At 39.7% G+C, this 72089-nt stretch overlaps 6 protein-coding genes across 12 annotated transcripts in view; 4 read left to right on the top strand and 2 right to left on the bottom strand.

The window, feature by feature from the left end:
* The window catches only part of LOC136678104 (pituitary adenylate cyclase-activating polypeptide type I receptor-like), a 33889-nt gene extending 30316 nt beyond the window's left edge, over window positions 1–3573 (bottom strand). For all 6 annotated transcript variants that reach the window (XM_066655947.1, XM_066655949.1, XM_066655948.1 and 3 more), the window contains exon 1: window positions 3482–3573. The gene's annotated coding sequence lies outside the window, so the exon portion shown is untranslated. The remainder of the gene's footprint in view (window positions 1–3481) is intronic.
* A 24802-nt stretch (window positions 3574–28375) lies between these two features.
* Window positions 28376–48500, bottom strand: LOC136679370 (FYVE and coiled-coil domain-containing protein 1-like). Its single transcript, XM_066657865.1, has 18 exons — window positions 48377–48500; window positions 46382–46494; window positions 45210–45316; window positions 44822–44947; window positions 42693–42799; window positions 40779–40922; window positions 39330–39417; window positions 36592–38841; window positions 36217–36309; window positions 34925–35043; window positions 34655–34822; window positions 34254–34397; window positions 33904–34115; window positions 33183–33324; window positions 32877–32984; window positions 31895–32105; window positions 31551–31660; window positions 28376–31353 (listed from the first exon to the last, which is right to left on the bottom strand). Exons 2-18 carry the CDS (start codon window positions 46437–46439, stop codon window positions 31278–31280), a joined length of 4263 nt encoding a protein of 1420 aa, XP_066513962.1. The 5' UTR covers window positions 46440–46494; window positions 48377–48500; the 3' UTR covers window positions 28376–31277.
* Window positions 48501–54323: 5823 nt separating this feature from the next.
* LOC136679390 (chemokine XC receptor 1-like) lies at window positions 54324–57634 on the top strand. The gene is made up of 2 exons (XM_066657891.1): window positions 54324–54440; window positions 56093–57634. The coding sequence occupies exons 1-2, from the start codon at window positions 54343–54345 to the stop codon at window positions 57129–57131; spliced, it is 1137 nt and encodes a 378-aa protein (XP_066513988.1). The 5' UTR covers window positions 54324–54342; the 3' UTR covers window positions 57132–57634.
* Window positions 57635–57973: 339 nt separating this feature from the next.
* On the top strand, window positions 57974–62207 carry LOC136679607 (chemokine XC receptor 1-like). 2 transcript variants are annotated; one of them, XM_066658236.1, is made up of 2 exons: window positions 57974–58026; window positions 60966–62207. In XM_066658236.1, exon 2 carries the CDS (start codon window positions 60973–60975, stop codon window positions 61933–61935), a length of 963 nt encoding a protein of 320 aa, XP_066514333.1. In that variant the 5' UTR covers window positions 57974–58026; window positions 60966–60972; the 3' UTR covers window positions 61936–62207. The 2 variants fall into 2 exon arrangements, with proteins under 2 accessions (XP_066514333.1, XP_066514334.1); XM_066658237.1 differs by lacking the exon at window positions 57974–58026 and adding an exon at window positions 60154–60186.
* A 662-nt stretch (window positions 62208–62869) lies between these two features.
* Window positions 62870–64537, top strand: LOC136679249 (chemokine XC receptor 1-like). The gene is made up of 2 exons (XM_066657674.1): window positions 62870–63970; window positions 64401–64537. The coding sequence occupies exon 1, from the start codon at window positions 62878–62880 to the stop codon at window positions 63934–63936; it is 1059 nt and encodes a 352-aa protein (XP_066513771.1). The 5' UTR covers window positions 62870–62877; the 3' UTR covers window positions 63937–63970; window positions 64401–64537.
* LOC136678531 (chemokine XC receptor 1-like) lies at window positions 64425–65483 on the top strand. Its single transcript, XM_066656579.1, has one exon. The coding sequence runs from the start codon at window positions 64425–64427 to the stop codon at window positions 65481–65483; it is 1059 nt and encodes a 352-aa protein (XP_066512676.1).
* Window positions 65484–72089: the final 6606 nt, after the last annotated feature.

The raw sequence follows: 72089 nt of genomic DNA, 5'->3' as shown, positions 1-72089 counted from the left end.
ACATTTTTATTTCTAAAAGGTGATTTTGTTGAACTATTAAAATGCTTCAGTAACATGTCCTGTTACATACGACTCATTCTGATCCCATTTGAAGGGATTTATCACTATGTCTGTTACCTCTGGGATTTTAGCTCAAACATAATGACAGAATATGGCAAGAAATGTGGGCAAAATGGGGTTCCATGTTGTTTCTTTGGTCTGTTTTATTGTTCTCATAATTTGAGCTGAGTCTGGGCTCTTGTGGTTTAGCGAGACTTGATTTATTAAAACAACGACCTAGGGACAGCATTTTCCCCTCAATTACTGATCATAAGTGCCCTCCACTGCTAAAACAATTAATCTAACTCAAACGGAAAGTAACAAATGTTATGTTTTTCTTCATATTTAATCAAGTTTAAGCACGTATTATCAGTAGTAACTGAGAAAAGCTTGGTGTTCCTAGGTCATGGGTTTAGTACATTAAACCATGTTATATTAGACTCTCCTGTTTTCCCCTCCCCATCCTACCTTAAACTGCACTGACTGCATTTTATTTATTTATTTATTTATTGAGGAATTATTAAGGCACCTTAAAACAATTTTATGAATATAAATATTGGGGTTAAGTAAACATCTCTTGCAATCTCTCTCATTCCCAATGCTCACAGTGCTGGCCTTTCTCTGAGGTAATAAATGAAGTAAAGAGTCTGCTGCAGTCCAATCAGAACCAGACAAGGTTTGACCAAACACAGTATGGCCACCGAACTCATTTTCATTACATCAAATATGCTAAACCTCAGTTTATTTACCTTTCCACTGACATGTATTAGATAAAGTGCAAGTGGAAGCATACCATAACTGAACTGTTTATTTATTTATTTATCTATTTATTTTACACAGACACTAATACTGTAAAAAGGTCAATAAACTCTGGATATATGACTTTAATTTAACAATTTACAGCATCAAATTCAGTTAAACAGGGATATGTTCATTATATTTAAACAGTATGTTGATTCATTTTCATTTAAACACTGAGAATATCACTCAGAGAAAAACAATGTGTTGATCATGAGCACAGTATTATGTAAAGGATAAATGATCAAATCCGATTGCTCTCTTCTGTGCAAACCAGCATCCTTATGTTTGGATAGTGTAGGAAACTGTGTAACCTCTTCTTGGAAACTAGCAAGGTCAGTGACCATCTGAAGTTCCTTGTTCTTCTTGTTATTCACATCTGTTTTTGCTGATTCTTGGCGGCATTCACCACAGCCAATTCATCTTCTCCAACATTTAGCGAAACATAAACAGACACGCTAATGTCAAAACATGCTACAATTTCCGTGGCATGTTTCACCAGCTCGAATATTTAGCGAGCATTTCACAACTCTTTGCAAATATCCATGAGAATCAGGCTGTGACAAATGCCTCCGAAAATGTACATATTTGTTCCAAGCACATGTTTGGAATCATGGTTTTCAGTAACGTTAAACTAAACTAGCTCCAGATACTTGTAAATGAGTCCAATGCCGTTGTATTTCCAGTCCAAATGGCTTGGTATATATAGTGACAACTATCCCCTCAGATAAACAGCACTTAAATCTTGTCTCTTTAAGAGAGAGGAGCAACACAAGCTCTAATGTGCTTCAGATTAAAGAGAATCAACTAGTGTTCCTTAAACAGTTCGATAGTGTAAATGCATTTAGTAACAGGTGTTTGTAATAGCCATGTTTAAAACACTTAATTCTATTACCTTCTGTAAGAGCTTCATCCTGATCAGGGTCGCAGTGGCTTAGGAGCCTGCTCAGAATGTAATTTCACACACTCACCCAGTAACACAAACACTCACGCCTGTGGACAATTTCACACGCTCACTCAAACAAAAGAGCAGAACATAAGCCTAATGTCTGCATGATTAATGCTGAGCATCGGCTAGGGGTACATAAAGCTTCCAAACATTGGGTTGTTGAGCAGCGGAATTGTGGGAATGATTGATGGAGCGAGTGTGGCTTTGGTGTTTCCGAGCTAGAATAATCATCCACTGTCTGTCCCTGAACTCATTCAAGTTTGTGTCGAATACCTTCATATCCTTACAGCAGTGTTCCAGCATCAGGTGGAAACCAAGGAAGAGCAGAAGCACTGACTGCAGCAAAGCAGGACCAGCTGACCCTTAAATACCCTGGATTTCAGGAGAAATGTTGGATGAGGTGCCTACTGTAGCTTTAAATGTATGCAATTGTGATTAGCAGTTTTTGAAATGCTGCAAATTCTTACAAAATAGAGGACATTTCCACAGAGATAAAGATTCCTATCTCTGAATTTAGTTGCTGTAGCATGAGGCTGCTGTGGTGACTCACTGTTGCATCAATGTACCATCGCAACGTCTAATCGGGGAACACGGTCCAGCCACTGATGATGATTATGACGAAGATGGTCTTATTGATTAAATCCGATAATGAATTTCGCTCCTTTTCTATTCATGTATCCTCTGATTAGTTTGGTTCTGGTCAGCTGAAAGCTCAAAGGGATCCTTAACCCTGGACTGAAGAAAGAAGCCTATTCCAGCATGATCCTGCAAACCCTCGGTTCAGATTCAGTATTATTGTCTGTGGCAAATTCACACAACAACTCTGACTCTTTTCCCTGAAGAACAGCATACGATTTTGATCAATGGCACTTTCTCAGCCCTGGCTTATGCTGCCATATTGCGTTCAATCAGCTATAATCCCGTCTGCTGCGTGAGGCGCGGAGCTGTAGGCAGAGGACACACAGAGCTACACCATGTGTAGGATGTGAAAAAATACAAACAACAACAACAACAAAATCCATTCAGCACATGTCAGTAGGATGCATTACAATTACACTTCAATGCAAAACGACATGTAGTAAACATATAGAGGCTCAGGGCCTTTGCCATTGAGACATATAGAGATGCATTTATATATTATAGGCATTTATAGAGTGAAGGCAAATATAGCAAGTCTGCATCTATAAGAGATTATATGCTTGTATAGTAAATGAATACTTATAAGGCATATATAGGTATATGTAGACATGTACGCACATGAGCCTATAAACTGAGCACATATATAATCCATGTATAGAGAGAGAGAGAGAGAGAGAGACTTGTATTCAGTGCCTGCACATACATCATATACATGCAGCATGTGCCCACTGCAGCTCCACTACTGTAAACGCATATGATGCACAGTGATACCCTGTCAATACACAGCTCGCGCTCCAGCAGACGGACTCAATCCCAACAGACGAGTCTCGCGCTTATCAATTATTAAAAGCAGCCATTATTAACCCTTAATGAACCATCCTGCCCAACCTCAGAGGGCTCTTCTTCTTCCTATCCTTTGCGAATGCAGATGCACACACTGCAGTCGTCCTTATGGTCACTGACATGCCGAGCGCGTACATCACTCACATGCCGGTACGCGCAAAAACAAAGCTTTAAAAGGGGATACAGATAAAGGGGACAAATCCGTGCACTCACCATTGTCCGAGTTTCGCGCGCTGCTGTAATCCGCGATGTAGGTCCGCGTTTTCTCCGGGACGCGCACACGGTGTGGAAACGTCTGCAACGCGCAGCGCGCGCAAGAACGTGGGAGGAGGAGGAGGAGAGAGAGAGAGAGAGAGAGAGAGAGAGAGAGAGAGAGAGAGAGTAGGTAAAGCAAGTGTGAGAGATAGAGAGAGTAGGAGCCCCAGAGGAATGAAGAGAATATATACAGAAAATAAATAAATAATAAATAAATAAATATATATTTAACGCGTCTAGTGTTTACACTTTACCTTCCTCCAATCCGCCAATCAGAACACACCGCAGCGAGTGACGCAATTCACTGCTGCCTCAAGTAGAAGTAAAATTTACAAGTAAATTACTTGTCCAAAAGTATGTAGACATCCCCATAATGAGCGACTTAAGCTAATTTAAGGTGCAATAGGTTTGAACCTGCTTAGAATTAAATGGCACCATACGGAGCAGTTGCATATGATTAAAATAATCACACCCCGTGTTAAGTATGGGCTTTGATGTGTTCTCCCCGTGTCTGTGTGGGTTTCCTCCAGATGCTTTGGTGTCCTTCCACAGTCCAAATGCACATGCTAGTAAGTGGATTTGCTGTGTGAAACTGTCCAGACGTGTGAGTGGAGGATGATATTTATATATATATATATAGAAGAGAGACAACAAAAGAGGGGGAGAGAGAATAATGAGAAATAGAATGAGATTTAGCAAGCATGAAAGAAAGAGATGGAGTGACAGAGAAAAAGGGAAGTACTGAAGAGAGGAAAGAATGAGAGATAGAGAGGGAGAAAGAGCTTGGGGCAAGAAATTGAGAGAAAGACTGAGTGAGAGAGAGAGTGTTGGGGGGGGGGGGGAGAAATTGAAAGGAAGAGAGAAAGAGTGTAAATGATCAATCACTGCTGTTCTGTGTACAATACATAATACATAAAACTAATAGCTTTACTACAGCCTCTCGGCCCAGAGGCCATTAAACACAGTGAGAGATGAGCTGCGTCCACAGCTTTTTCCTCTGCTCCAGCTTTCCTCAACACATTGAGAAAGCACAGCCTTTATCCTCTGGAGCTCCAGAGCTGCTGAGCACACAGAGGGGCGGCAAATGCCCAAAAATACCTGGACACACGGAACACTAGCAACAAGCGGAAGGCCTAGGGAGAGAAAGGGCCTGTCACTGTTCCCACACTTATTTACATTTCATTATAACGGCTCCCTATTTCTACAGCTTAGTGCATCAAGACCATGTTCATAATGTGGGACAGGATGGATTGCAATTGAATTCTGGGCCCAAACAAAATCAAATTATAAGACAGTTCCACCTTAAAAAATCAAATTTGGTACCTGTCCACCTTTAAGAGTGTAGAAGTAACTTCCTGGCACGAGTTCACCTTAAATGGTGCAGCAGTAACAATCCAACACCATTCCACTTTAAAGGATGCAGCAGCTGCATTCTGGCACTATTCCACCTTAAACTGTTGCCACAGTTACACTCTGGCTTTTAAGCACCAGAATGTAACTGCTGCATGATTTAAGGGAGGGTATAGGATTGTAATAGCTATAATGTTAATGTTAAAGTATAACAGCTGCTTCAGAGTGGAATGGCACCAGAATGTGACCATATAAATTTACATTTTTTAATATTAAAAAAACCAAAGATCTTAAACTGGTTATTGTTTTTAACAGTGTGCTTCCCTTTTGTTTTGGTGTGTGATTTTTGGTCACAGCAAGTAAAGATGCCAACCCATTGAATAAGAATTTGTTCCTTTACCTGTAGCAGTTACCAAAAAAGAGAATCTGAGAACACTTCCCCATGCTGATGAAAAAAGTCAAAACATCTGTTCATAAACTCATTTGTCCTAGAAGCTAATGGGCAAATGCTGACACAACTACCCCTTGCCTTCTAATTTTGAAGTGCTTTTGTGTATATGTGAATGGACTTCCCCTCTACATCCTGAGAAACCATATTGTGTTTGACTGTTTATATTTAACCAGCTCCCCAATGGGATTTCTATTAGCTAGATAGCAACAGGCCTAACACTGGTGCATATCAATATATTTATGGCTGTTCATGATTAACAATGGACATTTGGGCCATTGAAAATTCTGGAAATGTTTACTGGAATATATTTGATTTGCATGCTGCAATTTTACAGTGTCTACTTCAGTAAAGAATCCTGATTCAGGGCTACATTCTTCCATTTGTAAGAACTGACTGGATATTGGTTAAGCTACATCTCATATTCACATTCACAGTTATCATAAGGTATCATATGAATCTCCTCACAGATTTATACAATTATAAGTCACAATATTGTTTTTTCCACAGTCAATTTCTAATGATGTCAGGGATCCATGAAATTATTAAGGCCTTCAGTCCAGCTCCTGAGGACCTGACCAGTTTGAGAGTTTACTGGGACATATCTACATTCTTAAAAAAAACAATTATGAATAAGTGGGCCGTGTATGTGATGTGCATTTATAAGATGAGGGGGGGGGGGGAAACCCTGAAATCAATAGCTGCTGTTTCCATGGAAGAAAACTATTTCCAGCTATGGGAGCATTCTGCAGCCCCTCAAAGCGCAGGAGAGTGGGCCACTCCTCACTAATAACCAGCGCTGCAGCCCTGTCCATCACCAAGCATAGCGTCCTCAGACTCTATCAAAGAGAACTCACATATCAGAGCACATTAAAGGAGCAGCAGTGCACTCCTTGGAAAAATATATTACAGCCCTCTCATTTCGGACAGAGCCCCACGCTGAATACCTGACGAGCACTGAGCTAATATTTTTATAATGGATTAATTATAATTAAATTTATATGTAACACAGTGCTAACATATGCTATTGTTGGCATGAATGGAAAACAAATAAAAAACATTTAATTAATTCATTCATTCATTGTCTGTAACCGCTTATTCAATTCAGGGTCACGGTGGGTCCGGAGCCTACCCAGAGTCACTGGGTGCAAGGTGGGTACACACCCTGGAGGGGGCGCCAGTCCTTCACAGTGCAAAACCATTTCAGTATATCAATATTATGATATAATGAGATCCTGAGAATTGTATGATGCACAGAGTACATCCTGTACTCAATTATAGCACATGTAAGTTAGTTTAGAGACTAATGATATGTGTGGAAAAATTATGCAAATTTATTACATAGCCTCAGTAGTACTAATTAGTAGTAGCAGCCACAACAACTGTGCTCTCGTATTAAGGACGCAATTTATTACTCACATCACAACACAAGCTATGTTATAAAACCAGCAATATTTTGATTGTTTTATCATTTCACCAATCTTACTTTGCGCCCCCTGCATCTTCTTTTTCTATGGCTCCAACATTCCTTTTCAAATGCTCATGCATCATAGTGCTTCTGTGCCATGTAAGTTCAGCTTTACACACTTTGCAGCCAAACCATATAAAAAAATGGTATGCGACAGGAAAATGCGTTCATACTTTGGAAGAATTTGGTCATATCTTTTTTTTTGCAATAATTCATCCACATTTCTGTAAAATCTGTTTACCCCCAACACCCAGAGTTTGACAGAGAACGAAATACAGATTGAATATCTGTGTTAGTATGGAATAAGCAAAAAATCAATGAATCAATAATGAAACGTGTTGCCAAATATTTTTGATCAATTTTTATTGATTTTGTTCATTGGTTGTTTTACCCTTCACTTCCCAACTAATACTGTCTATATATGGGTGAGTGGCATTTCATTCCTCATAAATAGACTGCCCATTTTATTCCTCATATTTATTGTTTAGTTGTGATTGTGTGTGTCACTCTGTGAAGGACTGGCACCCCCTCCAGGGTGTGTTCTGCCTTGCGCCCAGTGATTCCGGGTAGGCTCCAGACCCACCGTGACCCTGAATATGATAAGCAGTTACTGACAATGAATGACAATTGAGTAGAGCAGTTACAGCTTATATCCAACGTCCCTAAAGATTTGTGCTCCAACATTTATGATTGTAACATACCTTTCTGTCTGAGGCAGAGATTGTTTGATTTAAAGGGACATGGAGAGGTTTGACGTGGTCAGGCAACGATAAATGTCATGAACGACTTCCAAGATACAGGCCCGGTTAAAAAGGGAAAATGATCCTGTGAATTGATATTAAGATTAGATTTTGTAAAAAACAAAAATGCCCCCTCCACAAGCAGGCTTCAAAAACAAAATACAAAAGATATGCAGATTATGACCCCCATTAATATCTGGCTGTTGTTCTGCAGCCCCTCGGTTTTACCCCTTGGCTCCGGAGACGCCCCCATTCGAATGAAAGCTTCAATTAGGGCCTTACTGGCCTCATTGCCATGGAGATGTGAAGGAGTTGTGTAGAGTAAGAGCCAGCAGCCCCACCCACACCAAGAGAGAACCACTGGGGGGGCTTGAAACAGCCCATTAACCCCCACCCTCCATACAGAAGCATCAGCCACGTTCCATCCACCCCCAGATACCAGCCAACGTCAATGCCATAAAAGTCAATATGAGTCAGGCAGCTTCTGCCTCAGAAAACCATTAGAAATGCATTGATGAATTTAACCCTTACACCACCCTTAACAAAAGAATGGTGGCATCAGTCATTGGTCTTAAGGGAAGGCTTAACATCAGGTGTTGGCACATTTCTGTGAGGATCTGATTGCAGCCCTGGGGGTTTGCACAATGTCTGGTAATGATATTGGGTGATTGTGATTCTCTATTGCAGAGGCCACTCCAATCATCCAAAAAGGAGCTGAGGCTTTGTACCCCACTTCTGGAGATTGTCTGTGAGGAATGTGGTGTGTTCTCCATGTGTATGTGTAGGTTTGCAGGTCCAGTGCTGTGATTGGAGGGACTCTGACAAGGGGGTGGGACTATTTTAAAGTTTCTTAAAGAGCACAAAATCAGAATGACTCATTTTTTCTGCCAAGTTTTCTGACTTGGGCAACCCACAAGAAACTGACTGGGTGGTCTTGTTTTGCAGTTTCTGGGTTGGTGGACTCCAGATTGATTCCTAAATAGATTTTTTTTTCATAATATTTTTTTAATTGTCTGTAAACACTTATCCAGTTTAAGGTCAGTGTGCGCCCAGAGCCTACCCAGATTCACTGGGTCCATTCTTTTGAATCGCCAAGCACCCGGAGGAAACCCATGCAGACACAGGGAGAACACACCAACTCCTCAAAAACAGTCACCCGGAGTGGGGCTTGAACCCACAACAGGACCCTGGAGCTGTGTGACACTTTACCAGCAGTACCACCGTGCCACCATTTTTTTTGATAATACATCCCCTGTAATTTGGATAACGAGGGAGAATTCAAGACCCAATCACTGGTGGCTGAAAGTTGAATTAGAAACGGCCAAGTATAAACACACTGTGCCTTGATGGATGATGATGATCCCATCACCATGATCAGATGTTAATGGCAAGTGTAAACAGGGCCTAAATGTGTGAAAGTCAGAAGCAGTGTGTCAGATGGTAGAAAGTGTGAAATCCCGCTCTTCCAGACTGCAGTCCGCACACAAGCCCCATCCTTCCTCCCCGTGATTTGTCACTTTCATTTTGTCCCATTTGTTTTTGTGACGAGCTCATTCCAAAGCTGTCTGGAAGAGAGTGGCTTTATAAAACAGCACTTTCCCTCTTTGATTACAGACTGTCTGAGCGGAGGAGAAGATGAGCGAGGGAGTGACATGTGTCAGTCCTTCATTCCTCCTTCATCCTCCCTCCATCTCTGTGACAGAGAAATGATTATCCTCATTGGTGGCAGCAGGGATCTGATTATAGCTTCATGAATGTGAGTGTTAAAAGTGTGGGAGAGAGAAAGACAGAGAGAGAGAGCGATAGATAGAAGAACTTGTAGATGTTCTGTCTCATCAGTGACTTTCACTAATATCCATAGAGAAACATGGCCCCAAAAGCACGGAATGATGAGACGTAGTTGTACATGACTATGCCAATGCCATGTATCAGCTAGAGGGGTATAAAGCCCTAGCATTTGGGGTGAGGAGAAGCAGAACTGAGTTAATGGCACTCCAGTCTATATCTTTGCAATGGCTTATGGTGGCATTTGTGATACTGAAGTAATCAACCACACACTTAAAGAAAAAAAAAGAGTAAAATCTATGATAAAAAAAAGAGCTCCAGTTGTTGCCAATAATTCACCGTAAAATATACAGTCAATATATATATTACATTACAGTATTATTTTTGACAATCATAAACTTTACATTCAAGAATTGTTTTGTTTACAGTACTTTTCTGTTAAGAAAACAGATATACATCGTAACCCATAATATTTACATAAATATAACAAAAAAAAACATTGTTTTGCCATAAATTTAACATGTAAATTGTATGACAAATGAGAGAATGGAGACTGCAATATGGCCATATTTAGATGTAGTTAGATTAGTGTTTTGGCTGATAAAAGTATTTACGGTATTTCATTGTTACAGAAACTGTTTTCAACATTTACAGTCATTTACTGTCATTTTTACAGTTTTTCATCGTAAAATTTACACATATTTTTTACAGTGCATCTGTACCTGATTTTCTTATGTTTTTATGGTTAAATGCCAATAGATTCTCACAGAATGGTTCCAATATCTTGTGTACAGCCTTCCTAGAAGAGCAGAGGTAGTTGAAGCTAATTGTGACAAGTTCCCTATTAATGTCACAGATTTCAGAAAAAAAAGAATGCTCTGTATTAAATTTGCTATATAGTTATCACAGTGCATGATATGAAAGCATGGTGTCATATGACAAAATGGATAATGAAACCAACTGCCCTCGCCAGCTGCTGAGGGCAAGGCCAGAGGGAGCATTGTTTCATCCAGAGATAATCTAATTTTGTCGATCTCACTGATATAAACGAGAGTAAATAGCCTGCGATTTTAGCACCTTGGGTCATATTGATACACCATCTCTGGGAGTTGTCGAATGCTCAGGGGCTAACAGGTAGCAGGAGGAAAATGGACACCCGCTGAGAGTGCTCTCCAGCTCCTACAGCGACGGAGAGCCGTTTAGAAACAGTTGTCACCGTAACAGTAGCTCAAGAGTACTCTCTGTTTATAAGAGTGCCCAGCTGAGATGATAGAGAGGGAATGCTCTCAACTCCTTCCACACCTTGGATTACAGTTCAGTGCTGATCTTATATCACAGGAGAACAAGATTAATTCCACTTGAAGACACCAAGAAAACCAAGATCTAACAGCTAAAATGTGCTAAAGTTTGCCTTGACCTACAAACCTCATGTAACTAATGACTAAAGCTAATTAGCATACACATTGCTTATATCAGATAAGTTGCTAACCATTCCTTAACACAATTGCTTATGTGGTTACAATTATGTGGTAAATGAAATGCATGTGCAAGTGTTGTGTTCCGATATGTCTACCTTCATTTCCTCCATGTTCTTGTGATTGTTTTAGAGACACTCTGCAATAGTTATAACTGTCTAAAGCTGAAGTAGACTTGTATTTGGGGAGTGAAATGGTGAATATTTTTAGTCATTCATGTTATTATTAGAACTTCTGTTTTCTGGTTCTGAGACTTAAAGGGAACTTACTGCACCCCTTCCACAAATGAACACAGTTCTAAATACCACAAGCCTACAACAACACAGCAGCGTTCGTCATGTGTAAACAATCCTGTTTGGAATGACCAGTTTCAGCAAATTTTCTTTTAAAGGATAATTTTTTTTAAAGCAAAATCCGAATAGCTAACTTTGGCATCCCACAGAAAAACTGACTGGGTGGTTTCACTGTGTGTGGTTTGGTAGGTTCCATATCCCCAAATTAATGTGTACATGCAGGCAAGGCAAGGTAAGTAATATTCTTTGGTGGGAAATGTGATGTTGACGTCATGCATGTATGTGTTCATCTCCTGTGTTTGTGTTCATCTCCTGTGTTTTTCTTCCTCTTGGCTATTTCTGTTTTTGGCTATTTCTGGCTATTTTCCTCAATGTCATCCACCATGCTCTAGATCTAAGGTCACAAAAAGGCGTGAGCATGAGCTGTGATTGTGTGGTAATGATATGGGCAATTTTTAAGGAGCTGTTCTTGATTTTTCTGAATGGAACTTAAATCCTGTTCTGAGGGATTTCAGTAGATTTGCTTCATGCTGGGACAATTTGATTCTATGGACAATGGCTTCTGGTGGAGTCACCTCATTTTGCGATGTAGGGCCTGGTAACGTAAAGCTGATTCCTCTTTTCAAAGCTATCACATTCTTTCAATAAGCTATAGCAAGAAAAAAAATTATGATTTTGTTCTTTAACAAACAAATAAAAACAAAAATTAAATAGTAATAATCCTTAATATCAATCAGAGTTGCGGTCTGCTGGTGCTACTTCACTCATCTTCTAACCATCTTGAAGAGGTTGTCATCAGCACTAGATCAATGGTAGAGTAGAAATGTTTTGGGTGAACTGAGTTAACTGAGGCTTCCAATCTGATCTACTTCTACGAGCCAAAAGCTTCTCAGGGTTTTGGAACCAGATCCTGGTTGGCTTCTGGCCCTCTCTGCTGTGTGGCCTGGCTGAGTTCCTCTCTGTAAGTCATCCCGAGGCTAATGTAGGTCTGCTCCTGGTCCTTTGGGCCTGGGTCAGTGCCAGGTGCTGTGTTTAGTCACATGGAGCGTGCCTCATGCCTTCATGTGTGGGGTAATACATTTTTGGGGCCAAGATACATAAAGGAGAGCGGGAGAGAGTAATTGGTTTGCATTTAGCATTTAGCCCCCTCAGTGAGCTCTTATCACAATAAACAAGACACGGCGCCACATCAAAGCTAGGGCTGCATCGCTCTGAGGAATTCTCCAGTGCTCTGGATTTTGGCAGAGTAGGTTAATGGTTAATTGTGGGCCAATCAGAACGTTGTGTTTACTGATTGGTGGGGGGAATTGAGGCGTACATGCTTCATCAAACGTGTATGTGCGCATGCTGACCTTGGGAGAGGAAGAGGATGCAGTTGAGTTAGATTGTGTGAAAAAGGAGAGGGTCATGGATCAATGCAAGAGAAGCATTATACCCACTAACGGCTTGTTGTATTATGTGTTGTTGAGGGACATATCAAATCAAATCAAATCAAATTTATTTATATAGCGCTTTTCACAACTGATGTTGTCACAAAGCAGCTTCACAGAATTCCAGTAAGACAAAGATTTGACATGAAATGTAAAAACAAATGTAAAACCCTCAAGTGAGCAAGCCAGGGGCGACAGTGGCAAGGAAAAACTCCCCCAGCTGAGGAGGAAACCTTGGGAGGAACCAAGGCTCACAAGGGGTGACCCATCCTCCTCTGGTCAATCTACTGGTGATAATAGTTAGTAGTCCATGAGAACTTCAGTGTAGGGACAGCTTCAAGGCACTTGGTGTTGGCTGGAGCGTGGGCAGCTGGTCTGAAGCGTGGAGGAGGATCTCGACAGTCATCCATCAGTGTCCAGACAGACAGGTGGGCAGTCGTTTACTCGGAAAGATGTAAAGGGATGGAATTAGTTTTGAACTGTTTTGTGTTTGTAAAGCAGAAAATGTGAAAATTTCCAGAGTGTGGCTAATGACTCCGGCAGATCTGACTATGACAGCTTTAACTAAAAGAAGAGAACCAGGAGGACACACAGAAACGGGAGCATCCTGAAACACTGGCATTCCTCCGCTCCACCGTCAACAAACCTGAGTGATCGCGAGAAGCGACGGGACGACAGCACCAGCGTCTCAGTTTACTATAATTCCCTGTGTCCATGGACCCCCCGGATCTGCCGCCTTTATCTATGGGGGAGCATTAGCTACCAAAAGATAAACTAAACAAATGAGTTTTTAGCTTAGATTTGAAGATTGCAACTGTGTCTGAGTCCCGAACATTTTCTGGAAGATCATTCCAGAGTTTGGGGGATTTATAAGCCCATGTAGAGCTTTATATGTTAATAACAGAATTTTCAATGCGGAATTTAACAGGCAGCCAATGAAGTGATGATAGAACTGGGCTGATATGTTCAAATTTTCTAGTTTTAGTGAGGACCCTAGCTGCAGCATTTTGAACTAGTTGAAGTTTTCTTAAATTGCTGCTGGTGCATCCTGACAGTAGTGCGTTACAGTAGTCAAGCCTTGAAGTAATAAAGGCATGTACTAATATTTCTGCGTCCTGCAGGGGTAAGGCGTTTCTAATCTTAGCAATATTGCGAAGATGTAAAAAAGCTGTCCTAGTGATACTACCTATGTGTTGATCAAATGATAAATCCGGGTCGATTTTGACTCCAAGATTTTTTGCTGCTGAACCAGGTTTAACTGGAGAGTCAGCGAGATTTAAGATTAAATCTGATAATTTATTTCTTGCAACTTTTGGACCCAAAAGCAGGACCTGTTTTGTTGCTGTTTAGAAGGAGAAAGTTACGCAACATCCAGCCTTTCACGTCTTTTACACAGTCCTCTATTTTCTTTAATCTGTGTTTGTCATCGGGCTTGGCTGAAATATACAATTGTGTGTCGTCTGCGTAACAGTGAAAGTTAATGTCATGGTTTCTTATAACTGTGCCTAGCGGTAACATGTATAATGTAAATAATAATGGTCCTAAAATAGAGCCTTGTGGAATTCCAAATCTTACTTTAGAATAATTTGAATTTAGATTGTTTACTTTTACGAATTTATAACGTTCTATTAAGTAAGATTTGAACCATAATAGGGCTGTCCCTGTGATTCCAACCATGTTTTCTAACCTTTCTAGGAGAATATTGTGGTCTATTGTATCGAAGGCTGCGCTTAGGTCAAGAAGCACCAACAGGGATATGTGGCCTTGATCATAGGCAAGAAGAAGATCATTTGTTATTTTGACTAGAGCTGTCTTTGTACTATGGTGTGGCCTGAATCCAGATTGGAATGCTGCATTGGTATGGGGCCAGAGCTGATTACGGCATCGGACATTGTCTAGGCCAGTTTAATCACCTCTCTAATATTACCTTTAGTTACCTCAGACTGCCGCAGACGAATTTCATTGGCCCCTACATGAATGACTACCCTCGAATATCTCCTATTAGCTAACAGTCTAAGGTTGCCACTAATATCCGGCGCTCTGGCTCCTGATAAACAGCTAACTGTTACTGCCGGCGCCCCTAAAGGAGTAGCTAATTTCACGTGTCGAACCATAGAGTCTCCTATAACCAGAGCACTCTTAACAGGCTCCTCAGTGGGTGCTTTGCTGAGCGGGGCAAACCTGTTTGACACGCGAATCGGAGGAGCGTGGTGTCCCGGTGGGCTAGCTTTGGCCTCAGCGTAAGCATCAGCCTTAGCTTTCCGGCTATGACGCCGAGACATCACCCATTCACCCCGCTGTGAGGGCTCTAACGCTGGAGTCGAGGGGGTGCTAACTCTTCCTAAGACACCCGGAGTTGCTAGCACTGAATCTCGCTGTTTATCCCTTGACAATAATAAGCTCCAGATGCGCACTTCTAGCTGGTCCACTTTATCAACCAGAGAGCTAACTAGCTGACACATACAGGTTATTACAGTGGGAAAGGGGACGTATGATCAATGTAAGCCCTGCCCTTCAATAGTTACTGTTGCTATGTCTGACAAACTTTCAGCAAAGCAAGAGCAATACATTTAAACATTTTAGCTTTCGTCACACTTGTGTTAACTGGCTAAATAGTCTCAATATGCTGGACAAAGTGACCTTGCCCATGCCCCACAGCAGATTAGGGTTCAAATCCCAGCTCAGGTAGGAATGCAATACTATAATTACAAGAGGCCTTGGGCAGGAGTCCTAATACTACGTAGTAGTCTACTAGTCTTTCTCTGTACCATGAATAAAATGGTCACTCTCTCTGGATAATAAATGACCCACTGCCTTTTGGAATAACTGAAAATCTTTGGGTGGAAGGGGACACATCTGGATAGTGGTGTACATGCCCTGAAGTGTGACATATCACTGGCAGATGTGTACATGTACTTTGAGTGGCGCTCAGTGTCAGGGAGATGTTGTATGATGACAAGGAACGAGTCCCATGGGGCACTCTGCAGGTTCAGTGTACCCACAACAGTCCAAACGGCTGATATAAGGAGACAGCATTAACAACACTACTTCTCACTGCCACATCATCAGAGCTGAACTGACAAATAAGGTTAAAGTAGTTTTGAAGCTTGAAACTTGCACAGTTAAGTGATGGGTAACTGTGTTTAAAGGGAATGTCTATGGTTGTGGGGATATGCATAGTTTAAGGTGGAATGGCTTGTTTAATTGGAAAATAATGACTGTTGCTTGTACGTGGCTGAAGTCTAACTTGTCTGTAAGGTTTTATTCTTTATTTGAATTACCACAGAAACAAATTTGTAACACTAGTTGTTTAATTTTTTAGCACTTTTGGTAATGCAGTTAACCGATTCTCAAATTTGGAGACATTTCCGCCTTAACTGATCCAAAACAGCAAATATAATTCAATATTACCCACCTATGGAGCAGGAATATTGCAATCTTCATTTTCAGAACATTAATTGCTCTTAAGCCAAGGTCACAAGTTATTTACTGTTCACATCACTCAGGGCCAGAGATGGGTGTCCATTTTGATGTTAGCTAACAAAACAGCTAACTCACCAACCAAAAACTGTTCAAAATACACAGCTAAACATATATACAATGTAATCCCCCGTCCAAAATGGTCACAAACCAGGCTGGCACATGTTCATGTACAGTTTTATAACTGGCCTGTATTTTATACAATTTTTTGATTAAACACAGCTACAATTAGCATTTCCTCCATTTTGGATTGACAGTACTGATACACAAAGCCCAAACCCCACACCTCAGTTCACTGTGGCCAAAGCAGCAGTGCTATAGGTTGAGGTTGTAAGTTGTTAATATGACATATTATAGCATATTCATACACACACATCCACCCACAACTGTATTTGTTTCTATAGCTTCTACTGCTGCAAACATGGGCTTTATAGGGAAAGTTTGAGACATGTTTTACACAGATGTTGTATAAAACCCTGAGAATTTTATTTTGGCCAAAAGATAAGACCCTCTGTACATGTACCGCTACCCTGACCAAAACCCCAGTCCCCAGATTTCATCCTTTTGCCCTCAATCTGCTGCTTCCCTCTGGAGGAGAACACATGCTGATCTCATTCTAAAGCCCATGTGAAGCTCCTGTGATATAATGAAGCTAGTCAAAATGCTGCTATATGCTTGAGTAAACTCCGAGCACCTTGTACACAAGAGCTGGAGCAACTGCCATGCCTTTTTCTGGCACTTTTCTGACCGCTGTTTGCCAAAAAGTGCACTCCGCATGTCCTCACAGTCTCAGCCCCCAATCTCTCGCTGTTCCCATTTCCATGGCAACTTTGTCCAAGTCATTACTCCAGCAAACACAGAGCTGAAGCCTTCAGAAATAGCTCATGGCTATGGGTCAGGGCTGGCCAGCCCAGGATCCTTCTATGCTGCCCATTATTTGCTCAGCACCTGCAGGTTGCCATGTCAAACTTTAAGGATGCAGAATTAAAATAAGAGCTGGGAGAAAAGAAAAGAATGAACTGGGAAATATGACTTTAAAAAACATGCTATTTATTGATTGTATTCATGCTATCGTGCCAATATATCATTCATTCATTCATTCATCTTATGTTACTTTTTCATACGGTTTCATACTGTTCATCACAGTAACAGCTTCTACTGTTCTGGAAGTCTGTTCTACCCTGCTGAGGGAATTAAGCCATAAATATCAGGGATGTCAGGTATTCAGTGATTGGTTCTTGACCAAAAAATCCACTCAATCTTATCCCAAATGTATTAGATTGGAGCTCCACTTCTCCACAGCCCAGGGGCTTTATACCTCTCTGGCCAGTGGAACAGGGTGCACCTAAGAGAAGAAATCACTCATAATGTAAGGGATGTCTAAAAACATTTGGACACACAGCATATCTGAAATGCGACCCTGCATCGTTATCTCTACTGGGCTGTTTTTGAGGTGCTAAAGGTATTATGTTGAGTAGGGCAGGAGGAGCCCTCGGTGTGTGTGTGTATGTGTGTGTGTGTGCGCGTGCGCATGAGAGCAGGTTGGAGTGGGAAGGAACTTCACACAAGAGGTGTGTGAAGAGCTTTAGAGAGAACTATCACCCATCATCTCACCAAACACACCTGCCCCCTCTCTTTCCCTCTCTGCCTCACACACACACACATATACAAACACACACGGCAAGCTCCCACACACCACACTGCACTTCATCTGTCAATGCCTTGACTCTAAGATGATGATCGCCTGTTTAATACTGAATTCCACAGATAGATAGTGTTCTAAAATGTATCATTTCTGTCCATCCTCCCTCTGAGAGAGGAACTCACCCCCGTGGTTCTGAAAGGATGCAAAGCTGTCGAGGTAAGGGTTGAAAAAAGGAAATAGGACGCTGTGAGGAAACTGCTGTTATCCTCAAAACAATGCAGTGGCGCTCCAGGATCCAAACCTCAACACCATCACCATGGGTTTGGAATTACGTTGTGGGCAGAAAGTGCAAAAACATCTGAACTTGGGAGGAACGTGTCAGACACACTGCTTTAGAAACACCTACAGGAAGAACATAAACTTAAATGCACTATCTGTGCATTTTTAAACGTTTTTCTGCATCAACTTTCCGTATTTTGAAGCTGCCCACACTGTCCTCACTCTCACGTCCTTCTCTCTAGTGAACTGGCCCCGCTGGGTACACAATCAGTTTGATTTGCTCAGTTGAGAGAATCTAGGTCTGGAGTGAGGTCTGCCATATGGTGATGTCTGAAATAAACCAGAGTTGGTCTCTGAGATTTACAGATTTATTCTGTAAATTTTATTATGATAGAAATGATGCACATGATACACATTTACAAATGGTGATTCTGCCTGTATTACTGTATGACATAGATAACAACTCTAGCTCTGTGCAGAGAGAGAGAGAGAGAGAGAGAGAGAGAGAGAGTGGGAGAGGCAAATGCAGTGAGTCAGGTTCAGTGGTACTTGGCATTTGGCATTTTGTGGAATTAGAGCTACTTTTTATTGCGGTGCCAATCGGGATTTAATTAAACTAAAGTGGCAAAATATGATCCCTTCTCTCTCTCTCTCTCTCTCTCTCTCTCTCTCTCCTCTAACACTCCAGCTGGTTGGGACATGATGGACGTCACAACCAGAACATGATAGAGCCATGTGGAGTCAAAGGAAAAAAAACACAAAGAGTGGGAGAGAGATGGAGAAATGTAGAGTTTAAGTGAGAAGATGCAAACCAAGAGAAGCGGGAAAACAAAACAGAGAAAGAGTGAAGGAACAGGAGAAAGGGAAAAAGAGGCAACAAGAATGAAAGAGGGTGAAAGCAGAGAGGAGAGAATGTGAGAAAAGACGAGAAGGAAACGTAGAAACAGCGCAAGAGAGAGACAGATGAGGGGATAGAGGGAAAATGAGAGCAAATACGAAAGACTGTAGTCAAACAGAAAGCGGAACAGAAAAAGATGAAGAGAGTGAAAGGAAAAAAATGAATGGAGAGAGAAAATAATAAAGGTGGGTGGGGGTGGAGATGGGTTAGCAGCTGATGAATGAAGGGAATGAATAAAAGATCACAGGCTTTGTGTGTGTCAGTCTCTTCACTTTTCTCTCTAATGAGATCGTAGCTCAGTTCTGAGAAGAACATGTTCCACAGCAACAAACACTATTAGAGTAGTATGAACCGCCTTCAGCTGCATCTGAACCCCACCTGCATACAAACACAGCAGAGAGACCCTCAGAGCCCGTTTTCCCTTTGCATTAACAGCCAATGTTCAAATTTCACTTGACCTCACAGAAAGCCTGGTGTAAACACATCCAAGACGCATTGGGACTGGATCAACAAGCTACATTCAGAGGTGGTCAGAGATGGATCTTCACCACATTTGACTGTAATGACCCAGTTAAGCCAGTGTGACAGGTCTTCTGCAGCTCTTCCCCACCAGTCTTAACTCCTGTGTCCAGAAGCTTCTCTGGGCAGTAGAAGTGCTGACCACCAAAGAAATCACAGCTGTTTCCAACAAAACACTTCTCCAACATCAATGCTCTGCCTCGAGAGTGAGAGTGTATAACGGTAACAGCACAGGATAAGCCATGTTCAAGGTAGGGGTCCAAAAAGGGGTACTGGTACGTGTGGTGTGTGCTGTTTAGATGGGAAAGTAAGATCAGATCTAATCTTGTCACAATAGCGAAGCATTTTAGTGACAAGTGTAAACGGAATCTGGGCCGGATATTAAACGCATGTTAATGCAGGCTCTCAGAGTCAGCCTCAGACATGGAGAGACAGGAATGAAGGAAGAGACGGAGAGGCCTTAATGAGAGAGAGAGAGAGAGAGAAAGGAATCATCATTACATACCTGACAGCTTTGTGAGAATGAATATAAATGTTCCCCACACTGTGTGAGTGCATTAGCGGCGCTCTGCTGCCGTGAGGATTTAAGGCGGAGTAATTATCAGGGTTAATCTGTACTGTAATTTCTCTATTAGATGTTTTAACTCCATTTGGACCAGACAGGGAGCCGCACCTGTTCCACCCTGTTCCACTAACTGTTAGAAGGAGAGAGTTGGAGGGGTGGATGGGATCTGTGGGGACTGTCTGGGTTGAGTTTCATTAAAGTAAAACTCACCCACTCATACTTTAGGGACCGCTGGAAAAATCACTGTAATGTAGTCTGAGTCAGAAATGTGACAGAAAAAGTCAGAAACAGCCTCATAGTCATGGGTGCCATTGGATCCTTGGTCAGGAATCCAAGAGGATATCCTTCAAGCACTGGCCCCACTATTCGGGGGAGTAGGACGACCCTCTCCCTCTCCTATCAGTTAGCACAATGCTAGTTTTGACATCGGTTAGCTGAAATAAAAAATAAAAACATAGCTGATAATGTTCTCCTCCAAGCACTTTGTACTGTCCAGTTGTGTCATTGTAGCAGCAGTTCAAAAAGAAACTGTGGCTTTACATGTCTGAGAGGAAGCATGTGTTTGCTTGTACCCACTCATGTTTTTAGCGCTGTGTGAGTGTGGAACGCAAGGTAATGGGCTGGTAAACATGGCCATGAATTAATTGGGGAAAAAAACAGTGTAAAATAATGTTAAACATATATCACAGATATAGTTTTTCAGGGAGTGTGCTAGTTTTGTTGGCTGTGCTCCTTTATGCTGTTTTTACTAGCTAATCAAAGTAAATCTAAGCATGCTAACAAGACTACATGCTTCCATTGCTAGTTTTCCTGTTCCCAGTCCTCAATCCATCTCAGTGCCTGGCAGACCCAACTGAAGGAAGATGTGACTCACAATTCACAGGATTCTAATCATTTATAGCTGTAAATGATTGAATTTCAATTAATGTTGAGAATTCCTAATATTTGGTCATCAAACCATAAAGTGCATATTTTAATGCAAATTCATTCTAAATTATAAATTCATATCATTTTTTCATTTAATTTATTTTTCATGAAATGGTTGAAACACTGAATTAAACATCTAAAATAGATTCTGTTTTATTATGTATATCTCATAAATAAGTATATAATTTCCTGTATGAAATAACAAGCAGCCTCAGTGTTTGTGGATATATGAGCAGTGTTAAGAGGGTCGTCTGAAATTTGGTTAGATGTCACAGGAGATAAAATGGGCAATTCTAATCATAATAACAATAACATAAATTTGAATAACTCTGCCCTGACATTGTGGATCTGAAATCACACAGAGGACCTTTAACAATTTACACATCTGTGACCACAGAAATGGACACCGTTACTGACCATACTCTAATGTTCAAAAGTTTTGGCACTCAAATGACATTGTTTATTTTCTTAGTGATAATAAATGAGCATATCTTCTACAGGAAACTTAGATACAAATTAAGAATATCCTAAAAAATGATTAAAGTTCAATAGTGCCTTAGGTTAAGCACAGGCCACATTTATGTAATTATTTTGCTTAATATGAAATCCAGTGGGAAAACAAAAACAAACAAAAAACATAACTTGCATTTGAAAAAGAGAATTTAAAAATATATATTTTATGTAACCTATTCATGTTATTAGTAATTGTGTATAAATTTTGTAAAGCACCAAACGATACAGGAGCAGCTCAGCCCCCAGGATCCACATAAAAATACAGTAACATACTATAATATAAGAGCATATGTTATATTATTGTAATTGACTGTGCTCTGAATGATGAAGTGCAAATATATCTTTTTTGTGTGTAAAAGTGTCTAGGGACAGTTGGACCTCAGTTCTGACCAGTGTCTGTGCCCAGAACTCCTGTCCATCTTCCTCATTTAGAAGCCATTCTAGTCTCTAATGGACGTCAATGACATATGTTTGTGAGCCTTTCAGAACGGATAGAGTCTCCATGGAAACCTGCGGCGGAGAGTCTGTCCATCGCCCTCAGCACATCACAATTACAGTCTTTTTTACACACACACACACACACACACACACACACAGCAGAGAGACCCTCAGAGTCCGCCTTGCACTCCAACAAAAATACATGTGCACACAAACACACACACAGCAGAGAGATCCTCAAAGTCAGACTTGCACAAAAACATACACACAAACACAAACACATACACACTCATGCAGGAATAAACACACACACACACACACCACAAAACACCCACCAACATGCCCAACAGACTTTAACACTTTAAACACATGTACACACAACAGAAACGGAACCTTCAGAGTCAAGCCTCACACACACACACACACACACACAAAGATGAGCAGTGTGTTTAGATGGCCTGACTGAAGTGTGTAGAACAGAGTCTAGGCTTGGAGGCAGGTGCATTTATCCCCTGCTCTGTGTGTTGTCGCTGTGAACATGAGAGCAGCAACAAGAGGCTAGAGGCTAAAGGTCACACACAATCACAACTCGTTTACAACTATCTCACAGACAAGGAAAACACGCGTACGTAAGTCCTTCGCTCTCTCTCCTGTCTCCTATTTTCACTCCCACATACACACCTTGTTTTTTTCCCCCAAATATTTTGTGAATATATGTATGCTACTGATGTACAAAATGTATTCAGTTTTTCACATTTTATTTATTAAAAAAATAATAATAATTCTGGAAACTGGAAAATGTATCTATTATATTTGATATTGCAGCATTCATGTGTTCCCTGCATGGCCCTCGTGTCCTACATCTGCTGTTGAATATATATATATATATATACACACACACCTAGTATGTCTATTTATCCATCCATTCAGCTGCTGAATCAGCTGTGATTCAACCTCTGCCTGAAAACATTTGGGTTTCTTGATGAGGTCCAGAAAAGGGCTTATGGTTTGCAACGTTTAAAGACATTTTCTCTCCAAGAGACGCCACGCCTGATGTTTTTCTGAGTCTTTTGGAAAGCAGGAGGGTTTGAGCTGCTGTGGGTTGTCATGGAAACAGAGGTTATAATACAGCTATCAGTTGGAAAGCTAAATGAGTTGTGCAGAAAAAAGGAAATAGAAAAAAAAGACTCAATGAATGGATGAGGAGCATTTGGGACATGGCTGTAGTTGGCACACCACAATGCATGCTTTTTTATATATAATTTCCTTTCTTTTCTTTCTTGTTCTTATTCCCTAGTGATAACACTCTATCATTCTCTCTCTCTCTCTCTCGCTCTCTCTCTCTCTCTCTTCTCAGTGCCATCCATCATGTGCCTTGGTGTGTTGACTGATTTAAACACCCTCTGTCCACAGAGAAGATGTGATGGATGGCAGGAAGCGCCAGGTGACAGAAACACAACGAAAATATCCACAGATATAATCCTCAAACTATAGAGGACTGTAGAGCTATAGGGGCTGAGGTTATATGCTCAGCCAAGCTGCTGTTCTAGATAGGAGAGGTGACATGCATTCACTCACTCATTCATATCTTCAGTTCATTCAATTTGCAGCATTAATCAATATTTTAATGTCAATAAGGCATTCGTCCAATGTCCAGATCTTCACTGAGGAACACCAATCAGCTTTCTTTCAGACAGTCGTAAATTATATTTGAATTATATATGAATTAATATGTTGTATTGTTTATTTATTTAAACATGAGACATATTTATCACTTGAGTCATTCAGCCATTCCTTACTTCATTCCGTTAAGACAAGACATGCAACCTTCTTTCAATCATTGATATATCATTTACATATTATATTTATATTTTAAATATGGGCATTCATCTAATTAACTATTGATTTTATTTATTTATTTATTTAAATATAACCTAATTAATTAATTACACTGTTTCTATTAAAACAACTATGGGTATTTCCTTTCGAATCCATGTGGATATGACACACACACACACACACACACACATACAGACTGAGAGAGAGAGAGATGCTCTGTTGTGTGATAGATCAGAAGTTTGTGCTGAAATGTCTCTGGAGAAAAATGCTGGAATGAAATTGTTTGACACGAGCAAGCACCAGGCGAGAAGAACAGCACTGAATCTATTAACTCAACATTAAAATCGCATTACACACACACACACACAAACAAACAAACAAACAAACAAACACACACACATTTGTTACCAATTTTTGGGATATTACATTGATTTACATTCATTTCATGGTGACTTTAATCAAATCTACTACGCTCCTAAACCTAATCCCTACTGTAACACTAACTCCAGTCCTAATCCAAATCCTTACCCCAACTGAACTGTAAACCTAACCCAAACACTCTAACACTAAACCTACAACCACTAACTTACTCCTAACACTTAATAGATGTCTTGTACTTAAATTCACGAAGGGACAGGGAAGAAAAGTCCCCATTGTGAATGTGTAAATCAATTTTGGCAGAACATAAATGAAACCTGACACACACACACACACAGAGAGAGAGAGAGAGAGAGAGAGAGAGAGAGAGAGAGAGAGAGAGAGAGAGAGAGAGAGAGAGAGAGAGAAAGAGAGAGAGAGAGAGAGAATTTTTAGAGAGAGGCAATTTACAAATGTTCATATGTAATGAAGAGTATGTAATGTACATTTGAATACATATGGACTTTATGATCAGTGTCGTTAATTTAAAGGTTTATTACATGTTGTTAATTTAAAGGTATCTGTTTTCTGACAGTGTACAAAAACCAAGACCCTACCTTGATTTTTGATGATTGACCCTACCTTGATGATTTTTTATTCTGCCAATAAAATATTCAGTGACTAAACAATATTTACATTTAAATCACTGTCTTTAAAAGGAAAAGAAAATCCATTAATAAATGACATATTGTATCTTTGATGCTAAACTTCAACTAATATATGCCACCAGTGCTTTACTTTATAGTGAAGTGAATCAATGGGACTTGGCCATTGCCCTTCCTTTTCTGTGAGGTAAAAATAGCCATTTAAATTCGGACACAGTATGAGTCAATCTTCTAAATGCGGCGGAGGAGAGGGCAGATGCATCTTGGCTTAAATAGACCGTCTCGGCTCACTACCTTCATGAATAGAAATGTGGAACCAATCAATCTCATTTATGGCAGCTCAGCTTGCCCTATAGCTTTAATAGAGAGGGGTTGTGATGGTTTATACTGCCTCTTAGTGGCTATCAGCTGTACTGCACTCCCTAAAGTCCATAAGAAACCAGCGGTGTCTAGAATTAGTTTACATTAAAGCAGATTATTCATTAGTCTTGAAACTTATTACTCAGCAACAAATCAGGAATCAGCTTTGACAGTCACAAATTTTAACGTGAAACTTAATTGCATTATTGAATTCATTACAATTGAATTATTCGCTAGCTGCTGAGACTAATATCATTTGTATAGGTTATTTAATAGGAATGTGTGAATCCACATATATTTGAGTTTCGAATACGTTAAAGGATTAGATTAGCAAAAGCTATGTTCCTAGTAATGAATTAAAGCAAATACGTTCATTCTGGTTACTGCAGGACAACCCAGTAAACAAGGAACGTCCCTGGACGTTCAAAATAGGTCTAAAAGTAGTCTGTCCGTCAAGGACGTGTTTTAAACGTCGGTAGACGTCCAAAATGCGTTTTATACAAGTAATTTATTTCGGGGCAAATTAATAACGTCAATGGACGTCCAAAATACGTCTAATAGACGTCTTTTCAAAGTCTGTGTTTGGACGTCTTTTAAACTTTCATTTTCAACTTTAAGAGAACGTTGATTAGACGGCAGTCATTACGTTATTTCAACGTCGAATCAACGGCTAAATGTTTACTGGGAACCAAGTGTAACATCGAAATTAAGATAATGTTATTAGCTAATGTTTTAAAGAGTATAATAAAACAAACTGCAGTTAGAATGACCTTCAATTTGTTTCTAGCGGTGAAAAAAAATGGGATTCTAGCAATTGGTGCCCTTTCTGCTAATATTGCTAGATTTATTTCTAAAATTTGGCATAGTTCTGATAATCCATCAATCGTGAATTTCTCACACAAAAATCTGTTGTTTAAAAAATAAATAAATAAATAAAAGTGTAGAGTTTTCTGTCGACGGCGATAATAACGTGGTAATGCTGCCTCGGCTGGATTTTCTAGCAGGGAAATGCACACCATAGATAGATGAGGCCAATTGAGTCATTGCCGAGTTTCAGACTGAATTGCGAATCCGGAATCATTTGGACCAAGTTGAACAGCTCCTCAGCGGGAGATTTATGGCGCCTTTCAGCCGAACCTGATCCAAAATGGATGCCACCAGTCACAACTCTCTCACCCAGCTAATGGCAGCCGTGGATTCCAGCCCAAAGGGCAAAGTCTCTGCAGAAGCGGCTGCTCTGGGAGCACTGCGCTGATGAATGGCTGGGGAAATCTGACTAGGAATGAATGAAACCAATGTCCCTTCCTCCTTTTAGCACTCGAGTCACATTCAACACTTCAGTTTGAATGATCATTCAGTAGAAGCCCTCAATTTGTCCTCGTCAGACACTTGTGCATGTTGGTGTGTGTGTGCACACTCTGGTCATTACAAGGCATTTCAAAGCTTTTCTCTTTTGAAGCAGGTGTTTCAATGCAGTCTGATTCATTGATACCGTTTCTGTTGTTGACAACACTTGTGTAATTCCAGGCAGTCGTGACCTAATGTTTAGAGGACTGGGCTTGGTACCGGAAGGTTGTTGGTTTGATCCCCATGACTGGCAGGAACATCATTGGCTGAAGTGTTTATAAGCAAAAGATGGCTACCCACCGCTCTGGCTGTGTGTGTTCACTGCCCCTAAACTAGGGTGACCAGACGTCCTCTTTTACCCGGACATGTCCTCGTTTTTAGACTTAAAAAAATGTCCGGGCAGACATTTTGTTTTTCTAGAGCGTACATAGAATTTCGAGAAGCGTTTCTTTCACAAACTAGTCCCGCCCTCCCCTACTCCGATTGGTTCGCTCGAGAAGGGGGCGTGGTGAAGTAGCCTAAAATCTTCTGATTGGACGGTCTGAATGTAGAGCTACCGTTATTGGTCGATAACATTCTGTGTAAACATTTAATTGTTCAGTCTGCACGTTAGTAGTCCCTGTTTACGTCAGGCAAAGCTCGAGTACCTACCCTCATCTCGAGCAGCTATGCCGAAACGTAAATTTAAGTTCTCGGACGAATTAAAAAAATAAATTCCCATGTTTTGTGTAGCAAATAAAGGTGTAAGGGACCTAAAAGCACACATAGGCTCAGCTAAGCATACGTCGGCGAGGGGCGAGATCTCATCATCCCCCCCCCCCTACCTAAACACCAGTGTGAGTGAGTTCGCTGTTCACCCAATGCAGAAGTCGATTTCCATTGTACGCTTGTACTTAATAAAGCATGTGACTAATCACTTACTAATTAGACAAAAAGCTGGATTTAAGGGTGGATAGTTCACATCTTGTAAGTGGACCATGATTTTCTCAGAAAGCTTGTGCTGTTTACCATTTGAAGGGAGTTTAAGGTGTTTACCAGTCCTTGCATGATTGTTATGAGTCTTGTTCTCATGGTATCTTACAATACTATTTCGTATCATGAAAAACATACCTCATGAATTGTATTCACTGCTGGAAATCTGTAAATTAATTTAAAAAGATACTTGTCTCTGCCTTTTAAAAACAGCTTGCAGTCATCTTGAATTTCCATTCAATTCACACCTCTGTGACATATGTGAGCATCAGGTGCATGCGTTTTGCAGCGCAATATGTGACTGACTCAAAAGAAGAAGTATCACTGCATTATTTTGTCTCCTTCTTCTGCATTGGTATTCAGCTCACATCCCTTTTCTGCCCACATCCTCTCTCTCTCTCTCTCTCTCTCTCTCTCTCTCTCTCTCTCTTTATGAATGCATGTGTGTATGTCTGTGTGGGAAAAGCTGAGCTCTGTGGCAGTGGCAGCATGAGGTTGTGTGGAGGATGTGCTCTGCTTTACAATGAGCTCATTAACCTTGGGAATGATGGCTGGACCCTGTGGACGGCTGCCCCTCCTTCCTGGACCAGAGATACCGTAACCACAGGCAACCGCCATCAGATCGCAGTCAAGAGCCTGAGAGATGATGATCTTAGGAAACACTCCTCACCATCGCCATCACAGCTGAGATTACTGTGTACACCCCCTAGGCTCTCTTAACATTTCATTACGCCTAATTCTGTATTACAGGTTAATAGCCCACGTTTCAGTACCGTGTTTTGATGTGAGAATATATCTAATTATGCAATAAATGCATTTAACCCTTATTTCAAAATGTAGCTGATGAACCAAGGCCAAATTGCATCCACATTGTGATTACTTAATACTTACAACCTTTGTTTGTTTGTAACAGTCTACTTAAACACAAAAAAATAGCAATAAATAAATAAATGCAGATTCGAACAATACGTTTTCAGGTATTTCTTACATTTAGTTGCAGAAAAGATGAGAAAACTGACGAGAGTCACACATTGTTTTCAGTTTAATCACATTCATAATTCCATTGCAATCCATCATGGCCGTCATATCACAATACCACGGTCAGTCCCATACACATGATGTAGGGCTTGACCAACAGGAAAAATTAATTACCAATAACATTTTAAAGAGGTAAACATTCTTTAAATTCAATATTGTAGACAAACAGTGCTGCACTGATGGATATAGCTGTGTTAAAGGGGCACTCAGGCCAGAATCAAAGAAATAAGCACTGCTTTATCTGCTGTAAAAATGTCACTCTGCCTCCTTAAGTGTGTGGAAATTAGTCTTTAGAGTGAGATTTCCCAGATGCTCCCTCTTCGGATGATGTATCTTAAGAGTGGGTGGAACATTTGAAAATGTGGATACTATAAAGTGGGTGGCAGAAAGAGGCAGAGAGCTACTATAAGGACTAGGAATGTGCTTATCATGTCAGTGTTTATTAGGCTCTACGTCAGTGATATATTTGATTAATACAGGGGTGAGGAACCTTTATTCCACTGGGGGCAATATTAATATTTCCATTTCTGGTTGTGGGCCACAGACTGCAACAAAGTTACATGATGCCAAATAATACAGACATCATACTCCTTCAGAACACTCCTCGAGATAAACGAGCCACGAAGAATTTCGTTATCCATTTTTTCTTAAAAGACTTGGTTGGTTGATTACAGAAAAGCAGCTATTGGATGAAGTTGCGACCATGGATCTGCATTGTATTTTGCATAAACAAATGGCTTTGGTGTAAAGCTGAAACATACAGCCAATAAAAATCTAGGAACAATTTACGGTTGAGCAGAGGATCGTATGTGGCCTGTGGGCTGGAAAATCCTCACCATTAGCTAAAGGCATGCTGGGTATTGAAGTGAGAGCAGATGGTCGAAATAAAACCCTATAAGGATAGAAAACACTGAATTCTGTCAAACTAATGAGCGCAATGCAGCACTAAATAATAATAATAATACAAAAAAACAACAAATTCAGTTGTAAATTTGTGCCAGAATGCCCCTTTAACTTTTACTGTGAAATGCAAAACAGTAAGAAAGTCTCAAGCAGCTGCTGTCTTTAGGACACTTTCACGTATTCAAGGAAATAATTAACACAGCATACTGGTCATTCTGTTGTTCAAATTAAGATCAGACTTCTAAATTATTATGATTAGATTCTATGCTAATATTTTTAAATTAATGCTGTACTAGAAAAATTGACAATGAAGTATCTGTATATTCTATAGAGTCCGGCCCTACTGTCCAAATTTAAAACAATATGTTCCAGTGTTTACTGTTCAAAATGTAACTGTTAGCCACTAAAAACCTTCAAAAAGGCTTTGCAGAACTCAGCTTTTAAAAACTGACATCCGGAAAGTGCACATTTGCAAAACTGACAGCTCAATGCTTCACAGTAAAAAAATCTCATCTGTAACAAGACGTCTCAAAACACGTAGGTTGCAGTTTTACTGGGAGCAGGAGTTGGGCTTGGTTTGCTGGGTTACAGATTGAGTCTTATTTGAATAGACCACAGCAGCAAAAAAAAAAAAAGTATATATATATAGAGCTTGTAAAATTTCGTCCCACATCAGCGGAAGAGAAAATGCATTGTGAGCTATAAAAATGAGAATGCCGGGGAAAAGGCTCTGCCTCTTATTATGAGGTGTTCGAGCTCGTACAATCACAGATATCTGTTCGGCAGATGGAGAATCGTTGTGAAAGCCGCAGAAATCTTTCAACATGCAGAAGCAAGTAGAATATTTGTGCTTCCTGTCACAAGCTGCAGAGTCAGTTTGATCTTGTGCTCAAAAAAAAATACACCCACGTGTAGATTCTATTCTCTACAGTTCATAATTCCTACCGTGACTCAGTAAACAAAGCCTTATTTCAAATCTGACTCTAACTATAATAAACATTTCTAACGTTTTCAGTTGTGTTTTTTTCTCCCCTGCATCAGTAATTCCATGTAAAACCATTGTAAAACACTTCTCTTCAAATGAAATATAGAGATTTCACACATATAATAAACTCTACTAAATTTCTGATAGAAATCTAAATATAAGTAAGAACACATTGTTCAAATGTCTGGAATCAGTTTTCGTACCAAATAGAAATTCTACCACAGAGTTAAATATAATAAAAAGTTTTATGCAACGCTAGGTTTAAGGTTATATACATAAGAAATATGAATGTAATGATTTAAAATGATCTTTAAATGAATTGTTAAATGAAGAAATACTATTAGAATTTCATGTTCATATCTTCTTTCGTGTTGATAGGAAGTGATTCTAAATATTTCTTTCATATGTCATTGTGTGACATATGTTTCCACTGTGGAAAAGAATATAATTTAATTCTATAACCCGTTCTAGCATCACTCTAAATGCTGTTTTTACTCTTGATTCCAGACATGTGAACATCAGTGTGTGAGATATGTTTGAGTGTATAGTCCACAGTTAAATTATATGGCTGCATATTTGTCAGTTGATCAATATTTTATCTAAAAAAAATAGCTAATATTCCGCATTCAACATCTTCCCTGCATCTCAGCACGGTAGTAAAGCTTATTATTTGTAGTGCATGTCGTTTATAACCCTTACTCACACTAAACCTATTCTACTAACCACAAGGTCCACCACGGGTCAGTGGACCTGACCATAACGTCACTTTATACCAGCCCCCTTTATACAACAGAAGCCAGAAATGGTGCCATATTACCTTTTAAAGCTTTGATTTGTGGTATTGGATCATGTCTATGTCCAGTGTGTACTGATGAGACATGAGTGGTCAGTGTTTTCAGGGTGAAGTGACCACAAGCAAATGTAAGAGGCTAGATAGATGTGTCATTAGAGTTCCCTCAAAGTCTAGCAGCCTCTATCTCCTATATAGACAGTTGTGTGTGTGTGTGTGTGTGTGTGTGTGTAAACCCTTCTTGTTTATGGACAATCACTGCCATCGTAGACCACCGTCTGCTCCACTCTGAGTCTGTAAAGCACTTTCTTTGAGATGAACCTAAAAACAGGGTCATGAAATACATCATTCAGAAAGAGAATTAGGAACATTCCAACCCCTATCTGCTGCATGTGTAGCTTATGGTATATTGCTAGGGTCGATATATTTAATATTTAATGTGTGAAAATCTGGACATATCTATGTACATGTTTTTCTGTTCTAATTCAGCAGAATGTACCAAACTTGTAAATACAGACCTGGAGAAAGAGTTGTCGAAGATTAGGGAGTATTCTCCAGGGTTGCGAGCCTTCAGCTGACCCTGCATGTTTTCTTTATGAGAATTACACCTGGTCAGAGGGATCAGGACCTTTAAAAAATAAAATAAAAAAGCAAAACAGGAAGGCGAAAAAATGAGACAGAGCACACTTTAGGATCCATGGAAAGGGCTCTGAAGTGATGGAGCTTCATTTATGACCTTGTTTTGTTAGTAATGTCCCAGTACCCTGTTTCACTAATATTCTCATAGCTGAATGATATCAAAGCCTCACAGAAATGTTCTAAATTGAATGCAAATTCTTTCCAGATAAGTGAAAGCTTTTACCTTGGCCTGTTCAAGTGGTGTGTCAGTGCTCTCTCTGTACACCACGCTGAAGGAGATGCTCTTTGGTGCAGAGGAGAAAACCCAGCTGATGATGTGTCCAGCACTATCCACTGTGATGGGGATCAGGCTGTAACAGCTAGACTTGATGAAGAGCTCTCGGAAGTCCTCTCTGAACCCAGCAATTTCCAAAACAGAATATGGCACAGACAGTCTGTAAAGAAACACAAAAGAGACACAAAACCCACAGACACATGACTGTAGAGGTCACTACATGCAGGTGCTGTCATACTGGAAAGACATGGGCTTCATATAAATTTTTACTACAATTTCAGGAGGTGCGCTTTAGAGATAAAAGAATAATATTAAATATTATTAATATTTACTTTCAAATATATTGTTTGCTATTTCTGGTGATAGAAATGACTCTGCAATTTCTACATTTCAATGTATGTGTATCTGTATCAGGGCAGCACGGCGGCGCAGCAGGTAGTGTTGCAGTCACACAGCTCCAGGGACATGAAGTCCCACTTCAGGTGTCTGTCTGTGAGGAATGTGGTGTATTCTTCCTGTGTCTGCGTGGGTTTCCTCCGGGTGATTGTTTGTGAGGAGTGTGGTGTGTTCTCCCTGTTTCTGCGTGGGTTTCCTCTGGGAGACTGTCTGTGAGGAGTGTGGTGTGTTCTCCCTGTTTCTGTGTGGGTTTCCTCCCACAGTCCAAAAAGTAGTTAGGTGTGAGTGTGAGTGAATGTGTGAGAGTGTGTCGCCCTGTGAAGGACTGGCGACCCCTCCAGGGTGTATTCCCGCCTTGCGCCCAGTGATTCTGGGTAGGTTCTGGACCCACCACGACCCTGAACTGGATAAGCGCTTACAGATAATGAATGCGTCTGTATCAGCAGATAAGAACCTAGAATATATCAGAAAATGAGTCAGCCCATATCTTATTATTTAGGGTGTAAAATGGACATTATTGAAAAAGTGAACATACGTGATCTCTCCAGACTTCAGAAGGCAGAGCTCTGCATCCTGCACTGAGGTCACCAGCTCCTCTGTCTCCTCTGTGGTGACATCACCACCACTGCCACTGCCACTGCTTCTGTAATATGTAACAAACCCACATCAAACACTGAATATTCCAAAGAATACTATAAACTCCATTGCTGTGATATATGCCACTAGTTATTATTGTATGCCAACTAACACATTTTCAATCATAGTGTAGGCAGAGATACTGTAAAACCTGACATGAAAATGTGTGTGTGTGTGTGTGTGTGTGTATGTGTGTGTGACTCACAGCTCATCTAGCCCTTGGTGTGCACTCCCAGGGGTCAGAGCTGTGGTGTATGGCAGTGAGTCTCCATCATAGATGCAGTTGACCTCCTCATCTGTGATGATGTCGTACGCTGCGTCGTCTGGCCGGGGGGACTGCAGCGCCACTGTGTGGTCCAGATAGGGCATCACGGTCATTACACACTTCAAACCAATTAGGCCCAGATCACAGTGATATCACGGTAAGCAGCTTTCTCAGATTACTATGTCATTTCTGGCACATTGTCCCTGACTGATGTTATCCAAAGTGCTGAGAACACACAGCCACACACACACACACACACACACTGCTGGTGGACTATCCTACCCTCTGTTTAACTGTCTCTTTGAAATATGTCTCTATGCACTGCAACACAGTTACATACCTTCTCTTCAAAACTCTTTATAGGAGGCAAATTAGAATGGCGTTTTTTATCTAGAAAGAAATCATCCCACATCTGTACCTAACCTCTCTAAACGCTGAATGCCATCAAATCCTAACCAAAATATTCCAGCATCTAATTTATATCCTTCCCTGAATATTTACAGGTTGTTGCTGGAGGAAAAGGGGTGAAACTAGTAACAACCATCTTGTAGCATGTCAGCACATTTTCTCAGTGTTTATACACATCAGAATTAAGTATTAAATAGTTATCTACATCAGAAAATGAGCCTGTCCTATAGTTCTGTGGTGATCTCTTTCTTACCTGTGACGCTGGGCATGCTGGCCCTGGTGGGTGTGGATGCCAGGGGACTGTTGGATGGCTGGGAGGGACTGCCCAGCTCCTCCTGAGGATGCCGTTCTACGACAGCACTGTGTTGTGTGTAACAGTCTTTACAGCAGCGCTCTCTGCTGCCGCCCTGCTGGGTGCTAACTGTATTGCTGCAGCAGTAGTAGCAGAAAGGACGCCCACACAGCCTGATAGAGACAGTAATACAAAGATCAGACTCTGGCGATCTGCATACACCCTAAACTCAACCAAATAATACCAGCTCTGTGGGGGATTGGTAGAGTTCTTTATCAATGAAGAACAGGCCCGTGTAATGTGTTGCTTACTTGCAGTTGTGTCTGCGAAGCCACCAGCTGAACTGTGTGTGGCAGCTGAGGCAGTAGGGCAGATCTTTATCTGTCTGCTCCTCAGCTCTCAGCTTCTGTTCGAACTCCAGAGCGTCTGACTTCTGCCATAGTGCATCCTTGTCCCTGTAGGGGGCGCCAGAAAGCCATAAATCACACCTCTTAATAATGAGTTTCAAAATGACTAAAATCACAACTTGAGAAGAAGTGCAGTCATTCGCAGACGTTTGCACAACACTTAATGTAAAAGTTGCAACATTTAATATGGTATTTTCCCGCAGACCTGTGATTTCAGATCATCCGTCACACCACCAGGCCTTTACAAATGTATGAAATTTCATCTCATGGAAGAGGTTTGATAGTGATGGTGTGATTAAGGCTACCTAATAAGCTCAATAAGCCTTTCCTCCAGGTTCCTCTTAGTGCGGTAAAGATCATCTATCTCCGCAGACGTCTTCAAATCACATGTCTGTTTCTCCAGAGACATCCTGCGCAGGTCCTCACTCAGGTCCTGACACGCTTTCTGGGCCAAGGCAAATCCTTCCTGAGCTCTGACACAAACACAAACACATCAGCGTGGGAGCACACTGCCCCAGAAACATCAGAGATGACACAGCACAGCTTCTTGAAAAAGCATCATTGAATTGACTCACTTTGACAAGTCCTTTTTCATTTGGTTTAGCTGGTCTTCTTTCTGAAGAAGCAGAGCGTCAGAGTTTGCAACGGTGGTGGTCTTCTCTTCAATCATCTGACTGTAGCTCCGGTTAACAGCCTTCAAAATAAATAGAAAATACAAATATTTATAAGTATATGGGATTAGTGGGTAACACTGTTGCTCTTTGCACAGCAGGTTAGGGATTGATTCCGTGCCCAGGTCATTAAACCATGCTATACCTATAGGTTTGGTGACAGCGGCTATAAGTACAACCTCATTTCACAGGGATTAACACACTCATCTCATTGTGTAATTTATGAAGACTTTGTATCTACACTCCTGTGCTGCTAATTTGCATATCGGAAGTGTCTCACTATTCAGTACTGCCAGGCATTGTTTGTGACATCTGCATTTTACTGTTTTTTTGCACAATAGGTCACACATTCATTGTGTTTCCCATTTATAATTAGTTTTTTTACAAAGCCGAAAACAGACACAATATGCCCTGTTATAAACTCTACAAGACAGACACAGTTCTCAATTCTTCCAAAGATACGTCTTTAAATGGTGTTTTGATGATAGTGGAAGTGACCTCTGTCTAACACCGTCATCAAAAAAACAGACAGACTAAACTAACATTTGGATTTGTAACTAAGAGAATGACACTAGTAAACAGGATTAGAAACTGCGGTTGAAAGCGCACATTCTATTACAACTGATGCTTGATACGTAAACAGAACTGTAACTGAACAGTGTCAGCAAGAACAGACTATCCATAACAACATACAATTGTACTAGGTGTACAGATAACGGTATGAACTTGAGCACATATGCCTCTCATTAAACAGACAAAAATGAGAGTGGTAAAACTACAGAGATCTGCAGAGATGTAGAACATGTGAAATGGTCTAATGTGTGGTGTAAACCAAGATCAGAGTCCAAGCTTGAAAGCTTGACCCCCAGAGTGAGGAGGTCTGGTAACTATGGAAATAATGGCCAATTAAGCAGTCTGCTGCAATAATGAACGAACTGACATCTGAAATCAATGTCAGTATTTTATGTGTTATGATGCTATATGCTTTAATAAGGGTAGCTAGTTATTCATAAAACAATGGTATTAATGTCTGGCTAAAACAAAGAGGCTAAACAAACACGATCCATCCACTCTGCAGCATGCTTTTCTACCAGCGTGCTTGTTGTGCTGATTCTCTATCCATCCCTGCACTAATCTAAGTCACAAATTAGACAACAGATGCAGTTTCCCTGGGCAACAGGCCTGTGGAAGTGTACCTCGAGCTCTGCAAGTCTGGTCTCCAGGGTGGACACCTCCTGCTGCTTGGCATCCATCTGAGCCCTCACTGCCTGCAGCTCCTCATTTAAAACCTGCACTCAGAAACATCAGATCAGTGTGAGTAGTGAATTAGTGCTTTAGTAATCCACAAAGGCCCCTTCTTCCTGTTATTGTGGACAGTGTACATGCATAAAATTCTTTACAAAATAACATTTTATATTCAATGTAGAAATAAACGTAAATCAATTTTCAAACATGCTCTCACTGTAAAATAACAAAAAGACAGAGAATGTCTGAATTTTGAATAACAAGTAATAACTAATCAATATCCTATGATTAGTCCTTAGACTAGTTTGAAAGTACAGAATATTAACCTTCATCTGGTCTTGATGCTTTGTGATTTCCTCGCTCAGCTGAAGCTGGATATCATCCATCTGTTTCTGGCTGCACTCCTGCAGGCTCCTGGCCTCTTTCTGTGCCTCTTCCAGCCTGACCTGTAGTTCCTGCATGGCTTTACAGAGCTCCTCCTTTTCTTTCAGCTCCTCCAGGAGCCGGGCATTGTCCTTGCTCAGGACCTCCACCGAATGACTGAGAGTCTGTGCCTCCTTCTGCGCCTCCTCTTCCAGCTCCTGAAGCCTGGTGGAGAGCTCCTCCCAGCGCAGCTGGGCCTCTTCGTTCTGGCCGGTCAACATGCACACATGGACGCCCAGTTCTGCCGTCTCAGTGTTGGCCCTGTGCAGGGCTTCCCGGGCTTCTCCGTTCTCCAGAGCCAAGATGCTGTTTTGTTTCTTCAGCATGCGAAGGTCCTCACGCAAGGACGTCACTTGAGCCTGGAGGTCTGCTCTGGCCTGGCCCTCAGTGTCCCGCTCCTTCACCAGAGCTTCTTCCCTCTCTCGGTATCGAAGAAGCTCCTCAATGTTCTGGCGATTCAGTTCCTCCACCTGGTCCTTGAGCTGCTCAGTCAGTGCACGGAGATCCTCCCTGGAGGATTCAGTCACTTCCTGCAGTGCCTGAAGCTTCATCTTCTCATCTGCGTGCATCTGGACTTGCGCCCGGAGCTCTGACACCTCCTCCTGGAGTCTGGAGACCTCCTTCATGTTCAGTTCCAGCTGGGCCTCGGCTAGAGCGAGTCTGGAGGAAGCTTGTCCTGTCTCAATGCTCTGGTACAGGTAAATGTTTTTGGTCTGCATTGTGCTCTTAGATTCCTTAACGTTGACGTTATTCAGCTGGGGGTCAGCCTCTTTAGAACATGGTCCATTATCTAGATTTTCACGTTTCTCTTTCAGGAGAGCATGAAGTTCCTCAACTTCCTTCTCCAACCTCCCCATCTCCACTTCTCTGGCACTATTTTTGGTCTGGGATTCCTGGAGGCTCTCCTTCAGGCGCTGGTTCTCCTCCAGAACTTTCTTTTCCCTCTCCTCTACACCAAGTCCTGCCAAATCAAGCCTGTCTTTCAGCTGCTTCTCAGAGGCTTTCAGAGTGGCTACTTCTCTTTCCAGGGCTGCTCTGCTTTGAGCCAACTCTCTGCTGCTCTCTTCAGTCCTCTTGACTGTATGGAGCAATTTGGCATTGATCTCCATGAGATTGGTGCACTGGGTCTTGTACTCTTCAAGCTTCTTGCCTTGGCTTTCCAGCTTCTGAGGAAGTCCAGACAGTTTCCGGTTTTGGTTTTCCAGCTGTTGGACCTTCTGAGAGCTGTCTGAGAGCTCTGCATCCTTCGATTTCAGCTGCTCCTGAAGCAATACGATCTGACCATCCAGTGCCTCCTTTAGGCCATTGCTCTTCTGCTGCAGCTCCTCATGCATTTTTCTTGTCTCCTCCATCTGCTGTTCTCTTGCCTCCAGCAAGCCCTGCACATCCTGAAGCTGGGTGTGCAGGTTGCCTGCTTCCCTCTCCTTCAGAGACAGCGCCCCCTGGAGGCGGTTAATAACTGCACGAAGCTCATCGGCCTGTTCTAGTGCAGAGCCTCTCTCTTCCTCAGCAGACCCTCTGAGCTTGGCTAGTTTCTCCTCACTCTCTTTTAGCTTCTCCTCTCGAGCCTTAAGCTCTTGGACCAGTCTCTCAGCCTTCCTGCCTCGATCCTCACTCTCGCGTTTGGCCTCCAGCCTCTCAACTTCCACCTCTTTCAGCTTGCTCAGCAGCTCCTGGATCTTCCAGGCCGAGTCACAATAGCTGGCCACCTGCTGGCCTTTCTCACTCAGTGCCCCATCCAGCTTAGCTAGAAGCTCCATGTTTTTGCTCTCTGCAATGCAAAGCCTTTCCTCGAGGTTTCTTGATGCTTCCTGGGTCTCAGATTGATGGTGTTCTGACAGATGCCCGTTAGACTGCTCTGCTTCCTGTTTGCTGGATGATTCCGCTGGCTGATCGCTCTGCTTATGTGACTTCTGACTGGTTCTCTCAGCTGTGATTAGTTTCTCTTGGAGATGACTTACCTCCAGCCTCAATTCTGCAGCTTCATCGGTGAGCAATCGGACCTGCTCCAGAAGCTGTCGCTGCCGTAGCTCTGACTGGTCAAGTTCGATTCGTAGGTCATCTGCAGCACTACAAGAGAGTTCACCTAACTCTCCTAGATCCCCAAGCAAACTGGTGCCTAAGTCTGGGCCGGGGAGGTATTCCTGGGCCTGCTACAAAGAAATGGATTTAAAGTACTCTTCCCAACGGTTCTTTTCAGATATTAAATACTGCATTGATGTAGCTTGTAACCAATTTCTCTCTCTCTCTCATTTATTTCAAAGTTTACAGGAGAAGGCAAAACATGCTTAACATACATATCAATCAAATAGCTATACTGATTTTAAAAGTAATGTAATTTTGAATTTCTACTGGCTCATTCATCACTTGCTGTAGGGGCATGTCTTTGATCTGGTCAAAACTGATATACCCAAATTTCAAATCAAAGAATAAGGCACATATTATATGACGTTAAATGAGTCAACTGAACTGAAGCAAGCATCAGATTCAAGCAGCATCAGACACAACACAATGGAAAATGAGAGAGGGCACTTGTTACTCAAAAGGAACTCATAGAATGACTTTTAGACACAGCTGCATGTACAGAGGTGCGTGATTGTATGATGCTGTAAAAAAAAAACCTGTAGAACGGAAAGTAAACCTGTGAGTAGGTGCTGACTAGACTGTTCACACTTGAGCATCGACTGGGTGGTCTCCACACATGGGAAGCTGAAGAGCCAAGAGTCCTCCTACAAACATCAAAGAAAAAACAAGAAACTGTATTTGAAATATTGTACTCCCGTTGTCCTCAGTTTAGAGTTTAGGTGTAGCTACTGATCCAATTTAGACTTTTATAAATCAGTAAATAATACGAACAGGGTCTACACTTAAATCAAGATCAGCAGTGTTTATTTTTAAATGATTGCTGAGAAGTACAGCTGCTCGTTATGTGCATTATGTTAGCGTGCTTTTTCAAAACCACAAAAGGATGTGGTCGTAAACAAACATGTCTGAGTTGAATTAAACAGGAAATCAGCATCGTGTAAAATGGTGTAATGGGGTTTTAGCAATGAAGGGCATGATTGAACCATGTCTCAAAAAAAAAAAAAAACCACATGAAAATCCACTAAAAACACATTTTGTAATGTTGAGTTTTTGGTTGTTATTTTATTTCTGGCGTGCCTGTGTAGTTTGTGCTTGTTAGCCTTGTTTGAGATGCTTAATTTAAATAAAATATTTAAATTCAAGAAAAATGTTTTAGTTAAAAACATAATAAATACAAATATTAGATATGAAACCGTAATCAAGCCAAACTCTAAGTTTTCATATCAGTATTAGTATTTTACAGAGGTGGGTAGTAACGCGCTACATTTAGCAACATTTTGGACAAATTGTACGTATAAGAGTAGTTTTAATGCAGCATACTTTTTACTTTTACTTGAGTATATTACATTGCACTATATTCTGTTTGCTACCCGCTACTTGTTTTTATTGATCCGGCCAATGCACGATCTCTTTGTTTTGTTTTGTTTTTTGTCGAGACTTCCAACAGAAACTCTGTCACATGACTGTCAGCGACGTTTGACTCAATGTACAATGGCAGAGACAACATAATCTCTGCCTATTGAGCCCATTGTTTTGTTAGTGAACAGTAAATACACAGAACTACACACACACACAGTTTATGGTTTACATAAACGTATGTACAAACTGCTTTTTTCTTCTTGTATTTATACTTTGTAACCTCTACCTATTGAGACCATTGTTTGTTATTAAGTTACTGTGACTGAATTTAATTTATGGTACTTTGTTATGTTTTAATTTATTATTGTTTTAGTTGTTTAAGGGATATTCTCCGGCTCTGAATTTGAGTAGGTTTTTCTCTTAGTACTTTTTACTCTTATTTAAGTAATTAATTGGGTGACTACTTTTTACTTTTACTTGAGTCATATTATTCTAAAATAACAATACTCTTACTTGAATACAATTTTTGGCAACTGTACCCACCTCTGGTACTTTAGCAGAAAAAGATCTATTGCACAATCTCAAGCTAGGTATTATACAGTAAGTTCTTGTTAGTAAATACAGGCCAAGAAACTGCCTTTAGAACCTGGCGAAGATGGGCCACTCTGAGTCTAGATCATATCCTCTGGATGCCACATCGAACTGGACCTCATTCAGTTCGTACAGGTGATTGATGATGTCAGCATTGAGGTAGGATTTCAGAAAGGGACTTCGGGCATAGTACCAGTCACTGTATGAAAAGAAACATACTTTATGTATTAAAAAACATATGACATGAAATAAACATTTAAATATGAACAAATTAATGAAGAAAACCAAAAGGTTCAGTTTCATTATCTTATGTATTTTAAAGGAAGCATCACCTACATGTTTTAACGATAAAAGGGGAAGGGAGAATTCTTCTGAAATGTCAGAAAGAAGGAACTAAGAAAAACTAAGGAACAGAAACATTTGTTTTATGAAATTTATTGAAAGTATTGAGAACTGTAAGGTTTTAAAGCGAGGAGGGCACAGCATTTTTTAACCCATTTTTGGTAGATTCAGGTGCGGCATTTATAAAATACACCTTGCATGTTGTTTTTATTTATTTATTTCACAGTGAAAAAAATGTCAAATTTTCAGGAACTGAGATTTTAGAGCAGATATATATGAATTTGGATATTCTAATTTATACCAGGCTAGTTTCCTTGCAGCAGTCTAAATATACTTCAGTTATTTCACTACTGTGATTTTGGTTCACACCAGAAAGTAGTTTTTCACACAGTCGGTGCCAGGCCTGTGACCTGGCAAAGGAACCACAGTGGAAATAATGTTGAAGTACAACCAGCACTTCTTCAGATCTTAAGCACTTCATAAATTCATAATTTACTTGCAGTCTTTCTCTGAAATGCATTGTTTCTCTGAAGCAATTATTTTCTTTGACGTACTGGCTTGGCAAGTACACTTCCAGTCATTTCTTACTTCCTCATTGCTAAAGTGAACTTTCAGTTCAGTTTACAACATGAGGAGACAAACACAGTGGTTTTGGTATTGATTTCACCTTGTGTTTGTACGCTTTCTGTTGCAGGTCTGTAGTAGAAAGAGTTCCCAACACACGCTGTGTGTCCAAAAAGACACTGTAGATACAAATGTTCAACTGGTTGGTGTGATACAGTGGTAAAACCATTGGCTCACATGTGAGAGGCCTGGGTTCGATTCTAGGTCTGGGCAACCAGTCTGTGTTACACCAATAAGAGTCCCTGGGCAAGACTCCTAATGCTGCATTAGCCAGAAACGTAAATATAAACTCTGCACACACGACTTATAGAATGTGATGCAAGCCATAGGTCACCATGCCCAATGCCAATCATCAGCCAGAGAAGTATAAAGCATCACAAGCTCAAAAAAATAAATAAATAAAATCCCAGTATTGACACTCTTTGTTTTGTTTGTATAATGAAAGCCCCATACTGAGTTTCAACACTTACTGAAGATCCATAGTTTTTTTCATTGACATTCCTGTTCAAAACTAGCATTTACAATGTCATGTAGTATGTATCCCTCCCACCTTCATGTTACACCCATCAAAGATGATTATATCTATAACCTGATAAAATACACACTAGATCAGGGGTGTCAAACCAGATACACGGAGGGCTGTGTGGGTGCAGGTTTTCTTTCCAACCACGGAGAAGCCACACCTCATTCCAGCTGTTTTTAATCATTGGATCTAATCAATAGATCTTGACTTTCAGTAATGTGGGGCTTTTGCGTGGTTGAAAAGAACCCCTGCACCCACACGGCCCACGGATTTGGTTTAACACCCCTTCACAAGACACTGCAGTGACAAATAAGGATGTTTAGAAACAGATGTAGGATATATACCTTTCATTTGGGCCAGAGTGGTGCTTTAAATCAGTGGTTCAGCCAGTTTCCCGCTGATGTATCCAGCCTCACAGCGATACACTAGTGAAAACTTAACCCCTGGTTCTTAACAAATCTGCTGTTTCTGTTCACTTACCTAGTGACTTTTTGGTTCATAAGACACTGCTGAAGAGTGTCTGCTAGTCTCTGGTGCACCAGGCAGTAACGGATGAAAGCTCGTCCTTTCCCCAGTGATGTTTTCAGCTGTGGCACAAAGAGGAAAATTCAAAGATGAATAATATTATATTTGTATCTGCCAGCTGATTAGGTTCATTTAATCAGAAACACCGGACAACACCACAATATCGCTCAACTGTTTCTGTGCAATTTACAAACCCAATTCCAAAAGCATTTGGGACAAGAGATTAAATGCTTATATAAAAAGTCAATACAAATACTGTTCTAAAGGTTTTGAACATAAAATAATATAAACAATAATAATATTATTAAAAATGAAATAAAATCCATATAAATCTTGCATGGTTGTAAAGAAGCATCCAGGTAAGCACACTGAAAGTATTTGGACAAGTGTTTTGGACGCTCTGTTAATGGTGATGGTGTTACTGATGAAATGGCAGAAGAGTGCAAAAAACAAGGTTGGAATTTTTCTAATGAACCATTGCCACAGTGTGAGTCAACACAAGCAAACACCATGATGAGTGTCACTGCCACCTAAACCTGATCAGAACATTTTAACATTCTCTTTCATTCTGAGTTCTGTTTAACGACATGACATTAACTGTCATATTAACGGAGTTACGTCATGATGTTAATTCTCGAAACAATTCTATCTTGTGTATCTTCCATTACCAAAATTTGAAAAACCACAAAGCCAAAATACCCTATGCTCAGGCGAAAAGGTTAAAATTTCTGACCTGGTTTACTAGATTACCACCATTCCAGCCCACGCTGGGTGCTCAAGTGTTTGTGTGTTAGATATATGTGTGTCACCGAGTAACCCAGCAGATGGCTGGATTACAGTAAGTGTCCAAATTAAAGAACATACGGACAGCAGATGGACTGCCGCGCCACAGCTGACGGATAACACACCCACAGTGGACCGGGATTCCGTCAGAATCTTCCGTCATGTGCTAAGACATCTTACAGCGATCCCTCTCAGTCAGCTGTGTGCACATATCATCACTGTCGGAACAAAACCTTGTATCTCCATTTCAAAGCTGACCTTAACCCTGTGACAACATTTCATAATTAATGGGCCATTAGAAATGCATCCAAAAATCCTTCCCTGTTCCAGGAGGGGAATAAAGCATATGTTAACTTTCCTTTCAACTGAGATCAAACTAAGAAAATACTGATCTTCTACAAGACCAAATTTACAAGAGGAAGCCACAAACAGGAGTTGCCAAGTTAGCCTAACTACAACTAGCCAGAGCCTTTATATTGGCCAAGTATTGATCATAATAATTAGTTTTTAACTGACATCCCCCAGTTGATAGTGGATAAACATAACACACTTTTGACTGGTAAAACCCAACATGAGGCACTGTCTGAAATGGTTTACTACCCTCCTGGATTACGATCCCTGCAACAGTGTCCTATATAGTGAATATTGTAGCCAATAGTATATAGTAAGACATTTCATACACAGCTCCGGTATTATTACATAGTACTAATAGGGCCGTACTGATATGGAAACTTGGGGCTAAAGCTAATGTCCACCTTTTTAGGTTAGCAATACCTGCTGATGCCAATGCATTAATACAAAACTATTATAGTGTAATATCTAACACAATATAACATAATAAAGAGACACCCTTACAAATTAAATTAGATTAATTCTTGCTAAAAGCTATGCCTCCTTGGAAAATGTGAAAGATTTCAAGGTCAGTAGATCAATATTCTTTTCCCTGATACCAACACAGCACAGCTACTAAATCAAGAACAGCCTCCAAATTAATTTTGAGAGCTCTCTAACTCTACTGTAACACCTACAGTGTGACCAACCTCACGCCGTGTGTCTCTGTGACTTCCTGCTTCATGTTCCAAGGAGCAAAGCAAAAAAAAGTGAAGACAATAAACATCCAAATCAGGTAAACAAGGTAAAAACAAATAATAATAAAAAAACCTAGAAAGAAAGAAAAATTATGATGTGAAACTGTAATTGCACTTAGTTGAAGATGGGGTCAAGGCTGACCACAGCCATCTCTGTGCGCTCAGGTGTGTGTGTGTGTATGTTTTCCGTCTTCAGCACATGCTGTGGATTACCTCAGGGATAGACTTAACAAAGCGGATCCCGTCATTAGCCCCCTTTATCTTAGCCAAGCAGTCGCAGAAATAATCCCAGTAGTCTTTCCTACTGCCCAAAAATGTTGTCTTCTCTTTCTGGTCGAACTGGAAAAAGAGCAGTTGATAGCAATGTTCAAGTAACACATAGGGCTAGCATTATTGTACAGTGTTTCTGGGCTGAAAATATATGACCACGGTTGTTATTATTTTTAGCCAATTTTCTTCACATTTTGCACTAATTGCAGATTCCCTTCACTGTGTTGTTCATACCGAGGAAACATGTTACAGGGTGATAGGTGGGCACTTCTGATTCACTTCAGCTTTGCTAAATCATATAAAACATAAATATAGATCAAGTCAATCACACCTGCAACAGGTATTCCAGTTTAGACGAGAACTTCTGAAGACTGGAGCTGTCGTCTGTGATTGGTTCCCCGGTCTCTGCATGCTCCTTACTCAACTCAGCCACGGCATCTGCATAAGAACATATTCTATATGCTTTTCTCCATACTTCCTTGTCACACAGTAGTTCGAGGTGCCTGAACGCAAATATTGCTCTGTTAAGACATTCTAAATTCGTAGAGATATTGGTAATGTGATTAATCGGAATATGTGGTTGGGAAGGATATCCACAGGCCTAGAGTTTTACACTGCAGGTAGGAGGTTCTGCTACTTCATTTAATTACATAAAATTCCCTTTCTAATTCCTTCCTGTGTTTCTGTTCTGTGAATTCAGCTCCTTGACCTCTTTACTCTTGCTCACACTTCTCAATTTAGACTCTTAGCGTTCTATTTTAAACCAAAACGCTCCTGAAATGTATAGAGCAGAGATCACAATTCCCTACAAGCCAGGTCTCAGTTGGGTCACATGTGTCTGAGAAGTAAGCCCAAGTCCAGTCATGAGTTGCTGGCAATCGAGTCAGAGCAGAGTCTTAGCAGTGAGTCAGAGCAGTGAGTCTTAGGGTGAATCTCATTTAACCTTTTAGTCCTAACACAGCCCTACCCCTCCATTTTGCCTAGGGGTAGTGGAGTCTCAATTCTTGTTGGCAAAGAGTGGTAGGGCTTTAAACACCTTGGAACTGAGATTTGACAAAGGCACATTTTAAATTATGGGCAACGAATGCCTTGTAAATCACTGGCAAGATGGGGGTGCAAATGACCAAATAAAGCCAATAATCAACAAAGCCACATGCAGCAATTAAATTCACACGCCTGTGGCTACCAGAGCATTTAAGGAGGACACGATGTTTAAGTCCAGGAGATCTGATATTGCTACCGACAGGCAGCAGAACACTGGTGTAGAGCTGTTCTTTTTTTTTGTTCTGATGACCAACTTGTTCTGGTTCTTATTTTTACAGATAATGGACTCTCTAATGGACTATCTGCAAAGGGTCATGCACTTCCAGCCTCCTCTCACTATAAGGATATAGTTTGCAGTAATTTCTGATGCAAATATCCAACCTAATGTGATGTTTGATGTCTGAATACATCTCTCTCAGGTTGAACTAAACATAATTTGTTTAATGTTTTATTAAATACCATGCAAATCTCTGATGATCCTCTGGAGCTGGTTTTCTCCCACTGTTACTGATGCCATTGTGAAGCCAGAGGAAAAACTTGGTGTACAGGTTTACACTGCTCTCATTCTGTCTCTGTATGAAAACACATAATGAAGAAGGAAGTCATGAAAGTCACTCACGCACATCTAACCACTTTCTTTGCTTTTCAGTGCACATTCAAAAAATAATACTTCTAACTCTGCTTATTTGAAATAAAATGTTGTTTAAGATAATACATTATTTTAAATATGCATCAGCTCAACCAAAGAAATATTTACATGTGTAATAATTAAGTTTTTCCTTGTCATTTATGCACATTTTTAAACATAAAATAAACTGATTAAAAGTTAAATAGTGCAGTGTTTCCACTGACCAACTTTTTTTTTCTAAATATGAAATAATTTAGAATTTGATGCCTGCAACACACGTCACAAAAGTTGGAATTGATGCATTCATTATCTGTAACCGCTTATCCAGTTCAGGGTCGCGGTGGGTCCAGAGCCTACCTGGAATCATTGGGCGAAATGCGAGAATACACACTGGAGGGGGCGCCAGTCCTTCACAGGGCGACGCACACACTCACTCACATCTACAGACACCTTGAGTCTCCAATCCACCCACCAACGTGTGTTTTTGGACTGTGGGAGGAACCCGGAGCACCCGGAGGAAACCCACGCGGACACAGGGAGAACACACCACACTCCTCACAGACAGTCACCCGGAGGAAACCCACACTGACACAGGGAGAACACACCACACTCCTCACAGACAGTCACCCGGAGCAGGACTCGAACCCACAACCTCCAGGTCCCTGGAGCTGTGTGACTGCGACACTTCCTGCTGCACCACCGTGACGCCCCGGGATGCATGTTTTCCACTATTCCACAATCCATCTTTGCTTGCAATGACTGAGGCTTTAAATTTCTCCTGATTCAAATGGAATATTTCTAAATATAACGTGAATGTCTTGTAACTTGAATATCTCTCACAACTTTTCATTGGAAATATTTTCTTTATTTTTGTGTCAGCTAAATAAAGGGTTAATAAACTTAATAAAATGTTTCATAAATCACAGATTCCTGTTATTTTCCATTTGTTTATTTATTTACAAAAGTGCCCTTTTAGATCAAACATACAGGATTTACATGGATTACATGGTTGTAATGTACCTTTGAGGTGACTTGCCCAAAACGTTGGACTTTAGATTATGATTATGAAGAACCAAACCAAAGAAACAACGCAGTGACCACGAAACACCATCAGAAACCGTATAATTGAAGTGATACTGTTACTAAACGTGGGTCCCCATGCGCTGACGTCAATGTCTAGCCAATGACGGAGATACGACACAGACCCCTAACGTTACTGGGAATGTAAAAATCACTGGAAAAAAGAAGTTGTGACTTTCAAAACCCCGCAAAGCCTTGTTTATTTCCGTGTGTTTTGGTCAAGAGCGACGTTTTTTGCTCTTGAAGAAAAAGTTAATTCGACCATAAAATCATTCAATCATTTATTTCCACCTCTAAACAACAGAATTTCTCTCTGAGGGAATGGACCCAGCGCAAAAACACTGGCTTCATCTCAAACGGCTCAATGATACGTATGTAGTGCACTTTATAGATCACAAAAATGTGGCGTGAGCTTTTCAAATAGAGACCAACAACAGTCCGCTGATTAATATAAATGTCTATATTTTGACGTATATTGCAGTATTTTGTGTGAGAAACCGTTGTTCCACAATCCACCAAGTGCACTACGTAGGGAGCACAGAGCAATTTGAGTTACAGCCACAAAACATCATCACCACAACAGAAAAGTGCACCTGCTGATAACTCTTCTAACTCCACACTTTCTGGGAGAAACAAACGTGTACCAAACCCTCAATGGCACCGCGAGAAAGGGTCAATTTAAAACACAGGGGATTAATCCATAAACCACACGCAGGAATGAGAGATAAACAAGTGTAAACACATACTGTGTTTCCCACAGGAAAGATGATCCTCCAAATCGATCTCTGTAGAGGAGTGCTGGCGAGAAAATGGGCGGGGCCTACTGCTGAGTGACAGGCGTCTGAGCCAATCACAGCGCCAACCAAAAACACACAGGACTCTACAACACGGCTGGTTTGGTTGCACCGTATTAACACGGTAAATAAATCATGTGACTGGTGTGGAGCGCTCCGATAACCGCCATAATCCCGAAAGATGAGAGCTAATGTTTGCAGCTAGATGTTTAACATAAGAAAAACATTCACATTAACACAGTGGCATTAATCGTACAGCTAGTATTATATTTATAAAGTAAAGTTAAACATAGTTTCAAACCTAAACTGTTCAATTCCCAGGGTTTTTATTTATTTGTTTGGGGGTGGGAAATATGTATGTGTATAACACGTCGCCAAAATTATTAATACTAATTTTACTAATACTAATACTTATTTTCATCAGTTAATACTTATATTAACAATTGACTTTGAAAGTTTAAAATGTACTCGACATCTGCTGACACCCTCATTCATTTTCAGACTTTTTTTTTCAGATTTTTTATTTTATTTTATTTTTTTTTACAAGGACGTGTAATGGGTCACAATCTGCAGACATCAACACTAAAAGCTTTTTATTGTATAAAATAATTTTATTAAACACAGCTGACTTAAAAAGGAACGTCTACGATTGTAAGGAAATGCAGTTCTAAGGTGGAACAAAATGTTTGATGGAAATATTGACCGTTGCTTGTATGTGGCTGAAGTTTTAGCCTAAAATGACACCAGTGATACAATCCTAACTCCAGTTTTACTAGTAAGAACTCTAATTCAAGATCTCTCTAAAGTAGTTTTTACTGAGTGAAAATGAGAATCATAGATATCTGTAATTCAGTTCTCACTAGTAAACAATTGTATTTTTACTAGTAAGAATTGAATTAGAGAGCTCTCTAATGTAATTGGAGATGTCAAAAATGAAATTCTTACTGGGAAAAAAGGAACAGAGCTCCGTTTTGAAATCATTACTCATTCAAAAATCATTATTACTAGTACAAAGAAGATGTGACTAGTAATAAGCATAGTTTGAGAGCTATACAAATCAATTCTTATCAGTCAAAACTCTTTCAGCACATGCTAATTTATACCGGCTAGCATGCCTCTTCATCTTATCTGGTGCTTTCCCTAAACTACATTTCAACATGAGTCTCTCATGGTGTGTCTAAATCCCTAGCTATTCTAAAATCTGCTGCTTCTGATATCTCTCCATTTATAACTCATTTGATAAATCTGTGCTTTTTTTTTTAGGTACTATTCTGCCCTCACTTAAAACAGCTGCTATCACTCCTATACTGAAGAAACCTGGGTTAGACCCTCTGTGTTTACCCAACTACAGACGTATTTCTAATTTTCCCTTTCTCTCCAAAAACCTTGGAAAGAATTGTAGCCACTCAGCTGCAAGATTTTCTATCCTCAAATAAACTAAATGATCCCTTTCACTCTGGTTTTCGCACTTTACACAGTACAGAATCTGCTCCGGTTAAATTATCAAATGACCTACTGCTGTCTTTAGATGCCGGATTCCTTAATATCCTGGTTCTCTTGGATTTAACATCAGCTTTTGATGCGGTCAGTCACAACCTACTTATATCAAAATTATCATCTATTGGTATTTCTGGCTTTGCTCTTCAGTGGTTTCATTCATACCTTGCTGAGAAACATCAGTATCTTACTATTGATTCTCATAAATTTTATTTGGCCCCGGTAGATTGTGGTGTTCCTCAGGGATCTGTCCTTGTTCCTTTGCTTTTTATTATTTATATTTCTCCTCTTGGTCAGATCATCCACAAACATGGTTTAAAATTCCACTGCTATGCTCACGATATCCAAATCTACATCAGCACTTCTTCCCTCGCTGCCTCTGCCCAGGCTTTGAGTACATGCATTACAGAGTTAAACATCTGGTTACAGAACAACTTCCTCAAACGACTTGTAGACAAGTCCAACGTTTTATTAGTTGGAATGAAGACATTATTTTCAGATTTCTCAGTTCATATTGATGGTGCTGATATTAATCCAGCCCGTTCTGTTAAGAACCTTGGTTGCCTCCTAGATTCAAGTCTCTCTCTTGACTCTCAAGGTAATCTAGTCACTAAAACTGTGTTTTATTATCTGCGGAATATTGCACACTTGCGTCCCATGTTTCGTGACAGTGATGCTAAAATGTTGGTGAATGCTTTGATTTTTTTCTCATATTGATTTTTGCAATTCACTGTTCTACGAACTTCCAATCAAACTGTTAAACTGTTTTCAATACATTTAGAATTCTGCAGCTAGGGTCTTTCCTCAACCAAGCGTACAGCACATATTACACCTGTTCTCCAGCAGCTGCATTGGCTTCCTGTTGAGTTTAGGATTAAATTTAAAATTGTTTTTCACACCTTCAACCTTTTTTTACCCCACCCCCCTTTATGTAAAGCATTTCTGCAACAATGAATGAATGATATCAGGAAGTTAATATCTACTAATAAAAATTAAATTGTTGATATCAGAAATTCAATTTTCACTTGTTTCTGATATCAGGAATTTAATTTTTGCTAGTGAAAACTGAAATGGTGATATCAATAATTAAATCTTTACTAGTAAAATGTAATTAATACAAACGTGAATTCATTTTTACTAAGAATTACATTTTTAAAAATACCATTTTTACCAAATTACCAAATTTTTTTACTAGTAATAATTTAAATCCCACAGGTAAAATATATATTATTACATGTGAAATGTATAATTGTAATAGTTCTAATTGAATTATTACATGTAAAACTTACATTTAATAAATATAAATTATAATTAATAAAATAAAATAATTATTAAATAAAAATAATTTAAAAAATAAAAAATAAACCCAGAGCCAGTACACAATACTGTACATACTAAATTATTTTAGACACACCATTCTCTTGTAACATACCAGACTCTTGTATTGAAATGTATAAATGTCTAAGGAAAACACCAGAAGAGGCATGCTTTCCTCTTTCATAATATTTAAACAGATAGTTCTTTTTGCTTGAACTGTATACTGTTAGAACACTTTGACTTCTTGTTTATCAATATTAGTATTAATAATCATCGTTGTTATTATTAATAATTCATTATTGTTAATAATGATTCATGATTTATTAATCATTCACATTTCCTCTCAAAATCCAAAAATGACAGTGGACTTTGCAGAAGTTTGATACAACTTTATTAAATTTGTAGTCATTAAAGGAGCAGGAACACTCTTGTCTGTGATGTTTCTCTTTTCTCTGAGACCTCCTCCTGTAACAAAATGCACATAAGGTATTTGATAAAATCAGATTAACTGTGATCTTCAATATAAAAGTTGGGCATTTAAACCGTCTAACAGTGATTACGGGAAAGGGAAGACCCTCTATGTTAGTACACGATAGGATTCTGAACAGAGACTCAAGCATTCATAAATAATATTTTACAACTAAACGCTCTTTAATTCTGTTTCATGCTGAGCAAACAGACATCGGTGTGCATTTACCTCAGATCAGTATCTGGTAACGAGAGACGAACAGGTTTGTATTCACAGTAAAATCTTTAATGTTTCGTTTTAGAGAGAACATTACCTCAATATCTACATTTATTGTTGGAGTTTGCTGGTATTTCATTGTTTTAAAACTGTAAAGTACAAAAAGAATTCTTGTTTGTGTAAAATTGCTCACACTTTAATGTTGAAATCTTTTCTGTCTCTCCGCTGCTGAGCTGCAACGAATGCCTTGGGCACTTGAGTTGTCACTCAAAAACTCATTAGCCAATGCGAAGGCACCCCTGAAGGCACTCTAAAGACAAATTCTGGCAGAACCTTCTCCTATGCAGACTAGGATATAAGGAATAAGAGTCAGTAAAGGTATCCTGAAATTGTAACTGTGTTGTTACTGTTATCCCCTCAGGTGAGGGAAGACCAGTAGTTTGTAACTGTTGTTACTGTTATTATGTGTCATGCACTTGTCCTGTCTTGTCTGTTTTCCCTGCCATGTACTCTTGCACATGGCTCTGTTTGTTATTGTTCATGTCTCCACCCTAGTCCCACCTTTGTTCCTCCTCCTCGTCCATGTCTCATTTGTAATCCTGCCCCCTCATTATCTGTTTCAGGTGTCCCTTGTCTGTGTTGTATACTTAAGTTCCTTTGTCTGACTCCTTCTTTGTTGGACATTCCACATCCGTGTGTCTGTTTTTGGTGTCTTTGTCTTTGTCTCCTCCCCCTCCCCATCCCCATCCCCATCAAGTTGGTTTGTGTCTCTAGTTTGTTTCTCTGGTCTGTTAGTGTTTCCTTTCCTGTGCTTTGTGTACGTTTGTGGTTTCTGTCTGTAGTCTATTAGCTCTCTCTGTTCAGGTCTCTGTATAAGCTCTCTTTGTCAAGGTTTGTCTCTTTAGCTATCTCTGTCTGTTTAGTTCCCTCTGTTTAGGTTTAGTCTGTATCTGTCTCTTTAATCTAGGTATCTGTTTAAGTCTTTTCTGTCCAAGTCTCCCTGTCTAGGTCTTTCTTTGTCTAAGTATTCTGTTGTGTGATCCAATTCTGTCTGTCTTTGTTTTGTTATCTTATGTTTAAATAAAAGTGTTCTGTATTTTAGCAAGTGCATTCGCTTCCATCAGTCTGCCCTGCATTCCTGACACTGTGACTGGTATTTTTATAAGTGTTTAGATTTTCTGATCAAAAGAGGCCTGTTTGTGTTTTGTTGAAACACTGGTGTGTTACTGGTAAAAACTTAGTTTTATGGCTGTTCTTATATACTTTGATTGGGGGGGGGGCAGTACTTAGTTAGTTAGCTACTGAGGGAAACTTTTTTTGTTTTGTTTTTCCTCCTTCCTTACCTTTTGACTTCAAATGGCCAAAATGCTCATAAACATTGTAAAGTCTCCTGGAAACCTATTAACTATAGAAACAGCACATTAGTTAAGGGAGGGACTGAAATGCCTCAGTGGACTGAACCAGATTTTAAAAAGGTAATAGACAGCATAGTCAATAAGTACATCAATGAGCAAAAGAGCAGTCATTACTTTTCATCTAAAGGCTTTTCTGCAGACACAGAATGGAATCTTGAAGAATATAGATCAGCTTTAGGATATGGTATCAAACATGACTAAGGAGTACCTTTGTCATTAAGCAGTACTGGAAGTACAAACTGAAGTCCATGGAACACAAGCTAGGAGAATCTGAGGAGAAGATCTCTGAACTAGCTGATGAGTGTAAAAAGCATAAACAAGCTGCTATTAATGCACAGAAAACCTGTGAAAAACTTCAGAGATCACTGAAATCCCTTGAACTGCAACATGCCAAATGTAAAAGTCAGTCTTTCAGTCCTTCACCAATAGGCCATCTACAAAAGTCTTGTTACTCAGATTTAATTCCTCCAGCAACAGCCAGACTGTCTACAATTGGCTGCAACCAGCATGGGTGAAGAGACTAACTATTCTGATGGCAGTGACCATTCATCTTCTGAGGAGGACTCTGAGCATGGGCTAAGTACTAGCCATGGTAAAGTGATTGACACAAGGAAAGCTGAAATGAGGCCAGTGACAATCACATCCACTGAGGTACTTCACAAGAGAGGTGAAGTTAATAAAACCAGGCTAGACATTGGCCATGTTCCTTTGGATGCAGAAACCCTGGACAACCTGTCCAAGGAGTTTAAACCTCCAAGGCTTATAGGTTTTGAATTTATAGATCTCATGCAGAAAAAAGAATGCTGTACTCTCTGCACCCCAGTGATGCTGTGGCCATAGCAAGCCAAGTCCTCAACTTAACAGACAGCAGACATCATGTTAAAAAGGTGTTGGATGGTTTGGGTGACAAAGGTCAAAACATTCAAAATTAAGGATTTCAGAGTTAGTGTAGCTCACCTGATTGGCCTGATTTTTTTGTTTGTGGGATGATCTGATAACTAGTAATGGGAACAGTGTCGTTTTTAGATGGTTTCATAAGGGAATTGGTCTTCAGTCACCTTCAACCACCTCGATTTGAGGACACTTTGAACTCCAACCTAAGGTATGCACTTTAAACCTTATGAACCATTCATAAAATATAATGTATTAATTAGGTTAGACGCCACATTTATATTCCAGGGTGTAATAAGTACAGTCACATGCCAAGATCTGTTTACAGATTTTTTTATGAAATTATGATTAAAGGGCATTTAAGCATTTCTAAACACATATAGGGGATTTATAGGTGCCTTAAATAGTATTTATAACAATAGCTTGAATCATTTGTTAAACTGAATTAAAATAAAGCCATCCCCTCCATCCTGTTGAACTCATGATATTCAACTGCAATATCAATATTACACCTATCCACATTCACATCTCACCTGATGCAGACACTAAGGGTTATGAAAATTACTTTATAGACATTTTTATTTATAAAAACTAAAGGTTGTTTTAAATGCATTTCTGCATGCTTAAATCACAAAAATGTATTCATCTGCTGCATTTACAGAAAATTTGAAGTTAGATAATGTTTGAAAAAAAGAAAAAAAAATAATAATATTTTTTTGTATCAGCAGTCTCCAAACATTTGTATGATGCTGCATTTGTACGGCAAAAAACAAGAACTTGATTTGTGGCAGCCGCTCTGACACATTAGATTAGATTAAACAGAATTATAGTTTCATTGCAGGTGCATTACACAGAATGTACAAACCCTATTTATAGAAAACTGGGACTGTAAAAAACACAGAATGCAATGATCTAAAAATAATTTAACCATATAATTATTTGTAACAATATACTGTTTTATAATGTTTTAAGAAGTATTATATTTAAAAAAAAAACCCTCTTTGAGTTTGATGCCTTGTGTAATAATTCATTAGTCATTGGTGGAATAGGGCTATTCATTGCATAGAATTGTGTACCAGCCGCTACCTCTGCACAACCCAAGTTATGGCCTCAAACACGTTAAGAAGGCGAGTAAATTAATTCTTGACGAGGTCACAGCTGTTCACTGAAAATCATTTCAGGTGATGACCTCATAATGCAAAGCTGTCACTAAAGTAAAAGGTGGCTACTTTGAAGAATCTAAAGTATAAAACATATTCTGGTTTGTTTAACAATTTTTTTGTTTACTACATAATTCCATATGTGTTTCTTCATAGTTTTAATGTCGTCCATGTTCATTTACAATGTAGAAAATAATAAAAACAGAAAAAAAACTATATATTTATATATGGGGAAATTATAAATGCTGCATAATTTGGACTAAAAAGGAGAGGGAATATGTGGCTTGTTATGAGTGTGCACAGCATGCATGACTTGAACATCTGTAAAGGCACCATTAATGCTGAAGCTTTTGGAGCAACATTCTACCATCCAGACAGCGTCTTTTTCTGGTTTAACTCATGTTTTTCTAGTTTAGTCCATGTGCTAAACTAATCCAGACCTGTCACTCACTGAATGGGCAAATATGGTTCAAAAAAACAATAAGCGTTCTGTGTTTCAACATTTTATTTACTGCCATTGTGCTACTTTAAAATAAATATAGGAATTAAACATTTGCACATCATTGCATTTTGCTTTTATTTTGCCAGTGTTCCAACTTTTTTGAAAATGTATTTTTATAAAATTACATGTTTCATTAGGTGTTTATTTACATGCTCTGTCCATTCTGTATCAATTATGTTGTGTTGTTTTTCTTTCCATTAGCATGGACAAGGAGGAAGATTATATTTTATACACTACTGAGTCAGGAAACATAACTGACTACTATGACTATAGTGATGATGCATGCCATAAGACTGAGGTGTACCAGTTTGGAGTCATCATCACTTCAGTCTTTTTCTCTGTGGTCACCCTGTTCAGCTGTGTGGGCAATGCACTGGTGCTGTGGGTGCTAGTCAAATATGAAAATCTGAAATCCCTGACCAATACCTTCCTCCTGAACCTGGCCCTCTCTGACCTGGTCTTCACCTTTGGCCTGCCCTTCTGGGCTTATTACAACTTCGCTGGTAGGTGGACATTCGGAGAAGTGACCTGCAAAGCCATTAGCTATGTTTTCTTCCTGGGTTTTTACAGCAGCATTATCTTTTTGACCACGATGACGGTTCACCGCTACATAGCCGTGGTCCGTCCCCTGTCTGTAATCTTGAACAGGAATAGATACCACTGTGTTGTGACCTCGATTATCATCTGGATTCTAAGTTTTTGTGCTGCAACTCCTCATGTTATCTACACCACCGCTGTCATTGACCCAAACACAGAGGGCCATGTTCACTGTGATTACCAAGACATTAACTGGAAGATTGTTGGCACCTACCAACAAAATGGTTTCTTCCTTGCTGCTTTCATCACCATCACATTCTGCTACATTCAGATCCTTGAGAGACTCCTCAGACCCACGGCCCACACCCGTCGCAAGACAGTTAAGCTCATCCTCTGCATCGTGGTGGTCTTCTTCATAGGCTGGGCACCTTACAACATCGCCATCTTCCTCAACACATTAATTTCTTTTAAAATTGCTCCATTCAATGAGTGCATTGTTAGCATCGCCATTGACTATGTTTTATACGTCTCCCGTCTGGTGGCCTTCTCCCACTGCTGCCTCAATCCAGTCTTTTATGTCTTTATGGGGATCAAATTCCGAAACCACTTGAAGAAGATGCTATGGAACATCTGCAGGAAAGTGGATCAACTTCCCAGTCGGAATAGTATCTACTCCAATGGGGACGAAATCTCCATGTTCTAGCAGTAGAACTGTGTGCAGTTATATTAGCTTAGTTTAACTGAGACCAACAGTTTAATTCAACCAAATATAATACACCATTGAACTTAATTGCCTCAAAATGGATTATTACAGGATTCACAAAATGACCGTGGAATCATAACGTTGCATGCAATACCAGTTTTTGAGAACAATCAAAGTGATTGGGTGAAAAGTGAGTTTTTCATTACTCTCGGGCCGCTGTTGATGATATACCAGATATTAAAGGACTGTCAGGACGTAGACAGTTTCTTTGTGTCAACATGTTTCTTTGGAACTTATGATTTGTTCTAAGTTTTTAAAGCATTGTCCATTAATGACTGTACATTCAAAGTTTTATGGCTATAGTTGTATAGATATTTTGTTCTGGGTAGCATGTCATGCAGTGTAAATCATGATTGTTTTAAATATAAAATTATTTGAAATGTGTAAATGAACTCGACTCTGAAATGTGGCTTGGATCAGAAAATGTAAATAAACAAGTAAATAAAGCAGTGATTATTTTATGAGTTTGTGTACTTCTTCACAGGGTTGATTTTTAAATAAATTTCACTAACATTTCAGATTTTGTACTTTAAATCAGTCACTATTTCAACTTCTTACAACTTCCAAAAATTATATGTTTGAATTTATAAAATACAGTATCACTTAAACTTACAATAATGAAGTATGCTCATATTCTAAGGGAAAGTCTTCATATCGTGGATTGTGAGCTGTGTCAAAGGGAAGTTTAAAAACCACGCTGTTTAACCATTTGTTAAATGAGCAGAAAAATCAAAAAGGAACTATTTTGTCCCGCCTTCAGCACCCTAACACTTAGAGACACGAGGAAGAAACAAGAACAAATTCAAACGGAACACACTGATCATCACAAAGAAAAGTAAGTCTTCATTTTAATTTTTGAAAAACTTTTGTTTGTTTATCTTCTTAGAAAAATTATGTCAACAACTCAACAGAATTAGAGACATATATTCATTCACCTGATTTAAATAATAATAAAAAATCATTTATGAAGAAAGAATGGAAAAATCTCAAAGCTGGATGTATTTAGGTGGTAAAAAAAAAGAAAAGGTAAACTTTCCATTTAAACTCTCCAGGAAAGCATCTACTTCACTATAATGCACACAAAGAACTCTATGTTGTTTAGACCATAACAGGAAGTTGGTTCCCTGTGTGTTAAAAATATGACCATGAAGTTTGATCAGGAGTTACCTCATGTTATCTTCACCACCGCTGTCATTGACGACAACATAGAAGGTCAGGTTTACTGCGATTACCATGACATCAAGTGGAAGAATCTTGGCACCTACCAACAAAATGGTTTCTTCCTTGCTGCTTTCATCACCATCACATTCTGCTACATTCAGATCCTTGAGAGACTCCTCAGACCCACGGCCCACACCCGCCGCAAGACAGTGAGGCTCATCCTCTGCATCGTGGTGGTCTTCTTCATCGGCTGGGCACCTTACAACATCGCCATCTTCCTCAACACATTAATTTCTTTTAATATTGCTCCATTTAATGAGTGCAGTGTCAGCATCACCATTGACTATGTTTTATACGTCTCCCGTCTGGTGGCCTTCTCCCACTGCTGCCTCAATCCAGTTGTATATGCCTTTATCAGTATCAAATTCCGAAACCATTCAAAGAGGATGCTGCGGAACATGTGCAGGAGTGTGGATCAACTTCCCAATCACAATAGTCTCTACACCAATGAGGAAGGAATCTCCATGTACTAGCTTTAAGAAAGTGTGTAGTTTTAATGGTGAAATAAAGAAATTGTCAAATTAACTTAATTAGTACCAACATTTCTATTCAAAATAATATAAATCAACATTTATGAACTTCGACTGGTGCCTGCTTTTTCTTCTTTTAGTTCAGTCCATGTCCTGTTCTCACTAGATGTTTTCTGACAGCTTTACATCCGTTCAGTCTTTTAATGTTAATGTGTGTTCTCACAGATGGATGGACTCATTTGTGGGCAAAAAAATCCAGCTCTACTGTCTATCTATAAATCTGAATCATTTGTGAATCATTTCAAATCTATAGATAGAGAGTAGATCTGGATTTTGTTTTTTATGATTTCACTGAATTTAAGGCTGATGGTGATAGGTTTGGAGGTCTACCACCCAGATAGCAATGAATGTTTGGCCCAAATGTGGCACATCTGCAGTCCTCTGTTGGCTCACGGTGAGTCTGGCCACCTTAACTCAGCCACAGGTCCACCTTAAATGAGTCACACGCCAGGCGTGTTGTGGACTAAGTCTGGCCCACGCACCACATGCTGCAACCAAAGTCAAGCCTGCCTCACGACGGTTGGCCCACATCCTACCCACACAACACTTGCCAGTGCCATAACTGAGCTGTAGGTGCCAAAAGCGAGACAGATTTGGCCCAAATGAGTCTGTTATCTGGGCAGATCTTGCAGGAATATCAGGAGATGCAGTTTTTCTGAGGCATTTAATGTTTTTTAAACTTAAGTATATATAAATTATTGTTCAGAAAGGATTGTAAGTTCAACCTTTAAATATGCAAAGTTTGATTCACATTTCTTTTCAAAGAATTTACACAGGTTGATTTGAATATAAAATGAATTCAAATGTGTAAATAATTTCACTGTAGAGTTGCCTTTAAAAGAAAATGTCAATAAACCATTGAATAAAGCAGTGCTTTCTGCTGACTTGAGTTTTTCACATTTTCACCGGGTTTATTTTAAAATTTACATTCCCACAATCTTTCCGATTAAGCAACTGAAAATGATCACTAATTCCACTTAATACAGTATTTACTATTTCTAATGAATATATATTTTAATAAATAATATGCAGTATCACTTTATCCTATAGTTGTCCATCACGTGCCTAAACCTAGTCTAAGTCTTCGTAGTGCTGATAGAGTGAATTGTTCCAAAGGGAAGTTTAAAAACCACACTGTGAAACACAAGCAGAAAAATCTAAACTTGAGCACTTTGTCTAGCCTCAGGTGCCTTAAAACTTCCAACCAAATCAGGACTTGAACACACGGACCACTGCGAAGAACAGTAGGTCTTTGGGTTTTTTTTTAAACCAATATTTAAAAATATTTTAAAATTAAATTTTAACAGCTCAGCTAACTTAAATACATCGGTTCATCTGATTTTAAATTGCTTTACAAAACAACATTTTATGAAAAAGTCATGAAAATAATCTTAAAACTGGATGTATCTTAGGCTCTGTTCTTGCTTAGAGAAAAAGTGAATTTCCTTTTCAGCCTGTCCTCTACAGGAAGCACACTACTGCACAGTATATCACACATTATTTATTTGCTGAATTGACCATAATAATTGACCATAATACATGCGGACTGTCTGTGTAGATGTTTTAGGATGTTAAATAATTTAATTTAAATGTGATTAAAAAAAAAAAAACATTTACCCAATTTCCTGTAGAGTCTGTTACTTATTTTCAAATCAAAGAAAAAATGGTTTCAGTATTAAATGTTTCATTTTCTATTTATTTACACACTCTGTATGACTCTGTATGTGTTTCTGTATGACTCCCAGTTTGCTGTTTTTCTTTGCATTAGCATGCACATGCAGGGATATTATATTTTCCCAACTACTGAGTCAGAATACTTTAGCAAACATCTGCTTTAGTGAAAAATCAAGAACTTGATTTGTGTCATCTACATTAAATATGACTGAACAGCATTACAGTTTACTTGCATCTGTATTACACTGATTGTATTTTTTTAAATATTACATGTTTAATCTGCTCTTTATTTACACACTCTTTCTGTCATTCTGTACCACTTATGATTTGCTGTTTTTCTTTCCATTAGCACAGACATGGAGGAAGATTATATGTTATACACTACTGAGCCAGACAACATAACGTATTACTATGAATATATTGATGATGAATGCCACAAGACTGAGGTGCACCAGTTTGAATGCATTATCACTCCAGTCTTTTTCTCTGTGATCACCATGTTCAGCTGTGTGGGCAATGCGCTGGTCCTGTGGGTGCTGGTCAGATATAAAAATCTGAAATCCCTGACCAATGCCTTCCTCCTGAACCTGGCCCTCTCCAACCTGGTCTTCACCTTTGGCCTGCCCTTCTGGGCTTACTACTACAGTGTTGGTAGGTGGACATTCGGAGAAGTGACCTGCAAAGCTGTTAGCTATGTTTTCTTCCTGGGATTTTACAGCAGCATTATATTTTTGACCACGATGACGGTGCACCGCTACGTAGCCGTGGTCCATCCCCAGTCTGTAATCTCGAACAGAAAGAGATACCACAGTGTTCTGACTTCAGTGGTCCTCTGGGTTCTAAGTTTATGTGCTGCAACTCCTCATGTTATCTTCACCACCGCTGTGATTGACGACAACACAGAGGGCCAGGTTTACTGCGATTACCATGACATCAAGTGGAAGAATGTTGGCACCTACCAACAAAATGGCTTCTTCCTTGCTGCTTTCATCACCATCACATTCTGCTACATTCAGATCCTTGAGAGACTCCTCAGACCCATGGCCCACACCCGCCGCAAGACAGTGAAGCTCATCCTCTGCATCGTGGTGGTCTTCTTCATCGGCTGGGCACCTTACAACATCACCATCTTCCTCTACACATTCATTTCTTTTAATATTGCTCCATTTAATGAGTGCAATGTCAGTACCACTATCGACTATGTTTCATACGTCTCCCGTCTGGTGGCCTTCTCCCATTGCTGCCTCAATCCAGTCTTTTATGTCTTTATGGGGAGCAAATTCCAAAACCACTTGAAGAAGATGCTGTGTAATGCCTGAGAGTGGATCAACTTCCCAACTACAAGAGTCTCTATTCCAAGGTTGAAGATATCCCCATGTACTAGCTGTATGATTGGAATAATAATGCTGAAAGAAATTAAATATTTTATAAGTTTATTTAGGGCCAACATCTCTACTGTAAGCTTTGCATGTGGTAATGCACATGTTAATCCCTTCAAAGAATGGAGAAATGTTGATATGAATATGTATATAATTTGAAACATGTAAATGAATTAACACTTGAGTTTGTCTTGAATCAGCAAATGTAAATAAAGGAGAAAATAAAGCAAAACCTTCTGCTGACATTAGATCTTCACTTCTTTATAAAACTGATTTTAAAATGTACATTCCTGTTAATGGTGGATTGGTTATTCCAAAGTATTCACCAGTGTGAGTGTTTGCTTCCCTGTGATTCTGGTTAGTCAGTGAACCTACCACAACCCTGAACATGAGGAAGCAATAACAGAAAATGAATGAATGTAGAAATTAATTCGTTCCTAATCTTTCAAATTAAGCTCTGTACTTAAAACATTGACTATTTCCACATTAATGCACTTCTTTCTTCCTCTAAGAATTAATGTTTTAATCAGTAATATGTAATGTCACTCAAGATCTTAGTTGTTTATCATGCACCCATTCTTATTTTCCTTCACACTACTTACAGTGTGAAGTATGCAAAAAGGAAGTTAAAAACTCACTGTGAAACAACTCAGCAGAGCAGAAAAAAAGAGGAAGGGCTCATCACCCTTTGACTTTCATTTTTCTCTTAAGACGGCTACTAATTCACATCTCAGCCAGTTCCCTCATTAAGGTAGGTGGATGTGATATGTCTGCTCTAGTAAAATAAATGTCTGTAATTTTAAGGTCAATACAAGAATGACATTGGATAATTTGTCTAATTCTCTGTTATCATCATGTTACTCCTGTCAAGTGTCTATTAACATGGACATCAATAACAGCAGTGTGAATGACTCATATGAATATAACTATGATGGAGAAGAATTGATCACCCTCTGCGAACAGAGCAGTTATGCTGAAATCACAGGAGGGAGCTACATCGTGATCTGTATATTCAGCCTCATTGGGAACAGCCTGCTCCTCTATGGCCTAGCTCGTTTTGAGGACCTCAAGAGAGTGACCATGCTCTTCATCCTCTGCTTGGCTGTCTTTGACCTATTGTTTACAGTGACACTTCCGTTTTGGGCTGTTGACAACCTCCACAAATGGATCTTCGGGGACGTGGCTTGTAAAATCCTAACTGGAGCCTATTTTGTGGGAATTTATGGAAGCCTCATTCTACTGACAGCCATGACTGTGGACCGCTTCTTTGCCATAGTGGTCCGCAGCCAGTGGCTGACCCGCCGACGCAGGCTCGGTTTAGCAAAGGCAGCCTGTGTGGGCGCGTGGGTCATCAGCGTGGGGGCTTGTCTGAAAGATGCCTTGACCTCTAATACTCAACATATAGGGTTTACCAAAACCTGCAATGCCAGCCCCTCCCAAGGGGGCCACATGGAGTATTATGCTCAGGTCATCTTGCTCTTCTTCCTCCCACTGACAGTCATCACATTCTGCTATGGCAAAATCCTGCACACCCTCATGTCCACCTCAGGCAAGAAGAAGTACAGAACCGTTCTGGTTGTTTTGTGCATAGTGGTGGCTTTTGTGATATGCTGGGGACCTTACCACATTCTCATGATAGTGCAGGCAGAGTACCATCCTAAGGAATGCGACAAGAAGACCGAACTAAACCATGCACTTGTTGCCTGTCGTATCTTGGCCTATTTCCACTGCTGTGTGAATCCACTGCTATACATGCTCAGGGGTCGGTCCAGGAAAATCCTCTCCAGTCTTCTCTTCTGCTCTGCTGAACTGAGGCAAATTCAGCACCAAGAGAGACACACAGAGCCCAGCCACTCCAACTTAATGCAGCAATCAATAGTGGAGCGGGTCGACATATTCACAGCCAAAGAGCAAAATCAAATGGAGCTCAAGACAGTTTAAGAGAAGAGGATGATGACTTCTGCGATAAAAATTGGTACGTTTATTATATTTACTATGAGATTTCAATATTTGTTATGAGAAAGAGAGTTGTTATAATTTGCTCGGGTTATAAATATAGCAGCCTATCTGCCATACGTCCCAAACTTCAAAGCAACTGTGAAATTATCAGCACAGCTCAGCCATACTTTTTGAAGCATGAAGCATCATACTGGGTTGGGTTGTGGGTTGGACAGGAAGACATACCATATTGTGTGTCCTTTCCTGTATGTTTGACTACAAGTAGGTTAGCCAAGCTAGTCTTGGTAATAAATACGCAGAAGCCTTGTCAAGGTAAGCTCTAAAAGCGTCTTGATTTTGCCACAGTTCAGTACATCTACTGATTTACTATAAGATGTTGACTACATTCATATTTTTTGCTGGTCATGGACCACCTCTCTCATGAGAACTTTCTCTTTTTTATGTAGATAAAACGTTTCAGTGCCGAGGTTATGGGCGATGCCAGTATGGACCATGTCTTAAATGACTCCAGTTACACTTTGTATGATTACAACTACTCAGACCTCATCCTGCCAATAGAAGAGGAGGGGCTGCAGGCAGCCAGCTCAGTCACTGCCACCTTCTATGGCTTAATCATTGTCATCAGCCTCACAGGAAATGGTTTTTTGCTCTGGTATCTGGTCAAGCACAAGGGCCTAAGAAGCTCTGCCAATCTCCTGCTCCTGCATCTCACTGTCTCTGACCTGGTCTTTACCCTCACACTTGTGCCATGGGGAGTCTTCCACATCTGGGGCTGGATCTTCGGAGATGTGGCCTGCAAACTGTTCAGTGGAGCAATCTTTTTGGGTTTCTACAGTTACATGATGTTCCTAACATGTATGACAGTGCATCGCTACATGGCAGTGGTACACGCCTTGCGTATTTCGTTGCTGGACGCCCGTCGTGGAAGGTTCTACACCCATTTGACTTGTACTGCGGTGTGGCTATTCTCAACCTTCTGTAGCCTGCCAGAAGTGCTTTTCTCAGAGACTGTACGCAGTTCAGAGGGCATGTTGTGTGTCTTCAACTATCAATCAGTGATGCTGGAGCTGACAATCAGTTACGTGCAGATTTTTGTCTTCTTCCTCCTGCCGTTTTGGGTCATCATACTCTGCTATACTCAGATACTGAGCACCATCCGGCGGTGTCAGATCAACAACCGAGAGCACACAGTGTGGCTGATTTTGGCCACAGTTGTTGGATTTTTCCTCTGCTGGACGCCTTATAACATCACCGTCTTTCTAGAGTCACTGAAGCTGCTGAAAATAGAGGCATTGTCTACTTTCGAATGGAAGAAAGGATTGGTTTATGCTTATTACATCACTCACATCACAGCCTACTGCCACTGCTGCATTAACCCACTCATCCAGATCTTCGGCGGGGTGAAGTTTAGGAGCTATCTGCTGTCGTACACTGGTTTCAGACGCATGTCTGAAAGAGAGAGGAGCCACACGTTCAACTCACAGAGCACTCCTTTCCATGCCTCTGTGTCAGGGCAGACCAATGTGTGATGTTTCAGGGATCAGAAGTGGGCCTAAGCCCCTTGAAGCATACATGTTAATGTTCTATTATTAATCTTAAAAGGGAATCAGCGCTTGGGATGTGAAAAAAGTTATTCAGAATGGTCTGGTGTGAAATTACACATTGTAGAGGTTTCCTTTTCATGGTAGTGATGCTATAGATAGCAATGATACAAATCAAGTCACCTCAGAAAACTCAAGCAAGACCCAAGCAAGACACAGCCTTCTCAGTAAATTCACTTAACAATTTTCACTAAATTCCTTTAGATGTGTGGTTCCTATCACACTGTGAACAACATTGAATCTGGAGAGTTCCACAACCCAATCTGAATGCCTTCATTTACTGTTTTATGATTAAATTATGCAAAGCAACAGAACAATTACAGGCAGTTTTTAACCTTTCCATGCCCAGTAAATGAATTAAGGAGAAATGCTACATCCGATAAACAATTCATGTTTAAAAACCCATTGTTTGCAGTGTTCTGAAGTGTTGAAATGTCAAATATTTATAATTCCTATGAGTATATCTCATTATTCATTTATTTTATGTATGTTTCCTGCTTGTATTCACCACTGAATGCAGATGTTCTATTCTTGTATTAACATATTAAATATAGGCACATATACAGTATCTTATATTTAAAAGGTATCTTCCTTTTTCTTCTTTTTTTGGGGCTTGGGGGACAGATTCAAATCTTGTTGTTGTTTACAGGAAAGGCTTCATGCCTCAACAATTAGGGAAATGCTGAAGTGAGTTATATTGAAAGTACAGAAACGGATCTGAGAGCGAAAAGCAGATCTACCTCCTGGGATGTTGCAATAGGTAAATCTGTAGGAGGATATTTGCCTTTTGCCGTTATGAACAAATAAATGTTGCTGAGCAGCTTTAAAGTAATAAGCTCATTCTCTTGTACAGTAGATGGCAGCAATGCTCTGAACCCTGAGCCACTGGTAGACACTGTGTGGTTTACAGAGCAGAGATAACCATCACAGAGAGATAATGTGTTTTCTGGCTAAAATTCCAATACCAATACTCAGTGCCAAAAACCGCAAGCTAAGCACATGAGGAGGAAGAAAAGAAGAAGAAAAAAACAGTTCTCCTATGAAATTCTGCAAAATGTAGACAAATGTGTTGCTTGTGGTTGGTTCAAAAGGGGAAAGTCTAAAACTGGAAGTACCAGAGTTGAGCAGTTTGTACATAAAACAAATAAGAACTCTTCTTGAATGGTTTTAGAAAATAAATTAAATGGTTAAATGTTTTTCATTATTTGAAACTTTGATATTTATTTGACACTTTCAGCATTTGAAGTGAGACAGGAGTGAGATGTTACATTTTTCAGGCCAACATACATAGTTCAGAAATGTTTTTATAACCTCATATGTGAATGTGAATAAAATTTATCTGGACATAAATATACGTGAATATGAGACTAAAAGGTTGGTTTTCACTGGAGCGTGGTGTAAGAGCTTAAAGAAATCCCAGGACAAAAATACCAAGGGCTTGCAACCCTGTATAATATCTCCACATCTGTAACTGTGCCAGTAGCTGACAGTATGTCAGTGCTATTCAGTTGCAGTCCGGAGGCGCCTGCATAGTGTTGTTCCTGTTATTACTCTCCTGATTCAATAATGTAGCAATTAGCACAGTGGGATTGTAATGCACTACTTTATGAGGTACAGTATCTCCATAATGTCTTCAGCCAGTTGATTAATAGACACGTATCAGACTTTTCACTGGCCTTAATTTAGTGCTGTACATCTGCTAGTACCAGATTTATTACTTCTAGGCAATTCCAAGCAAAAATGCCTATGCTAAAGTAGTGCTGAAGTTTGAAAACCTATCCATTTTAATGCTAAACAAGGGCAGAATTTAGCTTAAAGCAAACAAATCATGCTGATTTCAGATTATGACGCATAATGTATGTAGCAATGAGGGTTTAGCCCATATTATGTGGTATGTTATTTCCTAAATTTCTTCAAGTTCATTTAAAAATGAGTAACAGGCTTTTTTTCTGCCCTGGCTTTCCACAAACAATTATTTGCAGTTTATCTGCTAGAAGAATATTGCTAGGGTACACCTTACTTATAAACATGATTAGAGTCAAAGGTTACGTCAAACATGAATCAAACTGAGATTAAACAAGTCATCTACAGGGTGAGTCAAGAGTCACAGGACACCCTTTTATCAGAATCCCCCAGGTAATGGGTGAAGGGGCCTATATTTTAGGCTATGTCCGGAACATGGCCGCCATGTTGACTTAAGGGCAAGTTTTTCCAGTGGCCATGTAGCATATCAAATAAATAAAAGTCCTGTGACTTCCTGTATAGTCACAATGTCATTCTGAAGTGCAGAATTGTAAGGGAAAATACAAATAAAGATACAAACTGACCTTCTGAATAAAGTACTTATTCCACCAAATGTATAAGTTTATGTTATGTTAATTTAATAATTGGTAAGAATAGTATTTAATTTGGAGTAATGAGCCTCCTAAAATCATTGACATTTTATCCTCTTTGGAGGGTCCATATGTCATTTATCATTTTGTGCTTAACACTAGAGATAAGGTTATTTTTTGCAGATAATTACCAAAACACAAGAATATTTAATAGCATTTTATAAAACGTAAACAGTTAGGAATGAGCATAGAAGGGTGGAGAGTAGATAAAGCAGCATACCGCATCTGTTTCCTCCTATGATTTTGAAAGACATCCTCCTTCACTGTCTCTGTACCTCTTTGGCAAATGTTACTTAGGTTTGTAGCCAGGAGCTAAACAGCTGTTGTTTTCTACTTGAATGCGTCTCATCAGCCTTCTCTGCCCTGAGAACATGCTCCTCTTTTCAGGTGCTGCCTCTTTTTTTTATTATTTACTTCTTGTTACTTCATTAAGTATGCAGTTACCAGTTACTTATAAAAGGAATTTGAAATGTAAAAATGTTATACTGCAATAAACGTCATTCAAATGTGCATCAAATGTACACACAATAACAAATGTAAAATCTAAAAATAAATAGGATGGAAGTCAGGGTAGTAATGTTGAAAAAATAGTGGCCTGCAGCAACAGAACTTTAAACCTTCACAAAATAAGAAAAGTAACAATGAGAGAAATGTTTGATTTTCTGTCTTTAGTTACAGACAGTTACAGTTACAGACAAATGTCATTGTCTTGGCTAAAAGGGCAAGTCCTAAGAGGTGTTCTCAGTATTAGCAATATCTTAACCACTGTATCACTAACAGTGTAGTTAGCTGGGCAAGTAAGGTGACTAGCATGCTAGTTCATGTGGTTGTTTGGGGGATAATAAAAAACCCTCTAGTTGTAGAGGATAATAAAAAAAAAGAAAAAATGTACTGCACAATCATCATATTAATAATAATAATAAAAATGATTAATCTGGAATTACTGCCTGGTTTTATGAGGGCATTTATATTTTAAAAGTATACCTGATACAAAAATTAATGTCATATTTTTTTATTATTCTATACCTTTTTAGCTGTACTTTTGTTTTTACTTTTCACATTGAAATTGAAAAAATGGCTTATTTTAACCTTTTCTTTATAATTTTTATTATATTATTATATAATATTTATTTATTTTGTTTATTTTTTTATTTTTATTTTTTTCTGTCTGGAACTCATACTGAGCCTGTAGAACTGGCTGAAATGCTATGGTTTATTAAAGGAATTTAAAATGCCAGGTGTAGATTTAATTGAGTCAGATACACATCTGTTCTTCTGAGGATTTTAGTTTTAATCTCTTGTTTGTCAGAAGTAGGACCCCTCCCTTGCTGTCACTTTTTCTGTCTTTCTGTAAGTCTGGATGTCTGTAGCCCTGTCTGTGCCTCTGCTCGTCTGTGTTGTTTCTTAGTTTGAATATATAGGATCTGATATAACTGTTTGGGTTGAGGTTGCAGAGTTCTGTATGTTACATTGTTGATATGCCCTCTCATACCTACTGAGGTGAGTCATAGTACAGAAACACTTTCATATCAAAACTTTGTATGTTTTTTTACAGCTGCAAAAATACCTTCTGCATACGTTGTGTTCGCTCATGATGAGAAATGATCTAATGGACAAAATGAGCTCATTACATTAACCTCAAATACTCTGCAAAGTCTACAGCTGGTTATGGCCCTAGTGGGTCTGAAAGGATGTGCAGCAGTCAGGAATTTGTTTTTTTACAAAAGGTAATGGAGACAAAATTATAAAGTCATTTGCTTGAAGCTGCAGGTGTGTTATGAACTGACCATCACAAAGGTAACACAAAATGAAACAAAGGCAAGAGGACCAACGTGTAAAATGGAACACTGAATGGGTGGTCACTGACTTTAGAGTAGTACTGAACATTAATATTCAACATTTTAAAGTCCTTTCTTTCAATTTCAAAGATACATAGAGTTGTTAAACCTCTTTTTTTGACATTTTGTAGGCCGCCCTGTCTTAAATCACACACACAACTCCAGTTCTGCATTCCCTTTTTTGATAAAAGCCACAAAACATTTTTAAATAAATAGACATATAAAAAAGTAAATAAATAAATAAGTGGACATAAGTGATTTGAAACTGCATGGTGCATGACTAATGGTAGAAACATGTTAAAATCATCGGCAGAATGTCCTTGGGAAGACGAATGCTGTTTTTTTTTTTTTTTTTTTTTTTTTTTGCGGCGGAATAATTAACTTAATTAACAAATTTGCATGCATATTCATCAGGGCCATTGAAGTCTTTCCAGGGCCAGCTTGATGAACGTGGTGGCGTAATAACGGCCTCATTTACATTCTGTATTCTATTGTCGTTAGGGTGTATTGGAGCAGGGGCTGAGGGAGATGGGCGGGGGGGCGGAGTGGAAGTGGGCCTTCATGTATGTGCATATATATCTGGACACAGGCTTTCTAATCTGATTGGTTCTGCAGGTGGATGTAGGGATCAGTTTGGGATCAAGTCTATGTTCTGATTATGCCCTTCTGGAGTGAAGTGGGGTGGCAGTTGGGCTTTTTTGTGCGTTCCCTCGTCCCCTCGTCTCCTCCCCTCACTCTGGTGGGCTTTTCTTGGCTGGGCTCCAGCCTCGTAACTCTCCTGGGCTATGGCTGGCTCTGCAGGGCAATCTTTAAAAGCAGGAAGGTGTGACGGAGCAGACTGGCAGCTTGGCAGCAAGTGCCCGAGGATATAGCGCTCTGTCAGCCATGACACCTTCCAAGGCCATCATCATCATCATCATCATCTGTGTACATTCACTGGGTTTGTGGGTATCTGTGTGTGTTTGTGTGTGTCCCATACAAACATTTTATTATATATGTATAATGTTGATGCGCACTTGATATTTTAACAATTACAGACCGTAGTTAATTTGTTACTCTGCATACTTTTAGCACTATTTCACCCTGATCTAAAATTGTGAGGACCACCACAGAGCAGGTTTGGTTTGGGTGGTGGATCATTCTCAAAACTTCAGTGACACTGACACGCTGGTGGTGTGGTAGTCTGTGTTGCAATGGTATGATTGGATCAGACACGGCAGTTTTAACATATATATGCAGCATACTGTTACGTGTTGTATAACTATTCCTATATATACATATATATTTAGATAGGATATTATACATGTTCTCCAGTCTCTAGATGGTGTGTCCATGCATGTCCCTCCTCCAGCGAGTTTGTTTACTCACAGATCATTGCAGGCATGTATGAGACACAGTGAAGGTAATTAGATGCTGAGAAGCTGGCATTCTTTTAGTCCTGATATACTGTACCATCATCTGATTACAAACCCTCCCGCTAACTTCCCGTGGAGATATAAGGAAAGGCTTGAACTGTGTAGTTATCCATGACGCTATTCAAAAGCAGTGGAATTTAAATTTCTTCGGAGCTACTGAAAATGACAGCCCACAGCCGTGTTTTTTTATTCCAGCAACATTTCCTGTTAGCAACAACCTGTCATGTAAATCGCTGTCACAGCAACTTAGCTTTGAGAAAAGGGAAAAAATACATAAAGGCTGAGAACAAGCTGGTAACAATAACAAAACAAGTATTTCACACCATACACACATATGTTTCTGTATTCCTGTCATTGTGGTGGTATTTCAGCGTTCTCTGTGCTAAAGGCTAACCCTAACCTTCAACTCCATCCCTAAAAGACCTGACCAGCCTCTTTTACTCTTTGCTAATAGCAGCTGGTATAAACAAAACAACAAATGTCCCCAACATGAAAACACTTTCCAATCACACTGATGACATCTGGTCCCCATAATGGGCTAAATACACACTCAAACCCGCACACACATACTTATACACAGGCACCCTCTCTGAGATTGATTTTAAACACCTTTCTAATCCAATATGCCGCAGTGCCATGAGATTGTGTTAAGTGTAATTAGCACATTGATGCAACATTTGCAGGAGAAGATAAATAACGTGTGATTTTCTTTTTAAATGCCACAAACCCACCCATATCTCACAAACATGTTTTTATTCTCCTTCTTTTAAATTCAAAATCTAGTCTAATGCTCAGTATAACATTTAACATAGAAACACAAGCACACATATAATTAATAATTCAGTCGTTGCTGTGGCTGTTGTCATGACCATGGATATAGCATCATCT

Source organism: Hoplias malabaricus, chromosome Y, assembly GCF_029633855.1.
Source record: "Hoplias malabaricus isolate fHopMal1 chromosome Y, fHopMal1.hap1, whole genome shotgun sequence".
NCBI classification, from domain to species: Eukaryota; Metazoa; Chordata; class Actinopteri; order Characiformes; family Erythrinidae; genus Hoplias; species Hoplias malabaricus.
This window is presented reverse-complemented; position numbering and strand designations above follow the sequence as displayed.

Bases quoted from the DNA above. Each gene is read 5' to 3' on its own strand.
- LOC136679390 (XM_066657891.1), top strand. From the start codon at position 54,343: ATGGGAACAGTGTCGTTTTTAGATGGTTTCATAAGGGAATTGGTCTTC. The intron at 54,441-56,092 runs GTATGCACTTTA...TCTTTCCATTAG, and splicing joins ACTTTGAACTCCAACCTAAG to CATGGACAAGGAGGAAGATT.
- LOC136678531 (XM_066656579.1), top strand. From the start codon at position 64,425: ATGGGCGATGCCAGTATGGACCATGTCTTAAATGACTCCAGTTACACT.
- LOC136679607 (XM_066658236.1), top strand. From the start codon at position 60,973: ATGGAGGAAGATTATATGTTATACACTACTGAGCCAGACAACATAACG.
- LOC136679249 (XM_066657674.1), top strand. From the start codon at position 62,878: ATGGACATCAATAACAGCAGTGTGAATGACTCATATGAATATAACTAT.
- LOC136679370 (XM_066657865.1), bottom strand. From the start codon at position 46,439: ATGGCATCAGTAACAGTGGGAGAAAACCAGCTCCAGAGGATCATCAGA. The intron at 44,948-45,209 runs GTGTGATTGACT...CTCTTTTTCCAG, and splicing joins AACTGGAATACCTGTTGCAG to TTCGACCAGAAAGAGAAGAC. The intron at 35,044-36,216 runs GTACACTTCCAC...TTTATTTTGAAG, and splicing joins CCAGACTTGCAGAGCTCGAG to GCTGTTAACCGGAGCTACAG.